At 36.9% G+C, this 60376-nt stretch overlaps 4 protein-coding genes across 4 annotated transcripts; all 4 read right to left on the bottom strand.

Moving 5' to 3' along the window:
- Positions 1-26398: 26398 nt before the first annotated feature.
- Positions 26399-33961, bottom strand: LOC105446454. The gene is made up of 8 exons (XM_030988357.1): positions 33865-33961; positions 32738-33671; positions 31747-32082; positions 31144-31355; positions 28787-28940; positions 28176-28209; positions 27405-27697; positions 26399-26646 (listed from the first exon to the last, which is right to left on the bottom strand). Exons 2-8 carry the CDS (start codon positions 33045-33047, stop codon positions 26585-26587), a joined length of 1401 nt encoding a protein of 466 aa, XP_030844217.1. The 5' UTR covers positions 33048-33671; positions 33865-33961; the 3' UTR covers positions 26399-26584.
- Positions 33962-39929: 5968 nt separating this feature from the next.
- Positions 39930-42878, bottom strand: LOC115925124. Its single transcript, XM_030988356.1, has 4 exons — positions 42141-42878; positions 41282-41529; positions 40551-40679; positions 39930-40013 (listed from the first exon to the last, which is right to left on the bottom strand). The coding sequence occupies exons 1-4, from the start codon at positions 42445-42447 to the stop codon at positions 39930-39932; spliced, it is 768 nt and encodes a 255-aa protein (XP_030844216.1). The 5' UTR covers positions 42448-42878.
- Positions 42879-44382: 1504 nt separating this feature from the next.
- LOC105446456 (serine/threonine-protein phosphatase 6 regulatory ankyrin repeat subunit B-like) lies at positions 44383-47846 on the bottom strand. The gene is made up of 5 exons (XM_030988355.1): positions 47394-47846; positions 46931-47150; positions 46107-46462; positions 45528-45740; positions 44383-44544 (listed from the first exon to the last, which is right to left on the bottom strand). Exons 1-5 carry the CDS (start codon positions 47730-47732, stop codon positions 44383-44385), a joined length of 1290 nt encoding a protein of 429 aa, XP_030844215.1. The 5' UTR covers positions 47733-47846.
- A 7106-nt stretch (positions 47847-54952) lies between these two features.
- On the bottom strand, positions 54953-59908 carry LOC105446455. The gene is made up of 2 exons (XM_011683351.2): positions 58105-59908; positions 54953-55101 (listed from the first exon to the last, which is right to left on the bottom strand). Exons 1-2 carry the CDS (start codon positions 59906-59908, stop codon positions 54953-54955), a joined length of 1953 nt encoding a protein of 650 aa, XP_011681653.2.
- Between the last annotated feature and the right edge of the window lie 468 nt (positions 59909-60376).

The following is a 60376-nucleotide window of genomic DNA, read 5'->3' as shown; positions in this document are numbered from 1 at the left end:
CGGACAGAGACTGACAGAGCTAGACTCTGTACAAGGCTTTAGGAATTGTATTTAGTAGGGTTTCAACTTAGAGACTGTGCTTGCAGACTACTCAGAGTTTGAAGCAAATACCTTGGTCGCGTCAGTTTACGCTAAATGGTTCGGCAGGGAACCTGCATTCTCTCCCCTCCGATCCATTCAGGTATCCCGACAGGGCACGCGACCGACAACAAAGAACCTAAGAACAGAACACAAAGCCGGAACGTACAAATACAGCAGAACCACCGCATGACAATATGCCATTTTTTTTGTTGAGTCGAGGCAAGGTGGATAATAAAAGTTTGTGAAGTGTCTAGCGCGCGAATAAGAGCGATGAAGTGAAGAACCTTCGGCCTAGGCGAGTCTAGCCTAGACTTACCGGCGCCAGGTACTCATGTTGCCCGCCTACGCTCAGAGCTCGTGTGTAAAATACTCATGGTCTAATTGGTTATTGTGTACATCTCAAGCGTGATATCACGGTTCGGTGGTAAACTTTTGACTATAATTTTGGCCTACCCTTCACATAGAGCCTCGTTTACTACTTCAATCTTTCCTATACCACTTGCTCTATTTATTTTCTTGCATTGTTCTGCCAGTAGGTATTTAGCCCCTATACGCTGGGGGTAAGGAGCCGATACAGGGACCCTAAGAGTGGTGTACAATTCGGAAAACATTTCGGTCAAGTCCCCCTTAAAATTCAACAAAATACATGTAGATTGTCGTAATTTGTTGCTGCTCATTCACTTCGTAAATGTTTTAAAAGTTACACCCCAATGCCCCTCCCAATTAAAGAAGAGGGGAAGGGGTGCAAAGAGCGGTTGTGGCCTCCATAAATCTCTATTAGGTGTGGCCCGCTTGTTCTTGTAGGTACCTACATCATGAACATCATATCTGTTCAAGTACTAACATCTTGAATGCAACTTGGTATTGCCCTATCTCAACAAATATTGGTACCCCCCCCCCCCAAAAAAAAAGGCGACTTGTGAATGTTGCATATACATGTAATAATAATAATAATAATAAACGTTTGATAAATACGCGTGAAAATCTGGCTGAGCTTAAACAAAACATCTTAATATCCGACTGCTCATGATATAGGCCTACACTCTCACACTCATGGCAGGTGATTAATGTCACACGCTTATTTTTTAACATTTATCATCGCCGTAGTCTTTTTTAACTCAGAGCTATGACAAAGATAATCCTTAATTTGACATTTCTAGCCCAAAATGTGGCTGTCTGTTTGCGTCGCACGCGTTTTTATGAATAAAGACAAGTCTTAAAGTATCTTGTTTATGCCATGTCTTGTAGTAGATAAATAATGGACCAAATAAACACTTATGTTCCAATTGTCAAGATAACAGTGATGATACAATATCTTCAATTGATCTGTCCTTGTGTAGGTAGTTGATAAGACATTTGGAAAGCTTTACTACTCCTGTGCTTTTGATGGTTCTCCTTGTCTCCTCCTTTGTATATCATTTCTTCATGGGAGGGAGGGATGTAAACGCATTTGATGTCAAAGAAAATATAAAGAGAGAGAAAATGAATATGGCTAGAAGCACCAACCAAAAGCACTACTGAACATAGATCATTCAGAAGGTACATTTGTTGTTTGATGGGGGGGGGGGGGTGGAGAGCTTAGTATATAATTATAGGTAATAAACAAATAAGATTAGCAACACTTCCAAGTTGAATAAAAAGTCACAATAATAGTAAAATAAGACGTATTATGATTTATAGTAGAAGCATATGTGTTACGTTTCAAAAGCAGGGAAAGATTATTTTGTTGTTTTCCTTTTATTGCATCACCTCAGCTATCTTTACGAGTTCGAAGGTCATAGAACAAGTATAGAAGTGGTAGAAGAAGAAGTAGTAGAAGTAGTAGAAGTAGTAGTAGTAGTAGTAGTAGTAGTAGTAGTAGTAGTAGAAGAAGCAGTAGCAGTCATATTATTATTGTCATTATCATCATCTTCATAATATATCATTTTTTATTATCATTATCATTATTATTATTAGTAGTAGTATTTGTAGTAATACTATTTGTAAAAGAAGAGGGTAAAACTATAGTAGCAGCAAAAATAGTATTGGTATGAGTAGTAGTGGCTATTTTTGTAGAATAAATCGTAGAAATAGTCATGCATAATCAAGTATAGTCTTCAGTTAATATTAGCAAGTGATTTCTGAATTTATCTCATCTGTTATCATTACATATTGAGTAAAAGGGCCGATATAGCTTGATATTAAACCAACTGGAAATACTGGTTTATTGCAAATAAATCATTTCCAATAAGGAAAGTTCTAAAGATGATGTCAAAATCAAATTATGGGTAATTTGGACCTATTGTAGATTTAGATTGGCGGTGACCATGAACTCTACATGTTTACAAAAGCAAATTATTAGGTTTTGCAGCTTGCACTTATTTATCCAGTTCTTGCTTAAATTTAATCAATATCACGCAATTTACACTTACAATAATAACATCAATCTGACGGTGGGTTCATTTTACAAAAAAAAAAAAAAATAAATTACGGGGTGCGCCATAAAGCTAAATCAGAGGCAATGATAGTATTGGCGTTCCACTTCTTTCACCTTGGATATATACAAAATGAATTGTGGATGAGCCGTGGAATAGTACATTACGGTAACAATGAAGAGCAAATCAGAGATGAATTTAATATTCCACATTGAATGTTCATTGGTAGGGAACAGAGCGTAACGGCACGCGCATCTCTTATTATGACCTCATTGATTGATTAGCCCGCTTCCGTCTCCTTCTAAACCGCGACGACTATTCAAAGGATTAATCCGAATTGAGCTTTGAAAATAGATGATTTCAGAGAAATCAGTCGACTTTGACGAGTCCTTCGAGATAAATTACAATCTCAGCCAACCGAGAATATTAAGTTTTAAATATATAGTTTTGATCGGGCTTGAAGCATCCGCGTGGCAAACAAAAACTAGTGTAATGTGTGAATAGAGGATCGGTTACTTGGGTAACGTAATGGGCCTGATCGAAGTCAATGAATACCTGCAAGTATGATAACTCATTCATATTATGATGTAAAAGGGTATCTATGACATATTCGTTCACAACGGCTATAAGACCTTTGAATGGCAACTTGAATTACCAAACATAAGAATAATAAGAATGATCAAACAAACCCCGAAACACCACCCCCAAAATAAAAGCGAGATTAAGCAAACTAACGTGTCTACTAGAATTGGGAAAAACATTTTTTGAACGAGTAAATGCTTTGCTAATACTTTGTTTTCAAGTTTGCATTTACATTTTCAGATAGATATGTAATAACAAAAAAAGGTAATATTCTCATTTTCAACCCGTATCCATTGCCATCCGAAAAAAATATTCCAAAGTAAGCGAATTTTTCGAAGGTTGAAATGTAATCATGGTAATAAACAAATAATTAGATTTTATCAAAATGAGACGTGATATTCAATTCAGGACAGACGCATTTTGGGAAGCACGGATTGAGTAACATGCAGGACAACGATCGATTTCATGATAATTAAAGAGCTAATAAACGGAAAAACATTTTTTCCCCGAGCACATATCTCTTTCTAGTAATATAGAATATTGACTGACCTATTTAAAATATACATTTCTGCTTAAACTAAAGTGAAAGAATTACAGACAACCCTTTTCTTGGATGACAAATCGACACCCAATGTGTCCTCGTATTTGCAAACAAAGAACTGGTGTCCTTTTGAAGCGTCAATTGTGTGTTTGTTCTCTAATAACATTTCTTGCGCATCCATTCATCTTTATAGCATAAACATTATTGTTTGGATTGGAGAAAATGGCGCGCATATTTTCTTAGTACGTCAGAGCAGCCTTTGTTTATTCAAATTCCGTGCTGCAGGCTGTAGTTATATATATTCTGTATGTAATTTTATGTGTATTCAAAGATAAGTTGAAATATGGACCTCAATATGGATGTTAACCTGTTGCCTGCTGAATTATGTAGTTCCTATTGGATTAACACAGGGGCCATCCGGTTCCAGTAGACCATGGGTTAATTCGTAGTATGCCATGATAATTATGTTTAATGGGCAAGTGTGATTTATCACCGTCTACTGTGGATGGTAAGGGATTGAAGATTTATATTTAAGCTAGAGCTATCAATAAGAGGAAAACTTTATAATATGAAACCTATACAGTCAACAATGTAAAGCTCTCACACCAAATGGAGAAAGAAACATGCAAAGAGGATTGAAAAGACCTTCTTTATAAGATGAAAATATGTTATTTGTAATGAAATCAAATGACTAGATTTACATATCAAATAAAACAATAATCTTTCAAAGTGACGTATTTCTTATCATGCTTATTTGTTGTAAGAAACTTAAGATTGTTAACACCTTTAAACCTAAGATCCTTTAACACCTGAATGGGTTGTGACAAATGTGGTATGGTATCTTGCCAAAAGATGTTATAGTGCTGGGGCTGGGATCCCTCAATCCTTGGATTGAGGGTCGAGTGAATGAACCACTATACCACTACACCTCCATTTATAACAAATATATACAAATTCATACAAAACTAGGATCTTCCAATTATGTTCGTACAGGCAACATGAATTCTAGACAACTTAACCTTTGGACACGTACAACATTTTTGTGTATTGAAGTATTCGTTCTTTGGCAATGGTCCCACACATTAGGACAGTTGAATACATTGGTATGAAGTAAGTAATGTTTTTGTATTTGAATAGGAGAATATAATACAGTTAAATCTTGACGATGATAATACCTACATTATTTTAATCGTTAGATTTATTCGCCAATTGTTAACAAACTTAATTGAGCTCTGTAGTGAACGCAAAATTTGGTAAACTTTCGCGTAGTAGGGGGAAAGAAAAGGAGAGGGTGTGGCGGAAGAAGAGGAATGATGTTCATGTGGAGATAAGGTGGGAACGACAGACAATCGACCGAGAATAGGGCGCAGAAGAGAAGAGAAAATAGAGAAGAGAGATATATAGAGATAGATAAAGACAGACGGAGGGCAAGTGGGAGAAAGATAACACAGATTGAATATTACGAGTAGTAACAAACAGGAACGAAATATTGTTCGTTATATATGTATACCTTGAGCTACAAAGCCAGCAAGAGAAGGAAAGCGAGTCAAATGTGGAGGGAACCGGCGAGAGGGAGGGGAAGAAGAGGGAAAGGAAGGGAGAGAGAGAGAGAGAGAGAGAGAGGGGGGGGGGGAGAGAGAGAGAGAGAGAGAGAAAATATTCATGGTCTTTGATCTTATATGTGTTACGTTTCAAAAGCAGGGAAAGATTATTTTGTTGTTTTCCTTTTATTGCATCACCTCAGCTATCTTTACGAGTTCGAAGGTCATAGTACAACCTGTTTCCACTGTTAAGAAATTTGTATTACAAACTATTTCACTTTGTTAGGACTGTATACGTTTGTTGTAAAGCTACTTCCAACAAAGTAAGTTGGAAAAGAATGAATACAATTCAGAACAAGTTAACGATACTAAAAGACCTGATTAAACGTCGCCGTTTGAATCTTTAATCAGTGATTCCTAATCATGATTATGGGGCCCTGGTCTTTACAATATGATATATCTTGATCCATTTGTTATAGATTATAAGGTTGCTGAGTAACAAATTACCAAAAATATCTTATTCCATATAGGCCGGATTATTAACGATAGAACCTAATTGAATCTACCTAAATAAACGACAGGAAATAAACAAATTCCCAATCGAGTTTGCTGTATATTGCTTAGGTAGAAGCGAATAATCACCACACCATATAATGATTTTATTATCAGGATTATATAGCAATGGAAACGCACTCATATCTTAATCAATAATGTCTCTACTCGAGCTATTTTCATAGTTCCATTTAAGGTGTCCCGTTGGCGTGTGCCCATTGTTTGTGCAATACAAACAACCACGCGTACCATGCCTTTGAAAGCCTCTCCAAACAATAGCTTCACGGGCAAGTTCATGACAAAACGAATCAAAGAATGGAAGGAAATAAGGTGGAAGAAAAAAGGGGAACGTTTCGCCTCTAGTTGATTTAGTTGTTTTGCCATTTTTTTCTTTTCCATTTTTTCTGGATGATGAGAGTTGAGGAAGATAAGGATCAAAAGTCTAGAGGGGCCCTTTTGTTAACTTGTTGTTTTGTGTGGCTTTCTGGTCTTACACAATTGATATAGCTCGCAGTGATCGATTTATATTGGTAGGCGACGAACGGAGGAAAGGAGAGAAGATGAAAAGAAAGAAAAATAAGACAAAAAGGGAGAGAGAGAGAGAGAGATAGAGGAACATAACGAAAGATAGGACATAAAGGGAGGGAGAGAAACTGAGAGAGAGATAGAAAGAGAGAGAGATAGAGAGAGAGATATAGAAAGAGAGAGAGAGAGAGAGAGAGAGAGAAAGAGGGAGGAAGAGAGAGAGAGAGAGAGAGAGAGAGAGGGGGGGGGGTGGTAGAGATAGAGGAGGTATAAATAAACTGTGAAAGGAGATCTCTCTCCATACAAATGCACTCCTTTAGAATTGCCAACATAGTGTTTATGCGCAGTTCTCTTCAAAATACACCACTGGAGAGAGGGAGAGGGAAAACAGAGAGGGGGATAGAGAAAACAGAAACAGAAAGTTAGAAACAGAGAGAAAGAGATAGAGACACACACATAGAAAGTGAGCACGATAGATAGATAACGAGAAAAAGAGTGAATGGCAAACAGAGAGAGAGAGAGAGAGAGGGAGAGAGAGAGAGATAGAAAGAGAGAGAGAGAGAGAGAGAGAGGGAGAGAGGGAATACAAAAGAGAGTATGGGAAAGAAGATGGAGTGCCAATAGAAACACAAACACTTCTTGACTTTTAAAGTTTTCATTTCTAACCATCTTCTACATAGATTAAGCATTTCGCATGTTACATCAAGGTACAACGGATAGTCCGTGCCCTTCTCTCCATTAAGACACGGATGATGGATTAACAGTAGTATCCTGCGCATGCGATCTGATCTAACTTGTAATGATTATCTAACCTAATCAAACAGGGTCACTTCATCTCATATTTGTTATGGTTACATGGTCTGTATCGTGACATTGATCCCCCACCACCACTACCACTATACCACCACAGGAAATGATGTAAATCATTTAAATTAATACAAAAGCGGGCTCCTAATGACTGTAAATCTTTCGATATAATCATATCCTTCTTGATCTACTAAGTCGCAATGAAAAATATATGAATGAAAGGAATTCGCATGTTCATAATAATGAATAAGGGCTACTTTCTTCGTCTTCTTTTACGCTAATTCGTCCGCCTGAGCCTACACCTTTGCTTTATTACAAGATTACACTCATCTACACTTAGGTTCGTATCATGTTGGGCAAGGTGGTAGAAAACATATTTTTATTTAGGTTGCATTGAATGCACCATTCCTTGGAAAAACTTGGAGTGAAATAAATTCATAAAAATGCCATTTGCCAATTCCATTGGTTTGTACTAAGAAACACACCCACAATTTATCCCTGTTATCTTCTCGCTAAAATATTTGTATTGATATGGAATATGTTAATTTATTTTCGGTTAATCAGGTTGACATTTGGGCAGTATTGTCTGGAGCGACCAGAATTCATCGGGAAATAATATTTGCCATGCCTATTTCCCGTCAAAAGACTATATTGAATATCAAATTGCACTCATTATGAAAAAATGAAACTCGTATTCAATGTGTGGTTTGGACTATTATAAACCGCATTATAAATCTCAAAATTTCACCTTCAGGAGTGTTATCGTAGGGTGACTCCGATAACAATCTTAAGAAAACTTAGCGTTCGTTACATTGTACCGAGCAGAGTCTGGAACAATAGCCCTAGCTACGCAGGTCTGCTTCGCTTTTTATAGCCTATGAGTCTGTCCCCGAGTTCTCTTTCGATTTAAGATTGACGCGTGTTGCTTTGCGATTCAATTTCAAGATAAGAAAAACTGTAATTTTTGTTGCTATTTTGGAAGATTTGATTGCCGAAAGATTACACTTTTCGTGTAGAAAGTAGAAACACTTATTATTTGGTATAATAATCTTACGCGATGGAAAGCTTTAGACTTAAAAGGGTAACAAGCCCAGAAGGAAGATTTGTGTTAGGTGGTCCGAATCTAAAGGAAACGTTCTGTTATTCAATCCTTATCTTAGATTAACATTTCTCAAAATCCAAATTACCTCATCAATCACAGGATTTAAATACAAAGTACAATTTTCTTCTGCATTATTTTGTTTTCTATGTATTTTTCTCTCTTTTTTACGATATCTATTCACATCCAATCTCGAGTTAATAGGAAGATAATTATCGTGAAAGATAGAAAATGAAGGATAAATGTAAGTCTACTGCATATGTTTAGGTCATAAGTTCAAATGGACATCACGTAGATCAATTAATGTCTGTACATACATAAACCCACACCCACACACACGCACCACCACGCACGCACACGTACAAACACACAGGCGCATACACCCACCCACCCACACACGCACCCATACATACATGCATACATGCTACGTCATTAGAGACCGTCTGATCTGTATTCATCGTGACTTGAACGAGTTAATTTAAGTTAATGTTCAAATTGTCTTTAATAACTCGCTGATCAGCGTGATGTTCTGATATGTCTTTCGCAGAGGGTGGACGAGAGATCCATACCCCCGCTTCAAACGGCTTCTGAGCGTGCTGACATTCCTTAAGTAAACCAGAATAAGTTTTGCATTTTGTCATTTATTTTAGGTATTGTTGAAACGTTTTACCAAATCCACTAGTCAGCCTTGACTGCTGAGTAGATATGACCGTTATAAATGGAAAACATGTGATTACTATCATAAATATATGTGGGTTAATTAAATCTACTATAATATCACCCTCTCTCCTTTGTCTTTAAGTTTCTATGATAAAACCCCCACTAAGTTTGATTTTGATACAAACCAGGCAAGTAAAGCGTTCATAGCACTACTTCTCTCTCAAACGTCAATACACGTTTTGTCCCCGATGTAGCGTCAATTTGTATTAATTGAAAACCATGAAAATAATTACAGCGTCGAAAAAGGTTTGAAGGCAAAACAAAATAACAGCTTACAAGAAAGATTATGGAGGTGGTATCATAATAATGAACTGATGGGGAGAAGAATCGAATTACTGTAAGGTAGTATACATGAATCTGCAGTTATTATATATCAAACGAATACTTTAATTCTGATCGAAATCAAATTAATGATTCAAGATGAAATCCTCTCCCGGAACCGCAATTTCGTACCTTGAAATACAAGGCACGCGAGTGGGACAAAGACATTCGTTCAGGTATTAAAAGTTATTTCCAATGACAGGGTGCCTCGTGAAAAAAGAGTATGCCTTCTATAGTACAATTACTTTGAGCAATCTAACTAATGTCCTTTTATTGCCTAATTATGTTCTAAAATATAATACTTTTTTTAAGGGGGGAGGGTAATTAACAACAACTAATTAGGAAAATTCCTTAAACAGAAATTTAAATAATCAGGCATTGGTTGTTGTATCAAATTATTATTATTGTCATAATTCTGTGAATGCTTTCATTGTCTGTTTTTGTTATTGTTTGGTATTGAATAATGAATAAACATCACACCATATAGCCCAAACTTTTCGAACTTGATAATGATTAGATAACAATGAGTAACAATGTAATAGGAGCTTTAAGGCAACTAACCTAGATAGTATAACTCCCGTAATATATGTCTCTCAAGACAATTACTCCTAGGAACGTAATGATGATATTAATAATAATAATAACAAAGGCAACAATAACAATAATGATTATATTACTATTACTTCTACTTCTACTGCTACTACTACTACTACTACTATTACTACAACTAGTAATTATACTACTACTACTACTGCTACAACTAGTAATTATACTACTTCTTCTTCTTCTACTACTACTACTACTACTACTACAACTACTACTACTACTACTACTAATACTACAACTAGTAATTATACTACTAAAACTACTTCTACTACTACTACTAGTACTACTACTACTACTACTTCTACTCCCTCTACTACTACTACAACTACTATTACTACTACTACTACTACTACTACTCCTACTTCTACTACTACTACTACTACTACTACTACTACTACTACTACTTCTACTACTACTTCTACTACTACTACAATGTTTCTAAACGCTGTACTATTATTACCCTGGCTCTAACCGAGATACCTTGATAAGGGTGCTCTGGCATTCAATGCCTTTCTCCGAATCAGGTGCCCATTACATCACTTGGGTGGAGAGTGGCAAATGTAGAGAAAGGTCTTGCCAACAAAAATTAGTACCGCAGCGGGACTCGAACTGTGAACCATGTGATCAACAGGTCCGGTGCCGTATAGCATCACATCAATTCCCAGATCACTTCTACCTTCCAGTAGCGGGATGGGTATCTCCAAGGGGTTTAGAGGTAAGTTAACCTAACAAGGAAATTTGTCCAGTTACCCGGGGATTGTTGCCCGGGACATGTGAGCGTTGGTAGATCGCATTTAGTTGTAATCGAACAGAAACGGAATGGAATGCATACAAATGTTATTTATGTAACATTATCAGAGGAACAAAATGAGGTTTTGATAACAATTTCGAGGGCGACTCATGAGTATCATTCGGTGGAATTGCAAATAAAAGATAGGTTTAGCAATAATGAGGACATTCTATGCAACTTGTTGCGAAACTCTAGTTATTCCGTAATGTCAATATTTCAATGTGTTCTGCACCATCTAATACAAAAACGAATAATTTTCAAGCGCCTTCTTTTCTTGAGACACTGTGTAGTTCATGAAAGACACGTGAGCCGTATGAATAAAAGAAGACCCTGAGTAATATACAAAAGAGCCGTTATGCATGTTCAAGGTTCAGGGGATATGTATATGTTCAGGCAACCATTTCTTAATTATATTTTCTTTTGTAAACCCTAGTCCCCTCATTACTGACTAATCTTTAGTCATATTTGTCAAGCCATTCATCTTTAATTCCCCTCAAACCTTCGATCGAATTTTCTTACAGATACTATTATTTGATAAATTTCCAATCATTTCAATAAGTTTCGACTGTAATGGGCTCATAAATATCCACTCACATTTTTACTACTTTATCATACTTTCTGTTGTCATGTGGTGATCATTTGTTTCATTGAAAATACACTTCTCCTCTTCCTTTCTACAGTAATATAACTTTGGTTAATATTTGTGCACTAATTTTAAAACCCCTCTTGTGTGTGATCGACTGAATATTAACCACGTGTATCTCAAAGTGAGCTAAATGTGTTTGAATTTAATAGGATAAACCAAAAGCATCTTTAAGCGTCTAAAGTTTACTTCCTCCCACTCTATATCTATCTATCTATCTATCTATCTATCTATCTGTATCCTGTTCTTCTCCATCTCTTTCCACCATCTGTCAATTCGCATGCCTATCTATCTATTTCCATCTTGTTATTGCCAATCTCTCCCTTTCAGTCTCTCTCTCTCTCTCTCTCTCTCTCTCTATTCTATCCCTCTCTCTTATCAATTAGTTCTTACCCTCTTTCTTTTCCTCTCATTCCTTTATATTTCCATTTTCTCCTTATCACTCTCCTTCTCTTTTTTTAAGTCTTACTACCCTCAATCGTTTCTTTCTCCCTTTCTTTATCAATTAGTCCGTTCCCCTTTCTTTTTTCTGTTCTTCTGTTATCTTTCTCTCCCTTTTCCTCCTCCTCTTTCTCCTCTACTCCCCATCGTTCGCTCTTTTCTCCCTCATTCAGACGGTCTGTAACTGCTTGGCTGGAGGTGACTATGGTCGTACTGGTAGCGACGCCCTATGATGTTTGTTTTTATGTCTGAGTACACCTATTCATCGGAACCGCCATTACGTTGGGGCCTCCATACACATGGCCTCTGGACGGGCGGAGGAGGAGAGGGGGGGGGGGGGGGGGGGTTGCAAAGGTCCATGAATCCGGAACCCATGTAAAGAATTCACAAAATGTGATGTCGTTTCTTTGTATTAAGATATAATTGTAATAAGGTATGCAGTAATATCTATTTTAACCGTTTACATAACATATCATCAAGCTTGCTTATTTTCGTTATAAATTTCCTGTAAAATTTAAACACATGTGATTATCACAGGTCTATTTGATGATCTTGTCAATGTTTTTTTAATGTATAAACATGAAAACTCTTTGGTGGTTAATATTAACATCTGAAGGTAGTGAATACAATGTGTTAAATCGAAAAAAGTAAATTTATTATTAATAACCTTAACCCTTGATAATCTTGAAAACGACACAGGTATATTTGTGTAAATATGTGACCAGTTTAATGTTGAAAAGGACTTGCAGCATTCACTCGAACAATGGGTAAGAAATAAAACACATTTTTTAAAGGATTCAAAAAACGATCACGACTACTTTCATAAATCAACCAATAAGGTAATTTCAATCGCCTTGTGATGGGACAGGTTGCTGTATCAGCCAAGGATTTTGAGAGAGCCCAGCAGAATCTTTTCGACAGGTTGGCTTTTTAAGAATACACGGGTCTGATAAATATGCGGGAGGTTTAGGTTCCCAATGAATAGCTACACAGCGAGTCATCGATGCTGAACGGTGTTGCTATATCAGGCAGCCAGCCCAAAGCTTCCCATCAGAATCTCTACGACAGGTTCTACGATTTATGATTGAAAAGGGTATTTAAGAATCCACCAGTCAGATTAAATATGAGGGAGTTTTAAGTTCTTGTGAATAGCTACCGAGCGAGTCAACCACACTTGATGCGACACTGCGCACGCGACAGCCTTTCAAACACCACATCCAAATGAAGAAAGAAATAACAAAACCTGAAAGGGAGGTATACCCGAGGAGAAAAAAAGAGGGGAGAGAGACAAACAATGCAAAAATAGGTGCTATAGAAATTCCCTGCCATACTAATCTGAGCCTCGGGATGTTTTTGCAAGTCAAACGGGAACAAAGATGGTAGAGTTTTCATTTCTTTCCTTCCTATTGTCATTCTGTCCCCTCTATCGAAGTTCAACCTTACAGACCTATTGTACTCTTTTCCTTCTCAAAAAACTTCACTTAACTCACTGGGTGCCATGCGTAGCCCCTGCCAGACTTCAAGACCCGGTTACATATCACCAATAAATATTTTTTTCTTCTTATAAAGCGCTTTACTAGTTAAAACGTAACTAACCAAATCACTTATGACATTATAACCCTAGCGACTGGATTCTGAAACTCACATTCCACTACACTGCATGGGCAGTATTCCAACCAGTCGACCTTTTCAAATAAACAAAGAAATAACGATAAATAAAAAAGGATAAATCAATGTTAAAAGGATATTCTATTCTGTAAGACACGTTCGAGCTGAATACATGCTAGCATAAATCGATGGGAAACACAGCTATCCAGTACATGGCAGCAGCATATACCGATTTGTTGGATATATTTATATTTTTGTCATGGTTATTGTGGACGTGTGACTGGCCCTTTAACACTGCGGCCTGTCATTGCCTGGCAGTAAATGGGTTAATCAGGACTAAATAGCGACGCTCGTTTCCTTCCCGAACCTTTAAAGACGTCAACATCAGTCTTACTTAGGGTAGAGTTCCAAAGGATCTCGGGCAATCTTTGGTTTGAAGTGGACCTGAAATTGACAAATACAGGACCAGCCCTTTCATCAGAGTTTTAGACAGTGCTTCACACCAGCACTTCATCACAGTTTAGACAGGGCTTTACACGTACCTTTTTTTTGTACAATTATTTCTTATTAATACTTGGTGCCCGTTGCAATAGGCCCCATTTTTTCCATGGGGGGGGGGGGGGGGGGGGGGCTGTATGGTGACATTTTTAGTAATGCGCAGTATTCTCCTCCATTTTATAAAGTCGCAAGTTGCATGTTTTAGAGCCTGTCGCTATTCATGTAATTTTGATTTTAAAGTCTGAATTAACGGAGTGTGATGATTCCGAAAATGTTTTTGTAATAGTTCTGATAATGGTAGTGGTGAATAAAGTATTGGTAATGTAAGTAAAGTTTGTGAACCAGAAGCTCTTCGACTTGGACACAATAATATGTGAACCATCCATTTCTAACAAAAAGTGTCCTTCAAGACAAAGATAAGTTTTATAAGTCCTCTTTAAACTTTCGAAAGAAGTCTATATGAATTCCTATCAAGGTGTCTATACCAGCTTTAATTAAAGGGATTCGGTAACTTTGTCTCAGATTCTGAAACAAAATTCTGGATTTAGCTCATGCTGCAATGATAATTATAAACCTTTAGGTCAGTCAGGAACCACATGAATTTTACAAGCCGATCGCCTGTCTGATTATCAAGATATTTATGACTGGAATGACAAATTTTGAAAACCGTTTGCTAAATGGTTTTCATAACACTACAGTCTATTGGGGGAAAACGAGTATGGTAAAACCGGTCACTCAAAGATTTTTACTTTTTTGGGGCACTTCTTGATCATTTTGAAGCGCAATTTTTTTAGGGCTTCAATATTACACCATATCACAGACACTGATAACACGTAGGGCCGTGTATCTCAGATTTAACGTTGTTAAACGATCTCTTTGAGTTCATTATCAAGATAGATCATAGAAATTGCTCAATTGGAATATTTATGCTCTCAGCATGTTGAAATTGTAGCATAACACTGTTAAAGTAAAATATTTGTCCAAAATATTATGGCAAGAAAACAAAATCATACTTGTGTTAGTTGGTGTTTTGACATTATAGTGATATTTGTGTGTCCTTTCAGCACCATACGAACGGAGATTACCCAGATAAATAAGAATGTTCATCGCAAGCAGTTTGATTTGAGACTAAATTGCAAGTGTATTCGCTTTCGGATCAATATTTCTAATCAATCAAATTCTAGAAGATTTCGTATATCTGATCAATCCGTTTATACGCAAAAATTTGTAATCATTTGCGTTAATTTAATTGCAATTGTCATATATGACAGTCATAACTATTGACTTTAAATATTGATTCAATGATTGAATACTTATTCTTTTGGTTGTCATCATCGTCACGAATTCACTTCAACAAGTTCAACATAGGTATCGTAACTTTATAGACCCCAGCTAGCTCAAGTTTCCCCCAATTTGTTTTCCAAAGAGAGACCAGAAGCTCAGTGCGCATGCTTGCAAGGATCGCTTTCCCCTACACATAGTATTCATAGATGAAAGATGATCTCTAAGCCGGGAGCAACGAGGCACACATATTGTTCATTCCTAGTAGTTTAAGGGTATGGAAATAGAAAACAAGTTGGACATATGGGATAGCAACGAGAAAAAGAATGTCTAACCCCCTCTACGATACAGTTCAATATGGCACTTATTTTAAAAACACTTGTTGCTCTGCAGACTTTACTCCCCTTTTGTCCCCTTTTTCCCCAAATATGATCACAATTTACAAAAATACAATCCTGTTTCTTTTAGCCTGCTTATCACCTCGAGGAACAGAGTTTCAATTACAGCCTCTCAGGTTACCGTACTGAATGAAAAAAATGGGTAGGAATTTACGAAAGAAAAAAGAGCAAATATCTATCTGAACAAATATGGGCGAATTTATGCAGAACTTGGGTAATGTTTTGCCAAATCATACTCGCCTTTTACTACAAACCGAGCAAAGAACCATCCGAGTTAGACACCCAATTGCACCCGAGTTGGTAGGATGCATAGAGGTGTTGTGGTATAGTGGACAAGTCTCCGAACTGTGAACCACAAGGTACGGGGCTCCGATCCCGCCGCGGCACTAATGTGTTTGACAAGCATTAATCTACATCTGCCACACTCGACCCAGGTGTAGTAAGTGCATACCTGGCAGGATTCGTTTCTTGAATGCACTGAGCGCAATTGTTGCCGGAGCTAAAGCGATCACAAGGTCCGCGGTACGAGACCCGCCTTTGCACTAATGTCCTTTGGCAAGACATTGATCTACATTTGCCACACTCAACCCGGGTGATGTAAATGGGTACCTGACAGGAATTAATTCTTTGAAATGTTAGAGCGCCGCAATGGCAGCACAGCTAAAGCCGGGGTAATAATCTCCACGTTTGGAAGCGCTTAGTGATTATATAAAAACTGAGTATTATTTATTATTATTATCATAAGCTGGGGTAATCATTTACAGGTCCTTTGGAAGCGCATATAGAGACGTTATATCATAATGTGATATGCGCTATACAAGAACGGCATATTATTATTAGTAATCACCCCTAATGGTGGGCACGTTTTTCTTTTCAGTGTGTTTGTTCTTGTAAACACGACGAGCCCATTTCCCCCAGAGAAGAATATATGTAAAGCAGTACTGAATGTTGACCTGTATCTCCAACCATTGAACGGGGTCCAAGTGTACTGCTAAGCTATTAACCGCACACTTATCGCTAATCACCAGTTCTTTGATGTACCTTAATTGACGCCCCCGGACCAACGCCAAACATCCCATTATCATCTCTAATTTGGCGTCGCAAATCACTTTACAAATATCTCTAAATGAGGCCTAGGTTAACATATCTTAATGGCAGTTAATGTCCCTATGGCAATTTGTGCACAGGGTTCAGTATTAATACTTTCTTAAGAATTGATGTTTATTGTATCAATAATGTTACTACAAATGGTCTAGAGTTTTGGTTTATACTTGCTGGAAAGAATAAAACCCCGAAAAAATGATAGAGGGCATCCACTACCTGTAAAGCGGTATCCCCGGTTTACATGTCAAAAACCACTTTGTAGTGATTCGATGCTACGTTGTTTCGCACCTTTTATTGTAAGTAATGTATTTACATTTCTAATACGTTTGTTTAAAATAATCTGTTAAAGAACATAGTTTGCGGTGATCCCAAGGCAATACATACATGATCCAAATGTGAATGAAAAATCACTTAATCCTCATTACCAGGTCCCTCGGAGATGACCTAAAGCCGTAGGCCGTCTGGTTGCTTACTAACAAGCATTTATGCTTTCTTAGCAGTCAGGTAAAATAACCAACACCACCACCACTTTTGAACGAACCTTGATGAATGTCCACATCATTGTTTATCTCCCTTCCTTCCTTTCTTTTTGTTTCTCCCCTTCCCACTTTATCTTTCTTCTTACTTATCATCGTCTCTCCCATTCGTTGTTTAAAAAATCTTCTTAATGTTGAAGCATGTCCGGAGGCACTGCTCGTTAGCGCAACAAAATACAAACGGGAGTGCATCAATTGACTTCCATTATCAGGAGCAAATTTGGTCTAGCCTTCCCTCTTCACCATACCCTAACCACCAGTCTTCTTACCCCTCAAGCTATGTGTCATCAAACTCATGCATAATAGAGAAAATAATGAACATATTGAAAAGAAAGAGGTACCTTACAAATAAAAATGGCACGGGTCTCTATATAAATTTAATTCGGATACGTTGGTTCGGGAAAAGGTCAAGATACTAGCCAAACACACATTATTTACATTTGGCTCTGCTGTCTCAAATGATAATCCGGGGGAGGGGTATTTTTATTCAGTAAATGTGAAAGCAAAACAACACTGAGTTTTAATCAAATTGCAATAGTCCTACCACAATTGATTAGCCATTTATTGTGAAAGCCTTCTTCCTACGAATACAACAAAAGTGAAGATAATTCATATCTTTCCAATTTGAGTTATATGATAATCTAAAGTTCTGTGTGTAATAAAAATAAAATAAATAACAATTCATTGGTGCAGCGTCGTTACATTTTATTGAGCACAAGTAGAAGTAGAGTGTATTCTAGCTTCTCAATCATGTCCATAGGGTTAACAAAAGGTATTCATGAAGCACGTCAATCACCTTAGCAGTGATTATTCTAAAATGCAGAAAGTGGGACGTCTCCATGTGTAAGAAATCTGAGGATATTTGGGAGTTATTTGTATCAAAACTAACTACGAACTGGTCTATTCACAGGTTTGTATCACCAAGTAAAATCGAATTCAACTACAAAGATTTGGAACGCTAAGCATACGAATAATACAACTTCCTAAACCTCCTTTGCATCTATCTTCTGAAACCTTTTCGGGTGTCACAAAACTTACACTACATATTAAACAAAGTTGTAATATTTACTAGATATTCCAGAGCACATCAAATGTAACCTTGTTTGTGAAAGATCTGATAATACAATTTACACAAAGATCATCAAAGAGAGAAATGTTGACAGAAGGTGGCGCCGTTGTACTTTACATGCAAACGTGACACAGATCTCGGTTTCACACCAGTAATTATTTCTCAATCGAGCAGATCTTAAAGATATAAGATAGGAAAAAAACACAGAAAGAAATAAAGGAAGAGAAAGAGAAAGAATAAATGAAAAACTTCATCCATTTTTTTTAGCCGGTTTAATTATCTGTCAGTAAAAGCTGAGCGATGAACACTTGGACGATCGGCATACGAACAAATCTTGGAGCCATATTTCTTTGCAAAAACTTGGATTTGGACCAATTTTTTTTTTTCTATAACGGGATTCTCGGACAGCTTAGCGTAATATATCAACATAGTTTGGCCATCTTGGTTTTATACGTGGTAATAACATTATTTTGTTACGTTGCTTGCCCAGCCATTGCCAACACAACAGTATCATTCACTATATTGTGCCCAACGCGAACCGGGTTGGCCAAAATCTCTTAATCAATGGCTCTCGCAGATCTAGGGGAATAGCGCCATCTCATCATCAACATGAATAGGCATCTATCAAATTATTGCCATTTATATATATATATATATATATTTATAAGTATAGGACCGTCTTTTCTTTTCACATGTGCTCTATTGAATACTCATATATAAATAATATTTTGGGGATATTGCTCCTCTTATCTCAAGGCTCAGTGCTTTGCCTTATGATGAGCCTTCTGGCGAAGCAGTCTGTATAACTATTACCAATAAAGTTTAACCTTTCCAACTTATATATATATATATATATATATATATATATAAAAGTGCGATAATTCTCAACTCTGAAATGACAACGGTGTTCCAGAATATGTAGGCGTGAATAAAATGGTCTAGGAACGTGAGACATAGCTGTACTTTACAAGTTTATTACGAGCTTTTGGCTTGTGAGGCCTTTATCAGGTTCTGAAGTGCAAACACATACACAAACAAATACATTGTATGAACAAATATACATGGCATACAAACTAAATATAACTCAATCATAGTCAAGCATCATGAACATAGTAAAAATTAGTACATAAACATAAACTTAGTCTCCCTGCCACAATTAGACATGCATCATCAATCAATGTGTTTAAAAATAACCTGAAAACCTATCTGTTTCAGGAAAGTTTTACATAGACATTTTCATTGTAAAGCATACACAAATTCCCCCTTAGCATCGATTTTAACTTTTAAATGTTTATTTGTATTGTTCCTTTTACTATCATTATGTCATGCGCAGTTGAGTATATACATATAGAAACTGCGCATTATAAATTTACAATTATTATTATTATTATTATTAAAAATGATTATGCAAATTCAAAGTGTTTTATCTTGCCGAAAGCTCGTAATAAATTTGTGAAGTACAGTTACGTCTCACGTTCCTAGACCATTTTCTTCACGCCTATATATATATATATATATATATATACTTCATATATATATATATATATATATATATATATATATATATATATATATATATATAAACATTTATAGACACACACATACACACACACACACTTACAGGGGCATATAGATATATATCGGGAAATGTATCCTACTATCTAGATCTATTATTTTTTAATTATTTTTGAAATAATTCCATAAATTGGGGTAAAACAAAAATATTTCAACTATATGAGCGAGAGTGTATCAGATTTATTAGGGGCATTTATAATAGATTAAATGGGACTTTCATGAGAAGGGGAAGTGGCTCTTATTCAAAAGGAAAATGGCGCGTATCAAAGGGTAAAAGGGCACTTATTTGAAAGGAGATGGGGTGCGTGTTAAAATAAAATTAAAATTTATCAGAGGTGAAAAGGGGCACTTATTTAAAGGGGAATGTGCACGTCTTAGAAAGGAAAAGGGTCACTTGTCAAAGTAAAGGGCACGTTTCCTATGTTAAATGGTGCACTTTTCTTATATATAAAAGGGGCACTTTAAGGGTACTATGAAACCCAAACACCCCCCCCCCCCAGGATCGCCGCTTCTGTGCTAAAGCGTTATTAACCGGATATAGCGATGCTGTTAAAACGGCGCTCTACAGCATTCTATCACTAATGCTATTATTTCTGCCAGGTTTAGTGGTAGAAGTAGCAGTAGTAATAGTGGTAGTAAGGTTATCAACATCTGATGGGGCATTTTGGCTAAGGAAATCTTCTCTGACAAGCCCCAAAAAGGTTCATCTTTTTTTCTGTCTTCTTTCAATACTTTTCTTTTTTCTTTTCCTTTTCTCTGCCTTCTATTTCTTTTTTTCTTTTCTATCCCACTTTTCTTTTCATTTCTCCTCTCTCAATTCCCGTTCTTTTTTGGCCGAGGGGCATGTGCCCCAAAGTGCCCCTTGCAACCAGTACCAGTAGCAGTAATAGTGGTGGTTGTAATAATAGTAATACTAGTAGAAGTAATAGTGGTGGTTGTAATAATAGTAATACTAGTAGAAGTAATAGTGGTGGTTGTAATAATAGCCATAGAAGGGATGGTGGTAGTGGTAGTAGTAGTCATGGTAGTATTAGTAGTGACTGTAGTGCTGTTGTAGTGTTTGATGTGCTTGATGTCATCAATAATATCGTTTAAAAAAGTACATGTATCATAACTAGTTGCCTACCTTACAAAATAAAATGGTAGGGTTTCTGTTTTACCTGTTAGTCTAATCGGGGAGTCCCTTAATCAGGGGAGATGCTTCCCTCGAATCGTTTGTAGAGAATCACCGACCTGGTAATATAATGCCACACCACAATGGACCGGTGCTTTGCACAGGCCTACAGATCGGAGGGTTCAGGTAACAGCCAAGATCAGACAACCCGACACACACACCCACGCCCACATCCCCACCCACGTGCTTGCGCGCACACACATCCGTATATACAATATCCCATCATATAATACTAAATCCATCCTTTGCACAAACCTACAGGTCGGAGTTTGCAGATGGCAAGCAGTTCAAAGAATCCTTACACAACCGCACACGCGCACACGCATACCATTATATAGCATATTATCTCCTCATCCACCTTTTGTGTACATGTTAACACACAGCTCAGAGGTTGGATGTAAATAATTCAAAACACCATACAGTCTCATACACACCCTTACCACTGCGCCCTACATAAGCACATACATCATATATCATCTACCCAATTTTGTCAGTTATAAAGCTCCAAATTCTTTTCCTCAAAAGGCTATTTCCTTTTTCCAAACGGTCAAAAAAAAGGACACAATTATTTTTTACCTGATTTTTCGTTGGTTTATCCTTTATTCAATCACTAAAAATGGCGCTATTGAATGAGTATGATAATACTACGACTACGAAATCATACCTAATATATCTGCATGATGTAGAAAGTTGTTCTGTATTTCAATTACACTTTATAATCAATCAACGAAAAAAGACTTTAGGACAGTTGCATTCACATCTCTGGCAGTCAGGAGACAGCCCTGTATAGTGATACGAACAAAATAAATGATTCATCTGAGGAAACACAAAGACGGCGAGATTCTATCTTCAGTGTTCTGATATGACGTAAATCTATATATGAATGAAATGCTTGCATTAAATATTTTGCTATTTGAAAATGTAGAGCCAGTATGCATATATTGATGTTTTAGTCCATTACTTATCATTGAAGTCAGCCATTTTGGAAAAAGGGCAATTTCTAGTGTATTAAACTATGTGGTACATGAACGATTGAAGCAAAGTCAAATTCAAATTCAAATAATTGACTGAAATCAATCCTGGCATGATAGGATAACATAATTATCAAATCAAACGAACATAAGAAAACAGAATGTAATATACTAGATAGAGACAAGTCATTAAACAACTCAAGAAAAAAAAGGAAAATTGTAGTTAGACTATGTACACATGGTCGCATTACATTCAACAGTATTAAGTGATATCACTATTATCACAATCAAAACAAAACACAATCAGGGCAATAGGAGCATGTAGAATATATGAATAGAAACCTCAACAACAAAAATACTAACAATATCCAAACACCAAAATAACTAATATTGCCAATAAAGTTGGCATTCCTTTCGTAGCGAAATTCAACATCATTTTCACAATTTTCCTTGTTCGGTTTCAGCATCCAATCAACTAAATTGTAGCAAAAATCCGATTCTGACATGCGTGATTAGGTAGATGGATTGAGCCTTATTTGGGTTAAAGATGATGTGTCATCAAGAGCCTTGTTCCAACTTGACTTTTTGAATGTAAGTTCACACCTGGGTGGGGTCAATTTGACAGCTCCCTCAGATGGCGGCCATTACACGCAAAACTTTTGTAATATCTATTATCTATTACTGAAATGTTACAACAACTTAATATAATACAAACATTAATGTACATATTGTCTTATAGTACATGATCATTGATATAACAGCCTCGAAACGCCTCTTATACAACCTTACAATGGCTTAATACAAATATGTACTCTGGTATTATGTTTATACTTGATTGTTGTAGAAATTCAACATAAACAACCTTGATACCTCATGAACATAAATTCAAGTACTTATTATTGTAAAAGACACTGTCTGCAAGTCATTGGAAAAGGTTTAATATGTTATAGGAATATACATGGGGATGATAAATACTGGATAAATTATGGTTTATGAAATCAAAGTTCTCAAAGTATTCATAAAAGATTATACGATTGGTTTTAGTACTGCTGTATATCTTGGTATTAAAACAACGACAACATCGACACGATAGACATGTTAGAAACGTTTAATAATTTTAAATGCAGTCGGGGCAGTAATTAAAAAAATCGCCAAACAAATAAAAAACGACTGTAGATAATTTAAATTATGCTTAATACAAGAAATGAAAACGCAAACAAAACATATACTAATACCAATTCTTTTTAGAGACTCAACCATGAAGGACCATATCAACTGATATAAACTATCACAAAGAAAAGGAAACATATACAAATCATAACGGTATGCAATCTTGCTGAAAACTGTACACAGTAGAAAAACACTGCACATACATGTGGCACATATGGGATATCAAACGTGTGTCATCAAAACCTATTTCAAAGACTGGAGATACTTTGCCATATTTTGAATATAATAGCATTTCTATGAGCAGTCTTCTTTAAGTCGCATTGCTCCAATGATATTCCTCCGCCTAAATAAAATGAACGATAAACTCACAAATGAAAGTTTACTTATACCACACAACTTATGACTGTTGCAATACAACATAAAAACAAATTCATACACATTTACAGTAACAAAATTATCCGCTGCTATTATTGTGTTATGTACATGGTCGTTATGGCAATACGACTTGAGATGTTTTCATACAAATGTTTATTGTAGTTCTGTAATCACACATTTACTGCACTTATTACTTAATGTACATGATCGTTGCATCAGAGAAATGAAAAAAAAAGGTTTTTTATATATCATTGAAATAAGAATATACACTGTGAAATTATTAAGCTACCTTATATAATTGATTGTTGTAGCCATACAACTAGAACTGTTTTTATACAATCTTATAATGACGCATATATTCATTTTAATTATTGAATAACGTACATAATCATTGTAGCAAAAGAACTGAACAGTACCCATAAAACCTTGCAATGAGGAAAATATCCTCTGTAATCATTGCCTCATTAACCTGATTATTCTAGCAATACACATTGAACAGTTTTCAAACAACCTTATGATTAACCATATATTTATTGTTTTAATTACTTTATGTACATTATCATTGTAGCAATAAAACTAAAACAGTATTCATACAATAAAGATAAACGTTTTTTGCAAGTATTATCTTATGTACATCATTGTTCTAGTAATAGAACTGAAACAGTATTCATTCTACCTTAGAAAAAAGAAATATATTCTGTAATTATTATCACATACAGTATATCGGATTATAGCTGCAACAGCATTGAAACAATATTCGTATAACCTTACAATAAAGAAAGTATCTTCTGAAATTGTTTTTATATGTATATGATAGTGTAGCAAGAGAACTAGAGCAGTATTAATACAACCTTGCTATAAAGAAAATATATTCTGTAATTACAATCTTATGTAAATGATTATTGTAGCAATATAATTGAAACAGTATTCATACAACCTTACAATTAAAAATATATATCCATATACTGCTATTACTATACCATTTATATAATTATTGTAGCAATAAGACTGAAACACTATTCATACAACCTTACACTAAAAAAATTTCCTCTGTAATTATTATCATATGTGATAATGAAGCAACAAAACTAGAACAATATTCATACAACCTCGGGTATTAAGAAAACATATTCTGTAATAACAATCTTATGTATATAATTATTGTAGCAATAGAACTGGGTATTAAGAAAATATATTCTGTCTTAAAAATCTTATGAATATGATTATTGTTGCAATAGCATTGAAACAGTATTCATACAACCTTACGATAAAGAAGATATCTTCTGTAATTATCATCATATGCATATGCTATTGTAGCAAGAAAACTAGTACAGTTTTCATACAACCTTGCTATAAAGAAAATATTCTGTAATTTGCAATCTAATGTAAATGATAATTGTAGCAATAGGACTTAAACAGCATTGATACAACCTTTCAATTAAAAATATATATCCATATACTGCTTTTACTATACCATGTATATGATTATTGTAGCAATAAGACTGAAACGATATTCATACAACCTTACAATAAACAAAATATCTTCTGTAATTATTATCATATGAGATAATGAAGCAACAGAACTATACAATATTCATACAACCTTGGGTATTAAGAAAATATACACTGTAATATCAATCTTATGTATATGATTATTGTAGCAATAGAACTGAAACAGAATTCATACAACCTTACAATATACAACAAATCATCTGTAATTATTATCATATGCGATAATAAAGCAACAGAACTATACAATATTCATACAACCTTGGGTATTAAGAAAATATACACTGTAATATCAATCTTATGTATATGATTATTTTAGCAATAGAATTGAATATTCATACAGCCGTGGAATAAGGAAAATATTTCCCCTGGTCCCCAACAGAAAAAAAATATCTGTGTGGCCATGCCTTGAACCACAATGAGGACGTTTTCCTGTTGGGGACCGGGGAAAAATGCAATAAATTATTGATAATTTATTGAATTTTCTTTGTTTTTTATATTTGTGGGGGTTGTCCCCTACCCTATCACCCGCTGCGTATAGTCGTGATTCAGTGACAAAGTAATGGCCTCGTAACTGTGAGGCCCCAGGATTAAAACCGTGTCGATGTGCTATTATTATTGCCCTTTGTGAGGCATTAATCATCATTTAGTGTCAGTTATGACTTAAGGGCGTAGGTCCCGTAGTTGATAAGCATAGTAGCATACATATGATTAAGCAGTCACGCAAAACAACCACTTACAAATTATTATTCAATAAAATCTGAGAATGTAAACTATTATCTAGATCTATTAGGAATAAATCATTTTCGATATCATTCCATAAATTGGGGTAAAACAAATAATCCAACTTTATGAGCAACAGTGTGTGTAATAGTTGTAGTAGAATATAACTGAAACAAGTTTACAATAAGGCAATGTTTATTGGGGTTATCAATTGTCTTAACGAAATGATCGTTTCAGCAAGTACACTGAAGCATGCTTCATGCAATTTTGATATAAGGCAAATAATTTTAGTAGTTGTTATGCTACGCACATAATTATTGCGGCGATAGAATTGAAACACTTTTCAAACAAACAAAGCGAATGTTATTGTAGCCAATACGACCACTAAACCAAGTTCGATACATCTTGAAGAGACATGAGTACTGGTCATGCCATTGCATTGAAAAAGAGACTGTGTAGATGTTATTGGGCCTGTTCGATTGTAGGGTGTATCCGAATAGTCGTAAATTCGAAATCGAAATTTTAAGTCACCTCCAAATTATATAAGGGTATTTCGAGAGCATTTTTTGTAGCCACTTTGAAGTGCCTATACGTATAGTGGTTATAAATTTCAAATAATCATAACTTATTCATTTTGTGTCTGATTTCCACTAGCCTGCTTCTCTGGTTGTTCTGTTTTCTTTTATATTGTTTAGATATCAAGGTTGGATTTCCGTTTGATCATTAAGGATAATCAAAATGTAGCTTAAATACATGACTCCCAGTAGCATTGGCTAGCAAAAAAAAAAGCAACTTCGAGATTCAGGCTGAGGATCATGCTGACTTAGAATACATGTTTCTGAAGATGTAAGCTTCTCAGCTGAATGCATACTTCAAGTGAATCCCCTCTTGGTCGTGGGATGATGATAAACATTTCAATGACAAGGTCGCCTACTTCTTCGACTCCCATGCTTTTCTGACCTGTTCAAAGTACCTCCTAGAAGTGCCACTCACTGATAACGAACATAAAAATTGTGTAGAAGAGAAAACAAATGGGATGTGCTACTCATTGATAGTTCATTTAGAAAGGTAAATAGAGGAGAAAGGAAGAACATTCAAGAATTATAATATCTCGTGGTCCTACTCAATGACGGTTCACATATAAAACAAAAAGTGAAGAAGAAAGAAAGTACAATAATTGGATTATCCGGAGGTAATTTTAATTGAGGGTTATAATTAAAGGAATGGTGAAAATGGTGAAGGAGAAAGAACATCCAAACAATCTGACGGTTCATTTAAAGAGTAAAGAACAAATAAAATACAATATTTCGAGTATGGGGCGAGTCAATGTTGGCGGTAACGGAACAAAGCATTCCTTGCTGCTGTTCTTACAAAAAGAAAAATGGCGCCCGGGATTAAATTAAAGCTCCCATTCCTTTGTATACACGGAATCACTGGTAGATTGATGACTCTGGACTGTCATATGAGAAGTTCCAGGTTACATCCTTGCTTAGTGCTTACATTTGTTTCCCCAACTTATTATGCCCCTTTCGGTGTGTATTAGGTTACTACCAATAATGGGGAAGTATTCGAAATACATACCAGATTGCTTCAAAGTGCCTTCGTATCTGGTAAAAGTATATGCTATACGTATACGTAAAGGGAGTTCTAAAATATGTTATTGTTCCAAACTCTGCAAGACGTCAAGGAAATATCATACGCTATAGTTTTACAAGGGGGGGGGGGAGAGAAAATATAGTACGGTACTTACGTTCAGGTAGGATAACCTTAGCTGTGTGGCCTAATCCAGCATTTTGCAATGCCAGATGAAGTTCATCCAACTGATCACTAGGTCGAACTCTCCGTCTCCAGTCACGAAGCATCTCTCCAAAGCCTAATCTTGAGACACTATCAAATGACAAGTCTGGTAGGTCGTTGTATTTCTCTACAGCTGAGTAAGAGAAGCCAAGTTGGTAGCCAAGGCATTTTAAGTCCTTTGGTGTATGGATTATATCTGCCAGGATCTCGAGGAGATTGTTGGATACATACTGCCGTCGCCCCTGCCTGTAGGTAAGTAAATAATGATACTTGGTGGGAAATCATATTTTAAAATATATCGAAATGTATAATGCTGCGAATTTGGTTAATTACGTCATCATGTCCATCTGTTACTCATATTGAGAAAAAAATGCCAAAAATATAAATAAATGAAATACAAGTTTATGGATGGTTGGTACATTTCCTTAGATAAACCACCCTTATCTACAGACCGAGAATCGACTGACAAAAGTTGGTTGTCGATCAGTAGCCATACTAATTACAGGTTATTAAAACTTTCTAGTCATGGGCTGAGCGTTAGAAAAGATAAGCCTGGTTACATGTCCATTCTCAAAAAACCGTTATAATTTAGTTCTATACCATGATTTTGATGCTAAGATTGACAAGTATTTTTGTAATGATAAACATGTATTACATTTCACGCATTACTTATTATTACAAGATTGGGCGATACATCTATGGATGAAGATACTCGTTTACTTACGAATCTGTGTGATCGACTGCATAATCCGGTTCATCTGCATTAAACATAATAATGTAATACAATAGGACTAAGGCGTTTATCTGTTTTTGTATTCCAGTATTCGGAATTGCTATAAATTTAGTATAAAGGATGTGATTAGAGGGAAAATAATCATAACTCAATGGTTTCGTTTATAATGTTTGAAAAGTGTCACAAAATGCAATATTCACGTCGCAGGGGGGGGGGGGGGGGGGGGGGGGGTAGTGGTTAATACGAGAAGAATTTTTTTTACAAACAAAATTTAGATCCGAACGGGTCTACCCACAGCTATTTGTTGATGTCTTAAACTAAGAAGGAGTGGTCTGACATTTATTGTACATGTATTTTCTACATAATTCTTTATCTCTTTCCACTTATCCTTAAAAAAAGGACATTTAGTATGCGCTAACCTTCAACCTGATTAAACCTATAATTAAACCTAAGTAATTCTTATTGAATGAAGCGAAAACAAAGATTTATAGAAACGACTGTTTGTATTTTCGCTTAGGTTACTAGTTACAACAATGCTAACTAGTTACATTTGATGAAGTGAAATACACAAACTATCTTACTTCCCATTAATATAGGCCTACCTTCTTTTGAAATGATATACTCTCTTTCTGCACGTGTTGCTGACCCTTGTCGTATGTCGATATGGACGTTCTTCTTTCCTTTCTCTTTAGGAGAGAACTGAAGCTCGAAGTTCAGAGGGCTGCACTTTCCACTAAGTATCCCCTTGATGGGTACCTTGGTTCGAATTGCAGGGAAATAATAAAAATAATACAAATACTCATTATAACATTAACAACAAACGCAACAATAATAATTTAATAATAAAGATGATGAACACAAATAAGATAAAATGTTAAATTACCAGTTTTACACCCAACAGGTACACTGGCGCGTATAACGTTGAGATGCGGTCACGCGTGTCGATAGGCATCGCATTGGCTGTATGCCGTATACATTATACAAGCATAATTTTGGGGAAAAGATCCACACACTACACGCAGCCTGCGTGTTAACAGTCCGAGTTCGTTTTCGATAGGAAATGCTTCTTTTACAAGTAGTTTCAGGGCTAACATGCCGAGGGTAAATCTTAACCAGCTACATTTGTTTTTACTTAGGAGTAGAAGTGAAAAAAGATCGGTCTATTATCGTGATAACTTAACAAATCTGTAGTATGATTTCTGGGACCTATCATTCTCGTAGATTGCGTTGTTTGAAAGTACATTCCTAATTCGCTTTGTTATGAGAAATGTTGAATCAACTAGTAGATTCAGGTCTTAAGTGCCAAGAGTAAATCACAAGAGTAATTACCAAGTTAAAGAAGTAATAAAGAGAGAGAGAGAGAGAGAGAGAGAGAGAGAGGGAGAGAGAGATCTGTCTATTACCATGAAAACTAATAAGAAAAAAACAACATATCGTCTATTTTTTTAACAGTACTCGCCTAAATCCGATGTCTATGTAAAATTAGAAACATAGAAAAGCATACTCAATTCTAAGTACACAGATCCTGTCTTTTTATTTTAATCTCCTGCGTGTCCTCAAATTTCTTTGCGGAATTGACATTTGAGAGTCAAACGAGAAAGAGAGAGAGAGAGAGAGAGAGTGGATATATTTGACTTGATGAGATCCAATTTCGAAATAAGGAAGAGGTTTGATCATTCAATGACTATTTTCCCAAAATGTACCTTCGAGGTAGGTGATTGTTGCATTCATTGAAAAAAAATCATGTCAAGATATTCCCTTTCTTGAAAACTACATGTATATCTGAAATTAGGTAGGCGTGTAAAAGAATATAAATTCAGCTTCTAAAATGTACATCACCTAATTCCACCATTATTCTTCAACTTCCCATATGAAATAAGAATTACACATATTTACCATTCTTTTGTTAATTTTCATCCCGTCGTGGAACAAAATCTTTAGATCCTGTGCTGTCGACTCTATACAGAACCTGAATTCCTTCGAGACTTGGCTGTAGGGTACAGAAGAACTCTTCTCCATCTTAATTATATCCTGGAATCGGACAAACAGCAATGTGTATAGTCACATGAAATAACACATTTGGCATATATTCTGATAATATATGCTATCTGAGTAGTCCTCTACTCCAGACTACGTTTTTTTCTTTTATCCCGTATTCCAAGACAAAGCTATAATTAAAACAGAAAGTATCCATTTACGTAGGCAGAATAGAATCATTACAATTTCTGGTATATAGGCAAGGCTGGAATTATGAACGTTGCCCTTTTATGTACCCAAGCAATATTGTTGTATTAAAAGGAACAGTGTATTACAATCGTATACAGTGCATTTTCGAAAGAATACCTTTACCAGAACAATCATATCGTCGCTGTTTTCACGAAGTGACGTTAGTGAAACAAAATTGCATTCACTTTGCGCTCCTCGACCAGCTCCCGCCCACTTCTCGCCTTTACACTCATCTCTTCCTTTTCTCTATTCTGCCTCCCTCCTCTACACACTTATATATCTGTGCTCCATTCCCATCTCATTCCTCCTCTCCTTCCTCCACTTTACTTCTCCATCCGTACTCCCCTCCGCCCCTTCCTCATCCATCCTTCTCACCTCCATCATCTCCCTTCCCTTACCCCTATCCCTCCCTCTTTCCCGCCGTTTTTGTTTAGTTATCCATCTCATTCCTCCTTCTACTTTCCTTCCCACTCATTCTCCCTCCTTACTTTTTCTCCTCCCCAAGACTCACCACTTTCTCACCCTTCCCTTCCCCTCTTTTTAAAATATTAATTATGCTCTGATATTGTAGTCTGATAGTCTGAACGAAATTGTAATAAGACGTTCTTTGGTGAAATCTAAAGCGTTACCAAAGGCCTTTCATAGCTTAAATAGTCCACAGGGGCACCTTTCAATAATTACAGTATCAAATGGTATCCGTAATAGATAGATTTAGGTTACATGATATAAATACCTCTATATAGGTTCTATATGGATGAAGTATGTACACACGTAGAGTTGGTTTCTCTGCAGGAGTCATGAACAAAGGCTGGAAGACTACACATCTCAGCTGGAGTCCTTGAAGATCAGTCGATGCCAGAGCCCAGACTTGAAGATGACGTGTACGAAACTTGATCTTTTCTTTTAAGCTTGGTGACGGAGTCAAGGTCCTACGACCGAACTTTCCTTTGGATTAAAGAAAAAAAAAAGATTTAAAAATATTGATTATATTTTCTTACTCCCTGATAATATAGGCTTGAGCAATATTGATGATTAGTAAAGTAGGAATTGAATTCCACTCATGTTCTGATATTTGACTTAATTCAAACTCTGTTCAGCGAGTTGATTCAAATGGCAAAATGGTACTTTTTCTTTATTATTGAGAAATCATTCAATATTAGCTTACACCAGCTTATCATTCGAAAAATGGATTTTCATGACGGGAAGATGATAATATTTGGGATTTGAAATCAGTTATTCACCTCATTTGTCAAGTTATAAGCATTCAAATTTCAAATTATGAAATTTACTTTTTATTTCAAGAAAACAGAATAGATATATGTCGATAACTTTGTACCTGGTCCTGTTCTTGTGTACAAGATAACAGAAGAGTCGTCTTTACGTTCATGGTGAGTGATGCAGTGTGGTAATACCACCGTGGCAGGCTTGAGCAGTTCTTGTGTCAGAGAACCTTCTACGACTGGAGTAATGACTACCTCACCCTCCCGTACAGGAAGCTTAGTAGTATCATGAGTTTGGACGCGAAGAGTTAAAACTGATCTCATCCCTTTAGGTATAGCTCCTTCAGGGATAGATACGACAATACCAAGTTCATCAAATGTCAGTTCTCCACCCTTGTGATCAATGATGCCATGCGAGATGAAAGGCAAATAGCTTGGTTGGCATTTTATGGCTAAAGAGGTTAAAAGGAAACGAACCATTGAAATTAAAAGGAAACGAAAAATGGAAAATCCCCTATCAAACTAAGAAAAGATTAAGTTGTGCCGATTAATCCAAGGCAGTCCCTTTTGATTGTTATTACTGTAAAGCGATTGGGAAACAAGGGTACAATAAGGTATGTTTGGAGCGGTTTGAATACAAATTGTACGATCATCTTTAATCAGGATTTGATTCGAGTCAAAATGATAATAATAGTAATCTCGCTTTTCCAAACTTATTTTTCCTAGAACTCTGCAGTATTGAGTAAAGTATGATCAATGTTTTAAAAGATATAAATCATTGGCAAAATCTCTGAGATGTTCCTGCAAAATTCAGACAAGTTAATTTGTTGGTATACTGCACTTCTTAGGTCTGAATGATAACTGGTAAAGGGATCATTTCATTTCAATTGCGCATTTCCTCGTCGTGCAACTCAGTTTATGATTACACCTTCTGAATAGAAGTTTAAGGTGCACAGGCTCCTGTCGATTTAATTATTTTTCTCTAAAATATCTAAAATAAGGCAATAATAAGTAAACATAATGTACTGTAAAATATTTGTTTCTTCAACTTATCAAGCAGGACTCCATCATTTAATGTGATGTGTAACACAGTGGAGTTGGCATTACCTTCTGCTATCTTGACTGCTGCATCGTTGAAACGGAAAGCCTGAGCAACTTCGAGAAGCCTCTCCCTAGTTCCACCTTGATGTACCCACTCTTTAAGCATCTTCAGAGCACTACGGCCAATCACGTGAGGCGGGAAGGTCAACAATGTGCTCATGATCGGCAAGACGCTAGAAGGTTTAACACTCAGACGATGACACAAGTCCAGTAGGTCTGTCTTGGATCCAATGGCTTTTGAGATTTCTTCACGGCCTGTGGACACTGAAAAAATGCATATGTCAATGCGAAGGAAAATATCCACTTTAATGGACATAGCAGAATGATGGTGGTGAATTAGGACACTGAAGGACTCTGAAAAAATGAAATAAACTGGAAAACATTGATGAATTTAAGGACAAGTAAAAAAAAAAACCCAAAACAAATGTCCATGATTTGTAAATACACGTTAATTCAAAAATTTTACCTACTAAATATAATATGTACTTTTGTTCATCCTGTTGATTTAACGCAATAAATGGAATAAATGAAATGTGTAAAAAAAACACTGAAATACAAGTTTGAGGTTGAAACTTTTCTTTTCAAGAGTACAAATCTCCTTATCAAAAAGATCACAATTGAACTCAGCATTGTGATTCCAACAAACCTGTTTTGACATCTGGGATGTTAAACCCAGAGAGAAGCTTAGCAAACTTATCTTCTTTTCCTTCCTCTTTCAAACTATTCCACCAACTGTCTACGAGCTGTCGTGCGATCTTATGGAGTACTGACAAACTGGGTAGCTCGATGAATCCAACAATGAGGTCATCATTTAGACGAAGGGCTTTCCCAAGTGAACATACTAATGGCAGACTTTTCACTGGTAGAGCGACGTTGCAAAGCTCTTCTGTGTTTGGTGTACCCCCACATTGGTCAATGTCATCATTAATTTCATCTCTCTCTGCAACGAAATCAAACGATGAAAAACATATTAGGAAGTAGATTAATTTTCTAATATAAAAATGTATATTTGATATTGATTTTTTAAAATTATTTTTGTATTTATCATGCCAACTGGGATTGTGTGATACAAAGGGTGTGCATATAATGCTATCATTGTCCTAATCATATGATGATATTTTTCTGTTATCTACCTGTTTCTGATATTGTAATGATATCCATATCTTCAGGCTCTATAGGCTCGCTTGGTTTAGCTCTCTTCTCAGGAGTCGCCGAAGAGATCATACGCAAGCTTCCGTCTGAAAGAAAAATATATAAATATTGAATAGCATGTGTGTCATGACAGTCATAGTAGTCATGACTGCTGAGGCTTTGCTTTAAGTTGATTGTTTTCTCCTATATCCTATGTTTTAGTAAGTGTGGAGATGGCTTCGCTTTATTTCGTCTGATCTCGTAAGACAGATTTTTGACACATCAACAATAACTGCTACGAATGACATTATAAGCCCTAATAGTCCACCGAAGCTTCAAAACCACATTGTTTTAATACCACTAAACATTTCAATCGTATGATTCCATTGAAGACAAAGTTCAGTTAAGATGTTGGTTCTTTTCTACATTCGATTAGAACAACCAATTATATAATATACGATGTATACAAGTCATAGAGCTATTATTTATTAAAAATAAATAAGAACAGTTGCCTGTATTCTCAGCCGTAGATGCCAAGGAGACAGATTCCCAAATGCCCTTCAACGTCTCAGTCGCCTCAGGAAGAGATCTTTGAGATGCCTTCCACATGCAGAGCATTTGGATGTTAGCGTCTTTGCGATTCCGCAATGTCTTGTGTTTGATGTTCTCAAGCTTATTCCGACTGAAACCAAGCTTTGTGCCAATGTCCATGAAGTCCGTCCACTGAATTTGTCGAGCCAATTTGAGCAAGTCTTGGTCAGAAATGTCACTAAATATATTGAGAAAAAATGTCGTTCAATATACTAGAATAGAAGCTTATCTTGACTTATGGTTAGTGATCTGCTTTTTGCAGTAACTGTAATCCTGTCAATCGGAGTTTTGACATGCAGTAGGAAAGATCGAGTGCCTCAACCAGCAAAACATATTAACAAAAAAATAAGCCATGCATAATTGAAAATCAAATCAATGAGACACGTAAGCCCCTTGACACGGGGTCCGAACTGATACCTTTATTTTACGTTTTTATATTTTTGGTAATTTTGTTAAGCTTTAAAACACTTGTACTGTATTTTATATTACTAATTTCAGAAGGGTCAATGCAAGTTTAGATGTTTGAAATTTTATTTTCCGTCATATAGCAGACGTTTACTTTAGATTTAACGTTATTACCTCTTGTAACTCTCTATTTTCTCTTTTTTTGTATTTGCACAGACAAATCAGATAAGCTCAACAAACCCTTTTAATAGAACCATATGCATGTAACTGTAAATTGGCGATTTAGTTGCACTAACTATACAGAATGGTGAGTATTAGTAAATGCTTCAAAGATGTTGTAGTTAGGCTTTATACGTCACAATGTTGCGTATTTTTGTATTACTGGTGACAAATTAAAAGAAACATTGTTTTCCTCTTTCAATCGGATATTGCTCAAGCTCTCACTAAATTGTTTCGCTAATTTTTCGGCTTTTATTAATACGAGCTAATTATCAAGGTGGACTTCCTCTTTGATAAGCTCCCTTCTTGATGTTCTGACTTTAAGCGCTTCAACATTTGCCCTGGGACTATTTTGTAAAACAAAACAAACACACAATGTCACGGTTAGAGGTTTTAATTAGGGTTGCAGTAAGGTTTAAGGTCAGATTTATGGTATGGGTTAATTTTCCAAAAGATTCTCACCCGGTTGAAGTAATGTCTGAAGTACGGTGACCAGATATAAAGGACGTCATTGTTGCATTAAAAAAGAAATTAAATATAGTTAAATTAGATTCTTCTGCATAATCACAAACGATTCAACGAAAAACCGTAAAATAATAGATATTTGAAAACATAGTATTAAATATATTCATTCACAATGTTTTTTGTTTCCATAATTGGCTAATTTATTTTTGATAAATAAAAATTCGCACTTTATGATTCTCACTACTTCAATTACCACTTCTATCATCGTTATAACTTTTATGTTATATTATTCATCATCATCATTATAAATAGTTAATATCACTATCATTTTAGTTGTTGTTGTTATTTGTTGAAGTTGTTATTATTATTAGTTATTACCATCATTATAATCGTAATTTATTCTAACTATTTAAGTCTATATGTTGCAGTACTTTTATTGCGCAGAATAACAGTTGCTATGCCAATTATTATATATATCTCACGTTTTTTTCTTCACCTTTTTGTTTCATTCTATTCTTTAAAGTCGGAATTTTCTGCTTTTATAGTACGTTGCAATTCTTTAAAACCTAAACATTATCCAAACAGTTCATCTTAAGTTAGATGGAGATCTCGCTTCTTTCATCCGTTGCTCCTTCTTTGCGGAAGTTGTTTTCATTTTTTTCATCTCGCAGAAATGTAATTAAGTTAATTTGTATAGAAGCCTGCGACTTTTAATGTTGTAATAAAGTAAAATATTGCGTCACACTAATGCTGACTATGATCATCATTGGCGTCAAACTGCCCCCCATAGAAACGATGGCCAATGTATCACTAAATCAATAGATTAGTAGAGATCTATACACAGTTTAGGTACTATATATTTTGGGTCCTGAGGAATTATGTTTGGTATGCTTAAGAGTGTTAAGAATCTGCTGATAAATCTAAATGAAAAACAGTCAAACCTGTCATATTCATCTTTTCTGCCTCTGTTTCTGCAGACTTTAGGATTGACAGAAGCACTTCCTTCACGTTTTGATGTGGTAGTTGTTTCTGTTTCCATGTTATCAACATTTCACAGATTGCCTCGTGTCTGTCTTTCAGCCTCTTATACTCTATTGCATCCAGTTGTTGTATTTGGAAACCAAGTGCAACTCCCAGGTCATAAAAGTCGTCGATCGAAAGCTTTTCAGCGATTTTCTGGACATCTTTATCAAGGAGATCATTTCGAGAAGTTCCTTCGATTTGTCTATAAAACAAATTCATGTAACAGTATCTTCAATCTAGTTACTATGCATTTCCTGCATTTTATTGCCTTATAAAATGTTTATGATCTTCCAAATTACATTAAAACTTCCTACGAAAGGAAAACAAAATCAAGAATATGAATACCTTGTCTTTCAGAAAACAGGCCTTGTCTCACGTAATATCTTTGACTAAATTGTATTGAACTTAGAGGAAAAAATATCGTAACGCACCTTAATCTAACTTAAATTCATTATTATGTAAATAGATTGATAACGATACGCTTACCGGATAAATGGAGTAAATTCAGGACTCTTGATTTCATCTGCAATCATGAATACGATGATAGAGATTTAAAAGAAAATGTAAACAAATAAAGACAATTTTTAAAATCATTATTATTATAAAAAATGCATTGTCCCAAGTAAATGTACAAAGGAAAGCGATTCAAATGAATCGAAATTATAGATATCGGTGAATATGTAATGTCCACCAATTAATTCTAAACGCGTGTATGTCCCAATTGATCAAATTATTTTGTTTCATAAGGAACTCTCCTAAAACCTAATAACTAAAGAATTTCACATTATGCCTGCGAAGTTTTATTTATACGAAACTGATAATTACGTTCATTTTGCCGAGTAATGCTTTCATGTTAAGTCAAGTTTATGAAAGTAACAGAAAAAAGACGTGGACGAAAATAACGTTCATTATATCACGTTAATTCATTGCTCGTCTAAAAAAGAAAACAAAAAAAAGAAACAATAGTTAATCTCTCTGTATTGCCATATCGGGATGAGTTACATATTGTAAACAAACCTTCGTATCTAATGACGAATGACATTGAACGAGACACCCCTAGGTTTCCAGACTGTGTAATTGTGATGGTTATCACGTCGAATGGAGTTTCGTCCTCTCTCGGGCGCACTTTGAAGACTACATTATTCCTCATTCGGTTGTGGATTTCCTTTAGAGAGAGCAGCTAGAGGACGAGAAAATTAGAGAAAAAGAAACATTTTTTTCTTTCTAGAAAGAAAACCCGAAAAGTAACGAGAAAAGAGGTTCCGTATCCAAGTTTGTGATTTTATGTCATTATTTATTTTCTTCATTCTCTTTATCCGTTAGCCCAAAGAAAGCGGCTTTTACTAAAAAAAGAGGGGCTATAGCGCGGCGCGGCTCGGCGCGCTGGCCGAAATTGGTCATAATATTTTGTATGGCATCTTCAAGTGTGTTGTATCAGGAGAAAATTTTAATACGTGTCCTACTAGGAATTCTTTCCTGGATTTCAGGGTTTCAGGAATTCAGTAAAGATTTACAGCATTATAATGAAAGAAAGATGTCTAAAGGCCCGGTCACACAGAGGGGACGCATGGGGGACGCACGGCCGGCGCATGGAAAATTTGCAATTTTGGCCAGTGCGTTGTCGTGCGCCCAACTTTTGTCGAAGCTATACAGCTAGCTGACACCAAATGCATAGCGCGCTGGACGCATACAGGGCGTATACAGGGCGCACACAGGGCGCACACAGGGCGCACACAGAGCGCACATGAAAACAACTTCCACGAATGCACAGCGTGTTGCTAGCGCGCTGGACGAATGGTCCACGCATGCACCGCGTTCTACGACGCACGGCCAGCGCATTGGAAATCGGAAAAGAACGTGTGCCTAACTTTTGTCATAATTTTGGAAAAGCTAGCGAGCTGACACAAAATGCACGGCGTGTAGCTAGCGCACTGTACGTATACAGGGCGTGTGCTCCGCGTTTGTCTGGCGCTGGTCTAGCGCGCTCCACGCATGTCTGGCGCTGGTCTAGCGCGCTCCGGCGCATGTCTGGCGTGCCTTTGGCGTGTATACTCATGCGTCGAGCTCGGCGCACGTTTTTGAGCATGCTCAAAAAATCCCGACGCACACAGCGAATGACGACGCATGCATAGCGCTGGTCCAGCGTTGGTCCAGCGCGCTCGACGAACGAGTAACGAATGATGACGCACGCCTAGCGAACGACAACGCACTGGCCCAAATTGCAAATTTCCAATGCGCTGGCCGTGCGTTCCCCATGCGTCCTCCCTGTGTGACCGGGCCTTAAAAGATGCTTAAAATTAACAAAAACATGTTTATTGGAACCTCTCCAACATAACTGAGTTGGTATTCTTCTATGTTATTGAGATAAACATTTTAAAAACATTGTAGACTTACCCGGACTTCCCCCTGAACTATTACCTCGCCCGGACAATTACCCTCAGGACAATTGGCCCCAAGAGAAAAAAAATCCAAGCAATCGCTGCTGATATTTACTCACAGGTAAATTACTTCACTGGACAAGTTACCCCAGGACAATTACCCCACGACAATTTACCTCAGGAAAATTACCCCCAGGACATTTAAAACTAGAATTACAGGCGTATATGAAAATAATAATACCTCTGGCATTTTTACCTCTGACATTTTTACACCCAAACTCTCTCCTTCCACCCCTCCCCCTCGATAATTTCGAATTGACAATATTGGTCCCTGCTACATCATTTTTAGGTAATGAGGTTGTCTCTTTGTTTCTTTTTCTTCTTCTTTTCAACATATATCAGACCTACAAGAATTAATAATTTATTTAAAAATATGGAGCCTAGGAGAACATTGACAATTTTTTTTTACTTTGTGGGATATGTTAGAATTAACGAATCTTCATTTTTCTTAAGTATTAGACTCTATTCTTTCGTTATTAACCTTTAAATGTGTACTCGAGTTTCTGAAAGTCTGAAATGTGGAGAGTCTCTCCGAAGGGGACCTGTTTCTTTCCCCCCTGATACAACACAGTTGAAGACACCATACAAAACAATGAGTGGATTATTTCAGCCAGCCCACCGAGCCGTGCGCGTCTTATTTTTTCGTACCACGGCGAGTCCAGATTGAGCTCGCGAGGTAAACCTGCGCATGCGCACTCGCAAAGGAAACCAGCGCATGCGCACGTGGAATCCGGTAGGGTGGTTAATAAGGTGATAGTAATTATACAAATCAACCTGGCATCAAATCATCGTCAGCTCAATCGGTAAGGACAGCGTGTTACTAATAGAACTTTGGAGTTGACGTGAGGGTTCAAATCTCAGTTTAATTAGTTTTTTTGCCTTTATAAATAGTGAGGCAAAGCAATAAATAATCAAAGTCGAATTGTTTATGACCTCTTTGTAAGCTCCCATAGCTTGTTACGTATGAAAATGAGTTCATAATAGAATCTGGCCTCTACTGCACCGGAACCCTATGATCAACAAAAGAATAGAAGGCCGGGTAAAACAATTGGAGTTTAAAAAAAAAAAAATACATTATATCTATACACAAAATACATTTGAGGTTATTGTTGTACTTTAACTGCACCCAAAACTAAAATTAAACCAGCCCTTATCTTTACCGTAAATCTAACATAAAAACTTACTGCAACCCTCACTCAAAACTCTAACTTTTTTTCACGAAATAAAACTAGAGCAATATTGATACCGGAGAAGATTTGTTTTATACATTGATTGTAGTTAAACATATTTGCAATGATTGTATTAAGGGTCCACATATGATTGCAATTTTATGTAAGGAAAATACAGAGAACGGATATCGCAACATATGTCACATATTCGCCAATTTGTGTACGATTGATCGTAAATTTAAATATTCATAACTTCTTCATTTCAATCGCATTTTGCTTAACTTTCTCTGACCTATTCTTTTTAATTTTCTGCTTCCATTAATTCCAATTTCATATCAGGGTGGACTTCCTCTTTAAGGACAAAACTGATTATCGTACCTTAGTTTCTGCGATCTTCCCCTCACAATCACGTGCCACTGTAACGTCACCTGAATGAGATATGATGCTAAATGGGACTGAACGATGGGCCTCGCGGTACGCCTGATGCTTCTCATCACGTAGAACTTCCTATTTCGAAGCAAAGAGGACAAGCAATTAAGTAAAACATGGGCCTAATGAATCGGAAAGTTTCTCGGGTTCTCATGGAAATTTGTCTTGACAACATTGGGGTATACCCGGGGTTCACTAACAAACACTTTTTTCACAATCATAATTCAATTTAATTTCCATAGAATTCATAATCATCGATAGGAGAAAATTGGGAGTTCACCCGACTTTTCTCAGATAGCATATCGAAATAAAACATAGACGCGGATAGATGATTCTTGAAGACATAAGGATGTCATTCCGTACTTTATGCTGGTACTATCCGAGAAAATTCAGCTTATTACCAGCATTGTATAGGCTTTGGCATACATGCCATGCTCGGAGTATTAATTTTTAGTGAAATTATGTCTAAAAACATTTTTTACCGCGTACAGCAATTTTTATCACACTTCTAGAAAATCCCTTCAAGTCTGGTGTAAGCAAACTGTGAGGCCATGCACATAATAACCCCGGAAAGTCAGATTTTAAAACAAAGAAACCTATAATCTTCCGGAAATTTGCAGTAGTTTTAGCAGAAACTGTAAATTAACAATTTACTAATAGAACATGTTTACAGTACAAACCGTATTTATGCCAGGAAGATCGGCATGCACATGAAGATGAACTTCAATCTCTTTGCCTCTTTGTATGCCTTCTGGGATGTATGGAGTGCACATAAGTTGGTGTCGGATCACCTGCTGTTCAAGAGGAAGAAGAACCCACCACTCAGCACAGTGACCAATGTACAGCTCAAGATGTCTATGGTACACTTTGCAGTATGGTGGTTCGTCAGGTGAGCTGGATGATCTATTTCTCGATGTTCTCGGTAGATCTGGTTTCAATTATAAAAAAAAAAACATCATTTGCTGTAAAGAAATGTTATTTCGCCATGCAGCCGAATTGTTCTTTGAAGCGTTACACCTTAATTAACTGACACCAAATTTTTTATCCATAGTGGGGTCTTTAATTGTCCAGAATAATTGTTCTAAATGGTTTAAATGTTTAAGTAACCATCCTAAAGAGCACGAAAACCCCTTTCACTCCTTCCCCTTTTGAAAATGTCCACAAATAAATAGGCATTGCAGATAGTTCATCATTACGTTATGGATGACCACAATACCTAGAGGCTAAAGGGTGAACTACCAACCGAGCGATCACTTTGAAGGCGTTCTAAGACTACAACCAAAATACGATATTTTTGGGTTTATTTTCAATATAGATGCACCTGTTCTTAAAGAGAAGGAGAAGGATATAATAAATATACCATTATTTTCAATTGGTGTTTCATGGAAAGTAAACGTAGACAAAATATAGTATCGTATGCTGAGGATGTAATTTAATGTGTTGTGTCTGACAAACTAGAAGTGGATCTCGGGACATCACTTTCCATATATCCCAGTATTAAGAATGTTTCATTTCCTCAATCTGACCAAATTGACTTACCCTTCACTGAATCCCATGAACGGCAAACGATGTCAGGCTTCACTTGATCTGGGTTGACGATGAAGGCTGAGTGTGGTATCTTGATCTTAACAGGTTGGTGAAAGATCATGTTTGGAGGCTCACATTTGATCCCAAGACAGGCCAATGCTTCACCCCCCTGACTGTTAATACATGGTGGATCTTGTATACTGGTTAATGTTATCTTGCAGGAGCCCCTCTCTTGTACAGCCCCTGGTGGGATCGACATTGTTATACCAAGGTCCACCAGTTCTATCTGCTTTCCGCTATTATCGACAAGAGCAGACATTGTTACCAAGGGTATGGCTTCTTCGGCTGTACAATATGAAATCAAGAGATTACCAACTACTGGTGGAAAAGAAGGGTTTCTCTATTTTAAGAGACTATTGAATGACTGAATCTCGGGAACATCAAATATAAAGCTAGTAATACAAACAAGGAACAAAATCTGTTATCGTGTGAGGCGGAGAAGATCTATACAAATCTTGCATGTCCAATGAGTATGAAGTTCACAGTAGGGCAATACTGTGTATCAACTCGTATTTATATGTAAACGGTAAGTTCTCGTTTTAATAGATGTATGAGAGCACTTTAACAGCGAAATGAAGACTGGGTGAGTAATATATATAACAGTTAAATCAATGCACGAGAAAAAAAAAGTTGTGTTATCCATCTGTATCCTACATTACCTCTGTATCTTGTGATCATCTCTATCGATGGTAACCTATAATTTTGAGGGAAACAAAAGAGGTATTATTAATATTTATGGTTTTGATTTAATATCACATCGTGTACAAAATGAAAGAGCTTCTGTTCATCATATTCAGTCATGAGATGAATATAGAGATTATAAAAGTTTAATCGACGTTTCAATGGGCCCAGGATCCAGGGTGAAAAGGGAGCCTTCACAATATAATACAATGAGGAAATGAACTTGAACAAATTCCAAAATTCTGAAGAAGCAATAATATGCACAGACTTCACCACGAATACATTCCAGATGCTCGGCGGAACACAACCAACTACGAATAAAACAGACCTAATTGAGAACGAAATAAACAAACGACTAATGCATTATGTTCATTAGTTCCTTTATTTTCCAGAACTATACAAGTAGAATGGTGTACAAATGACAGAAAGGCCCATTAGGCAAACAACTCAAAATACAAAACGAATACAAAAGAAAGGTCGCCAAGAAATGATAATGACATTGATTAAATAACATAGGAAAATTAAACAGAATGGATAAAGGGATACACATTATTTTGTGTGCAGAAAGCCAACTTATTAACGTTTACAAGAAAGACTTTTAAAAACTTTGCCCAAATTCCTTTCATTTCCTTTCCTTTCATCAATCCTGCCCCAAACAAGAAAATAATTATCTAGCAATTACAGATTCGGAGACTATATCGTTTTTGAATTTTTTTTTTTAGTCACAGCTAAATTAACTATGGTTCATTACATCATTAACTTTAGCGAGATTTAATTTTCTTTTACTCATTAGGAACGGCATAGGTAAGCTGAGAGATCGTAATTAATGTAAGAGAAGTTCCCTAGGAAACGGCCTCGTTTGGTAATATTTAGGCAGACAAATAACACCGACGCATCCAGGGGACTAACCGCTACCTTAATTGCTGTCAAACAAAAGGTTTGCAATACGTTTACCGAAGTTAACCGCTTCTTACAGGGCGCTCGTTGACACACATCCACAAGTTAGATCCATAAAAATTACGCCGCTCAGCGCGAGCATTGTTAGCATTCAATTATTACATAAAACAAATAACAAATTCCAAGTTTTTTTTTCAAATGAACTTTTGCTTTTGCCAGCGAACAACGATTTTGTTCCCCAGTATGCCAATGCTAGTATAGACCAGTTCGAAGATAGCCCATGTACAAACAACCCCTAAATATCCACAGATCTTTGAAACATGGACAAGTCTCACTCTATGCATTTTACAATAATCACTGCCAAAGGGATGGAAGTGCTTCATGAATATGTTTTGTTTGTTCATGTTTTTAAAATAGAACTTCTTTTCGTGTTAGGCTGTCATAAAATGTACCAGCAGTGCCTTAATGAATATTGACTTCCGTGAACATATATCCATCATTCGTGTCGATGGGTTTTACAATTTGGTATAATAACCTTTATCTACCCATACGAAGATATTATCTCTGAACTGGCCCATTAATCATCAAAAGACGTGGTTTGTGAACAAGGATTTCCCTACCTTGAAAATATAATCTGTCGGATAACTTCATTGTTAGCATAGTGGACTGGTAGTTTGCCTTGACCGTCCTTTATATCCAGCTTTGCGCCGTGCTCCAGAAGGTATAAAACCAAAGTCTTGTCAGGGGAAAGCTCGTGCTGAGAGAAGTCCTCTGAGATCTGAGTCAACATACCAGGTGTATCAATATAGGTTATCAAATACAAAAACAAAACGAATCAGAGATAGTTTATATATATGTGTGTGTGTATGTTTATAAACAGGTCATTTAAATGTTTGATGGTAAAGACATTTATCTTTTCCATCGATATTTTAGTTGACCAATCAAGTACGGGAACCATTCCAGCCAATCTATAAAATTACACGTTTTTTCTCATCGAAACGCTTCTAAAAACACCATCAACCTAACAATCTACCTAATAACTTCGATATATCTTCCATTCATCTTGATTGATAGACTTGCTGGCCAGATTCTCGTGCTCTCGTTCGTTAACCAATACAAGGATGGAAAAGGGTGAATGCTATTGTCATCAAACTTTAAAAAGATCTGTGTCCACTGAAGCTTTCATGACACCGTATGACACCATATAGGGCACGGGGCGGTTGTCGATACATGTAGGGGGGGGGGGGGGGGGGGGGAGCGTCAATGGGTAACTATCCTCTGTTGAAATATAGGAGCATCCGAACAAAGGGATGTAACATTTCCTTTCTAATTTGGTCTCCGGAATCAACACCTTTCTCAAGGATAAATGATATTATCCAGTTACACCGATAATTCAATCCCCTATAAGCATGATATCGGTGTATCGGATGTAGGCCTAGTAATTATGGAATCTTTTTCTCAACGGATAGAAAGGGTTTTCATTGGAGCCGTTAGCCTTGACTTGCACTTGTGGTATACAGCAGGTACCAGGCTACCAACAAATGTTATCTCTAAATATTAAGTTCTTTTTGCAGGCAAAATGTACACTCAATCAAACATGACTGTTCTGTCGTTGTCCAGGGACAAGTTCTAAATCACAAGTGAACAATATTCAACCTCAGGTTAAGGAAGGGGCATGGCATTAACTTAATTACTATTATTTTCTTCTTGCTGAACAGCTTAGCGGTTGTCCGTGCTAGGTGAGTTTTAAGTCGTCTTTACCTGTTGGTGTCTCGCTTTTGTTTGCTCTTTTCTGCTCGTGTGATCAGAAAGTATGATAGCTTCATGAAGACAGGTCTTTCCATCGTGCGACTGGATGTTCAAGGAAGCTCCATAGGAAACCAGCGATTCGACAACCTGTGTGTAGCCATTTTGAGTGGCGAGGTAAATAGCAGTCAATGCTTCATCATCACGGTGATCGAGAATCCCATTGATCTATATAAACAAAAAAGTATGTGTGAATTTTACAGTTTAAGCGTATTCTTTTTGATGGAGCACTAGCAGCATAACGTAGACTTTCAAGTTGCTTTTAAAGGCCAAATGATTATCAAGAACACTTTCATGATTTGTTATTAGCCTACACCTTGTGGAAACTGATTTTGGTCACATTTAAGCCCAGAAACAAATGGATTGGAAATAACCTCAATTTAGCTATATATGTTTGCAATTATTATTATTTATTTTTAGAATCGTTATTTGACGCTTTTTGCATTATTTGTTTTGGCTCCTCAGTATGTAGAGGAAGGGTTTATTGCACACCTTTGCATGCTTTTTTAAGATAACGGAATAATTGGCACTTACTTTCTTTAAAAATAGATGCATTGGGGTCTGTCCATGGGCATCCTGTACATCAACTAGGGCTCCTTCCTCAAGCAGGACCTTAACAATATCGAGGTCACCATTCATAGCAGCAATGTGCAAGGGAGTGTAGCCATTTCGGTCACCTATATTCACATTTATACCTTGCGTTAGCAAATACTTTGTGACACCAAAATGACCCTCCTGAACAGCACTGTGAACTGCAGTACTACCGTACTTATCATCCTTATTCACCTCAGCTCCGTGGCTGATGAGATATTTGGTGACATTAAGGTGACCACTCTTAGCAGCACTGTGTAATGCAGTCCAACCATCATCCTTTCCCTTATTGACCTCAGCTCCTTGACTGATGAGAAATTTGGTGACATCATCATGACCATTCTGAGCAGCACTGTGTAATGCAGTCCAACCATCATCCTTTCCCTTATTGACCTCAGCTCCTTGCCTGATGAGATATTTGGTGACATCAATATGGCCATTCTGAGCAGCACTGTGTAATGCAGTCCAGCCATTATCCTCTCCCTTGTTGACCTCAGCTCCTTGACTGATGAGATATTTGGTGACATCAATATGACCATTATAAGCAGCAATGTGTAATGCAGTCACACCATCATCATTTCCCTTATTGACCTCAGCTCCTTGACTAATGAGAAATTTGGTGACATCATCATGACCTTTTTGAGCAGCACTGTGTAATGCAGTCCAATCATCATCCTTTCCTTTATTGACCTCAGCTCCTTGACTGATGAGATATTTGGTGACATCAAAATGACCATTTTGAGCAGCACTGTGTAATGCAGTCCAACCATCATCCTTTCCCTTATTGACCTCAGCTCCTTGACTGATGAGATATTTGGTGACATCAATATGACTATTATGAGCAGCACTGTGTAATGCAGTCCAACCATCATCCATTCCCTTATTGACCTCAGCTCCTTGACTGATGAGATATTTGGTGACATCAATATGACCATTATAAGCAGCACTGTGTAATGCAGTCACACCATCATCCTTTTCCTTATTGACCTCAGCTCCTTGACTGATGAGATATTTGGTGACATCAATATGGCCATTCTGAGCAGCACTGTGTAATGCAGTCCAGCCATTATCCTCTCCCTTGTTGACCTCAGCTCCTCGACTGATGAGATATTTGGTGACATCAACATGACCATTCTGAGCAGCACTGTGTAATGCAGTCTTACCGTCATCCTTTCCTTTATTGACCTCAGCTCCTTGACTGATGAGAAATTTGGTGACATCAATATTACCATTCTGAGCAGCACCGTGTAATGCAGTCCAACCATCATCCTTTTCCTTATTGACCTCAGCTCCGTGACTGAGTATAACTTTCGTTGCCTGAAGACGTTCAAGTGCTGCAGCAATATGCAAGGGTGTTTGTCCATCTGGAGTCGCCTTCTCCACATCAGCTCCGTAATTTATGAGATACTCGATGACATTCTCTTGGCCATACTGGACCGCCATGTGTAAGGGTGTATTTCCATCTTGGTCTGTCTGGTTTATGTCGGCACCCTTTTTTAGCAGTTTTTTTATGCTTTTGATTTTACCCCTTCTTGCTGCCTCATGAAGCTGTTGATTTATGTCCTCCATACTTGAAGGAGCACCGGTTTACCAGACATCCTAATCTAGCTGAGCCCCTTGTAATCGTCTACTTCTCTCTCAACGCTCGACTTCGAAATGTTACGGTTAAGAATCTAAATCGTTTGTAGCAGATAGTCCCGTCGCATTCTGCATGTAACAATCATAAGCACACACCACACTGGGTTCTTTTTTTTCTCGCAATATGCAGTTGTTATTTTGTTCCTTTTCAACAAGGTCCAAAGTCCTGTGCAGTGAACTAACTCGTAATTCAAATATCTGTTATTCCCATTTTACTGTTAGTCTTGCTCTTTGCTCCTTTTTTATTTTACTATTTTTTGGGCAATCATCAACATTCCATTAAGTATAAAGCGAGTGCGTTTTTTAAAATCCCCCTTCCCTTTCACTCTTAAAGTGACTCGGTAACATTGTTGAAGGTTGATGAAGAAACTGCGTAATTTTTGTATGAAATTTTACTTATTATATTCCTTCTACTGTACTAACCCTCTAACATGCAAAAAATCCTGAAAGAATTCTCAAACCACAAAGATTTCTATGGTTTTCTTTGAAGGCGTCACTGTGCAACACCCTCTAACAGTAAATTCCCCTAACCATTTTTGAATTTTCCCAACCGTTTTCCCATTGAAAAAAAGAAATAAGACAGGCTTTAACAAATCTTTCAACACTTTGATGTCTGGAATGGTATATAGAGCCAATTCATTGCACTGTTAAGATTTACATTCACCTAAAATGTAATTGAATTGTAATAACATAGTTGGGAGAATTAAGGAATCAATCAGATCAGTTTTTCCCAATTTGTATCATTAAGAATGGTCTGTTTTTCACTCAAACCTTCAGATTATCTTTAATTGTACATCTAGCACTGAAGTCACTACCTTAGCACCATTTTCTCTCATCTGAAAATGAAGGGTGGATACGTTTGTTCTGTTCGTCTCTTCAATGAGACATACATTCAGATGAAACTACGTATACATATTTTCAAGGAGTGAAATAGTCTTGCCCAACGAAGGAGTAACAGTCCACGTTTAACATGTTTTATGACATAATTCGAAATAAAGAAGCATAAATTCGACCCCTAATTTACTACAAAATAATTAAAATACCAACTATGCCTGGAGGACGCTGTTTCCTATAAGTTAATAAATTGTTTAACTACTCATGAAAAAAAGTATATTATCGCTGACAGTGACACTATTTGTGTTAATGATAATGCGGTGAAGGTTGGAACAAAACTCCAACAGAAGATAATCGCAATTGTGATAACAACGATGACGTCGACAACGACAACGATGATGTGTGCATTTATTTAATGATTATGGTGGTCACGGTATTGGAAGTGAAGATGATGATGGTGAATTATTTCCAGTCGACAGTATTTATCCGTTGCATTTTAGTCCATGGATAGTGCATGTCTTCTCAAAATAATTTTTTAGGAAGTCTTCTTTTTAAAAGTCCCGGTTGAAAAGAAGTCAACGTGATGTAGTGCCCTTGGGTTAGACATTAATTCTCAGTTACAGCCTAGGTCGCCTGGGAACGTTTACCTGCTTCGTTGCATTAAGCATGAATGTGTCAATATATATTCATATTTACCACGATGCATAGTTAAACATCGAATGAAGAGACAGAATGATATGAAATATAAATCCAAGAAGGGATCAAAACGCCCCCCCCCCCCCCTCGGACGTAAATGAGAAATTTTGCAAGGGATTTTGAATTTTGACCTGGTCTGAACAAAACACGTCTTTTCTCTTGCCAAACACATATATATTCAGCTTCAGCCTTGTAGACTTGATTATTTCCCGCTTACATTATATATGTTGCAACACAGTAAAGGGTTACTGTACTCTGTTATCTATGATCCCATCATGAAAGGAAAATATGCACATTGTTTGGAAAGAGTGCAAAACATCTTTCAAGTCTATTGTAGATCAAATGAGTTTTTTTCTGCATGATTGGATGTGATTCCATGCACAATTTTTTGATGCTCACCCATACAATGCCATTCGATCACTTTTATACAGACCCTGCACGTAAATACCGTACTTAATTTTCTGCCTGGTATTCTAAGGGTTAGTTTTTTTGGGGGATTCCCCCTTTTGATTATGTGGCGCCTGTTTTTGCCACCGCTTCAAATACAGAAGGGCATACAATTGTGCGTGTGTACACGCCATGAATTATACTCTCTTTGTTATTCAGTTTGTGACGAAATAAAATTCACGAAGTAAAAGAGACTTTATGGCATATCTCTCTACAACTAGCCCAACAAATTATTGAACTCCGTCATTCTGTTCGGAAAGATTTACTTTATATTTGCTTTAGGTGTACCAAACAAACTTACGTGTCTAACGTGTCAAAATATTGACCCAACTCTGTATACTGAAATACATTTAGCCACAGTGGTAGAGTTGACAATGTTAGAAATTAATAAATGATTTCCCGTTAACGTCTTTTTCTCTACATTGAGAAAGTACAGTTGAAAGTTTTGGAAATGTTACCGTCTAAAGCCCACGTCAAATATAAATTAGTTCAGTAATTCCGATGCAATAGACGGTTCCATTCTCCCAAATCATAATGTTTCTCCTTATGATTTTTTACTACAAAAACTTCTGCCCTTTTTGAAAATCAAATGAGCTTTTGATGGTGGATGATGTAACTTAACCCGTTGGCTACTGAATTATCTAATTCCCATAGGCTTAACACAGGGACCCCCAGGTTCCAGTAGACAATGGGTTAATCATGTGTCCTCTACTTTACCGGGCTTGTGCAGTGAGTGACTCGATGAGAAGAAGAATTCCTTGTTTACATATGACGCGGGAAAACCAAGGCGTCTTTTTTGGATGACGTAAAGTCTAATACGCTTTGAATGTATGCAGGGGCGGATCCAGCCGGCGGCAAGGGGGGGGGGGGGGGGGGGGGGGGCTCAATTCGTGAGAAAATATTAAGCACCGCGTTCCGCGCTTGCGCGGACAGGGGGGGGGGGAGGGATGTGCCCCGATGAGAAGCTGAAGAAAAATCGAATTTGTAAACTCAATTCGTGCGATTTGATGTATACTTTTTGCCAGGATATCATTTAAAATCTGTGACTTTTCCAGCAGAAATTTATGATAGGAGGAAAAGACTGTAAACACACGAAGCAGGACTATGTGTGCAGTCCGCATTGATATAGTACACCAGTGTAACAAAAGGACATTGGTATTCATGACACCGGTACCTCTAGGTGTAAGTGTTTCATATTGATACATGTAAACTAAACACAGTAATGATTCCCTCAACAAGATCAATAGTCCATAGAGTATATCATTTCACTTCTAAACAAGATTTTAAATTGCAACAATGTTGACAACCATATAATTGTCACGGTACAGATTCCTAATACCTCAGGTATCACTTGATGGTCGAAATCAGTCAGTACAAGACTAGTTCATCAGTTTGGATGGGCAGACAGCAATCACTGGAGTCGGGCTTCAGCTTTAAACACCTTACATCAGGCCCCGGGAAACGTTTTTTTTTAAAGAAGGGGGGGGGGTGGGCGGGCTAAAGTATTTATGATCAGGTAGAGCGTAGCGAGCGAAGCGTAAATTGGCGGGGGGTCCAGGGGCGGAGCCCCCGGAAGCTCGTTTTTTTAGCAGGCCAGGGGCGAAAGAGCGCCATTCAAAGTGGGGGGGGGGGGGGCACCAACAGTAAAGGGCACTTTCCGGGAATGTACTTTGTAGTTGGTTGTGATAGTTATATTTTTGGGGGGAGATTTGTGAGGTCGCAGTGCAAAAAATTACATCTTATAAAGAGGGAAAAACAATCTTGATGGGGTTTTAAGCACAATCTTATCATGAACGACCAAAAAGATCTTTAATAAGAAACATAATTATATTAGCTTTAAATACGAGCGAGCGTAGCGAGCCACATTTGGGTAAAATTAAAGAAAAAGTTCCTCTTAATCGCCTTAAATTAGGAGCACTTTTTATGGGGAAATGAAAAGGGGGCACATATCCAAAGAAGAAAAGGACACTTATTTGAAAAGAAAAAGAGCACATGTCAAAGTAAAAAGGGGAATTACCAGATGTGAAAATGGGGCACTCCTCGCACTTAATCAGGGGCACTCACCAGAGATGAAAATTGGCACTTATGACAACGGAAAAATGCAATTATCAGAAGGAAAATGGCACTAATCGGAGATGAAAATGGGCACTTATTAAAGAGTTAAAGGGGCACCTCTCAAAATTTGAATAAGGGCATGCACTCATCGAAGATGAAAAGGGGCACTTATAAGAAAAAATAAATCTCACGCACAAATTATGCAAAGCGGTAAGTAATTTTTTGCGTCCCTGACTTCCTGCAGGAAGCTGGAGAAGAATCCCTTTCGCATCGTTAATCGTATACCGATTATAATTGTAATGATTTTACACATCTATCCAATCTGTCCATATACATGTATTGTAACAATAGGGACTTTTAGATTTGCGTGGACTGATACGTGTGACATCCATTCAAGGCAGTGCATTAAAAGGACGTCGATCGTAGCAATCCACGTTGTCGTTGTGCAAATCTAAAAGTAACAACCCATCTGTGACACTAATAGACAATGAACATGAGACTAATTTTGTTCGGCATAATTTACATATACCGGTAATAAATATCATGCGCAGATTGAAAAAGAAAATTTTAGACTGACATGCAGTTCGTCTTCTGTGCACCTGTACAACTGACTGGAGTGTTTTTACCCAGATTCTGGCGATAAAAGTGTATAATTTTCTGAACAAATTAGGCTTTACGACCGCTTTTACAGAACTGATTCCATGAATTCGCGAACTGCCGAATTCGGAGCTTTGCCGTCATGCCTAATGATGGCTCCGTGTTTTTACTTTTCGGATTTGCTATTTTTTCGCGCTTATTTCCAGAATTAAATTCGCTAAATGTAGGTAGTAAACGTGGTCTCGCATTTTGCAGGATTTTTGTTTTGTTTTTTGCCGGTTTATAACCCTTCTTTCTTCCCTTTCCTTTCATTTCCTTTCCTTTTCCTTTCCTTTCCTTTCCTTTCCTTTTCCTTTCCTTTTCCTTTCCTTTCCGGGCCCGTCCGGCCAGACTTCAAGCCACACAATAAACACAAGACAATTATATTTACAAACGCAAAGCTCTTCTTAGGTCAAGTCACTACAAACCTTTTCTGATCGATTCCACAACGTTTCTTTCACAATGCAATCGCATGACCAGAAATGGTCTTTATCTTTAAAGGTAATACAAAGTTTTGGTATGGGGTCATGAATTTGGTTCAAATGAACATATTGGAAGCATATACGATCTTACAATATTAAGTGATCGTTGTCGCGGTCGAAATCGACTTTAAAGTTATGAAATTGTAAATAATAAACACTTTATGTTGAATAGCTCCCTCTCAAGGTCAAGGTCTTAATTAAGGTATAAAACAATGTGTATTGACTTAAATCGACCGATTAGCTATTCTTGTTCGGAAATTATATACCAAATCTACATACTCTGAGATTTTCATGGTCGCAGCTACCATTGTACGGCCGTAGGAGCTATTTGAATTTTATCAAAATTTACCGGGAGCACCGGTAAATCTTTATATTCAATATTTCTCAAAAGCAGAAGTGTTTTAGGGGCTAAAATTTCTGGTGTTTTTAATACATCCACAGGGGCATCCAAATATATCAAACTTGTTAAGAATCACTATCCACCCATTTTTCAAAATTTTCCAAAACTTTGTAATACCTTTAAGAACCGTATGACCATTGTTGAACCCAATTGCCAAGGGAAGGGGGGGGGGGGGGGGAGGCAGGGGGAGTGGTTTACCTTGTCATATCGAAACGAGCCTCAAACGACCAAACCATGATTGGTTGTTATCAGTTGTTCTATTAATTTATTGATCTAATGATGTTGGTCTTTTATATCAGTTACAACTCTATTTATCATCATTATTATTATCATCATCAATATTATTATTATTATTATCATCATTATTATAAGTATTATCATTTCAAATTTTCGTTGGTTCCTTTTATAAGGAAATAACTCACATATACTTTTTAAACGCTCACTTATTGATACAGGGTTTCTAGTAGCGGATTTGGAGAGCAGTGATCGGTGGTATTAGGTTTGAACCCTAACATGTTAATGGACTCACTTTGTGATATGTCTAGATATTGGTAGTGATGACCGCGTCTAAGACCACGGAAATATCTCATACAAACTGTCAGTAATAATACGATTAGAGAGAGAGAGAGAGAGAGAGTAAGAAAGCAACAAAAAAAAAATAAAAGAAGAAAACACTGAATGGGTATCGGACAAACATATTACCGGACAAAAATGTCTGAATGAGGGCGCTCTTTCAAACTGTCTTTCACCCAAACAAATTGTAATGATAATTTTAAAAAAAGAAGAAGGGATACGGCAAACTCTGTTTCAGGGAGGGATTCATCGACAAGTCAACGACGGCACATTTTGTTTTGTCAAGCAGACACACAACCAACCACATTGTTACCACTGTACGCAAGTATAAGAAATTTTACTCCACAAAATTTAAAACTAAACTTAAAAACAGAACTTATTGATTCGAGTTGCTTCAAGATGACGACATGCCTGCCAGAGTGATGTTTAAAATTTTCCTTTTCTAGACATTTGCATTTCATCTTTTCATTATCAATAATTGAAAAAGGGCTGAAAGGATTACTTTTTTGACAGATGATAGAAATAGAGTATTCCTGAAAATGCTCCAAAACAAAATGTGTGCATTTAAAGTAATAAGTATTTAATTCGTATTTCATGCCACGCAGCTATATGAATGATCCGAATGTATTAACCAATAACACTTTATAAAATAACACGAATTGTATTACTTTTGAAATGTATTATTATTGCCTCTTGCATCATTAAATCACACACAGTGAAACCTGCTTTAGTGACCACCTGTATAGATAGACCACCTGTCCATAAAGACTGCATTTAAAAAAAAATTTCCATTGAAAAGACTTTGCCATTGATACATGAATTACAGAAATCTGTACACAAAGACCACTTGCATATTTAGACCAAATTAATATTAGAAATCAGACATCATCATCATCATCATCATCACCATCATCAACGTCATCATCCTCATTCGCATCATCATCATCGTCATCATCCTAATCGTCATCACCGTCATCCTCATCCTCATTATCATCATCGTCATCATAATCATCGTCATCATCCAAATCCTAATCGCCGTCATCCTCATCCTCATCATCATCTTCGTCATCATCGTCATCATCCAAATCCTCATCACCGTCAACATCGACATCATCATCATAGGTAATATTCTCATAATCTTCATCATCCTCCTCCTCCTTCTCATCACCATTGTCACCTTTTTTGTGTGTGTGGTTGGGGGGGGGGGGTGGGAGGGGGTGGGAGGGGAAGGGTATGGCATACAGAACTGCACATTGGGTTTGAAACATTGTTGTAAATTATGTTTTGTGTTGTACAACTCGCCAATGTCATGTTATATTGTTCTAATTTGTGTATATGACTATACATGTATGTCCATCAATCTTTTCGTGTGTGATATAAATACAAAAATATGTGTCCTCTCTCTTGGATGGGCATTGTGTTTTAAAATTAGAAGGAAGACCAAATTATTGTAACTCCCGTTTTTGAAAGGCATGTTAGGTAAATGAAAAATATCAGAGTAAATCAGTCAAGATTTCTTAAAAAACTGAATTATTTAGTTTTCATGATATTCATTAATTTTGAGAATATATTTTGATTCTAAAAAATATGTACAAATTACAATTTGTCTGAAAGCATACTTATATCGACATGTACTTTATTAAAAAAAATCATGCAAACAAAGACTGTCATTTACACAAAAACATCAATTGCACTTAATTACGTCAAATGTCATACCCTTTAGTTAGCCTAAGTTAGATGGAACATAGTAATGGAGATGACGCGATAGTAAGAAGTGGTCGTATTTTCTCAATCTGGTATTCGATGCAAAGCAGTGATGGCTTTTAAAACATATCGTCATGTTCTGCTGAAATGGATGGACTCATTTAAACGAAAATGATGAGCGCCGTCTACGTTGAACATGTGATGCTGTACTTAGAACCGCAGTTGTGAATATATATATATATATATATATATATATATATATATATATATATATATATAACCGACAGAAGGACTCCTATGTTTCAATGTAAGATGTTTTTTCCCTAAACAAACAACTGATTGCCTACCTCATCAAGATTATTACTAATATCAATTGTGTTTCTGCGCGCGAGAGACAGGGGATCTTAACTTTGCGATTGATTAGGGGACTTCCAATCGGTTTGGCTCAATCGCAACTCTGCATGATTAAGACGGGGCCATGAATACTAGCTATTTACCAATTAAAAATACAATTATAGTAAGTCGTCTCAACAGTCGGATCATTATTTTCAACCTTACCATAGCCCAAGTTCACATATTTTTTTTTTCACTGGGATTCCTGTATTACATTTCTCATTTTCCCTTTCAAAACGTATTTTTAGTTTCCACAAACAGAATACATACATTTAAGACATAGTGTGCATCATTCTAACAAAGCCATCCCCCTAAAATGGTAACCAAATCGCATTCGTTACAAAATTATTAAATTATTTTTAATCGTATATACAGATGAAATGGTGTTACATAAATTGTGTTTGCTTCATTATTTTTTTGATATTTATCTGACGAACGACCTAAACCAGTAAGCGGACAGGCTACGAAACGGACAGAATTGGGCTTGTGGATCCTCAATAATATTGTAAGGAAAAGCAAGCTATATTGGAAACTTAAGAACTCGTCTAATCACCGCAAGCCATGCAATGATAAGTTGTTTATTACGCACTCGGAAAATGAACAAAAGCCTTAACGATATCTCTTGACTAGATACTACTGCTAGTACTTCTTCTACTACTTCTACTACTTCTACTACTACTACTACTACTACTACTACTACTACTACTACTACTACTACTACTACTACTACTACTACTACTACTAATACTACTACTACTACTACTACTACTACTACAACAACTACTACTACTACAACTTCTATTACTACTACTATTATTATTATTAACTCTACTACTAGTACCCCTACTACTACTACTACTACTACTACTACTACTACTACTACTACTACTACTACTATTAACAATAATAATTGGGTATTTTTCATCGCTAATTCACCCAGTGATGTCACATCTACTTCTGTTCCTGCGGCCCTACAATTATTATTACGCTAGAAATTACCAGGTAACCACTTGCACCTGGAATAACTGTGGCAATTGTGGACTGATCTCTTGCCAAAATACGTTGGTGTCGGGCTTGAGATTCGAACCCTTAAGGATGAAGTTGAGTTCTGGTCATGCGATTGCATTGTGAAAGAAACGTTGTGGAATTGACCAGAAAGGGTTGATCATCTAGCATATAAGAATTTGTGTATACTGCAAGGTTCTGGAATCATCAAAATCATAATAAATTTGACCGAGTCTTGGTAAAGTAACAAGCACTCACATAGAAAGCTATATATGGGACAACACACATGGTGTCGGGGCTAGTACTACCTTGATTTCCTTGTCTTTCTATGCTCATTACTCAGCCAGTATACATTTTCTTCCAAAATTGTTTGGCACATGTTATTTATTTGTAATCTTGAACATTCAGTGTAAGTTTCGTTTGATTCTGTGAGAATTTTTTTTTTTTTTTTACCAGTACTGGAGTTTATCTTTAACCATTGGATTACAAGTCAAGTGAGTGAACCACTATGGCTCGATGCCTCCTAGTTGAGTTTAGCGGGTAAGTTAATGTGCTTCTTAGCCATTATATTATAACACAAGATCAATAGTTGACATTGACATTGATAAGGTTTCGGGGTATAGTGGATACGCCCCGGGCTGTGGATTAAACGGCTCGCGGTTCGAGTCCCGCCCCGGCGCCTATGTCCTTTGGCAAGACATTAATCTACATGTGCTACTCTCCACACAGGTGTCGTAAATAGGTACATGTTATGAATCTATTCCTTGAATGCTTTTAATGCCTAAAGACTGCTGGGCTGGAAAGGGAACTACTACCATGTCGGTAACTTAAGCATCCCCTGGGAGGATGCGTATGCAATATAAATGTAGCTTTTAATATTAAGGTCGTGGCTTAAATATAATATATAGGTTAAAATATTGTTAATTTTGGTTGGCTAATCGCATCAGTTTCAGGATTTGCTTTCCGTCAGATCCCGCGTGTATCGCATCCATCACACTTTTCCTCCTCTTTTCCTCCTTATTACCTCCCAATAACAGATTATTGAACGCTTTCAATTTCATTCCAAGATTCGATTTACGATCGTCATCAATAACCTTCATTGGATCGACCTCATTATCGTCTTGCATATCTCGAAGATCGCGCCCTCTTGATATATGCGCAGCGGCCAGCGATCGTTGGAGCTGAAAAGTGTCGTCTGCCAAAGTCGGTGGCTTCTCTAACGCAGCGTCCTGGTTCCACTGATTCGATATCTTTGATTTCACATTCTTTAGATCGATCACCGGTTTCGCTGGTACGGCGTAGTCTTTTTTGTGATTGTCATCGTCTGAATCTGAATCGTTTACCAAAACACTTTTTCGAATATCGATATTTCTCTGTTCTGACTCTTCCGCTGGTGTTTTGAGCTTTAATCGGCTCCCTAATGTCGCTTTCTTTTCAACAGGGAAGGCTCGATGTTGATTCATTGCGAGCATTGTGATCGTTCCAAAACTGAATCGTCTGCGCTGTTTTGGAGAGGGTGATCTTCCCCTTTCTGTTCCAGATCCCGGTCTACTTTCGATTTCCCCCTCTTTCCCACTTTCGCTGGTCCCCTCTGCGTTTTTTTGCACAAAGGATTTTCCGGCGAGAAGAGCAGATACCGAGCTTGCCAGCAAATTGTCGCGTTTTCTTTTCATCTTAACTTGTTCCGTAGACAGCACCTTTCTGCGAATATCAGGAATTACATTTCCAGATTTCTTGGCCCGCTCATCTTTCGAATTTCCCGCCAACCCACTACTCAAACTCATCATCGAATTTGTAGAATGCATTGGATCCACAGTGGGCAATCGCGACTCTGTCAAAAATGTCGCAGATTTAACGGCCTTTTGTAGCACCACAGTCTTTTTATTTCCAGGATTCACTGGCTGAGTATTACCCATCACATTACTTCTATTGCTCCCATGAACATGAGATGAATTGGGAGCAATGCGAACGGTCTTCTTCGGTCTGTCAACGACGTCATCTTTTTCAATCGTCGTTTTTAACGTGGGCTTCAACCAACGGTCTTTCACTAATGTCGTCATCATCGGGGATAGAGGACGCTCTTCCGATTTATTCACGGACAAATACTGCTCCGCATTATGGACGTGATTCGTATCACTGATCATTTTATCTGTAACATCTAAAGTTGGCTTTATGATAGGATTTAGAAAGCTATTCTTTTTGACGAGTTTTAAAGCGGTCCTTGAATTCTCTTCAGAACGTTCTGTTTCTTTGGCAAAATCTCCATCAATGTCAGTAGATTTGTTTTTATTTTTAGCAGGCTTTCGTTTGTCTTTCTCCTCATCCATACGTAAAGAAGCATCTATTGTATCAGTCTCTATAGCTGGCACAATTTTCGTCGCTGAAGTCCTCATTCCATGATTCTTTGTGATTAAAGCTTTACCTTTCGATACACGCATGGAATTAGATACGGTTTGGTTGTCTTGCCGAACGCTACGCTCGGGTGTCTTTGTCAACCTCCGTCCCATCGAAATGTCCCGAGAATTCCCGACCGCTGGAGCCGAAGACACTCGTGTCTGCTTCCGCTGATGGCCGAGGGCATTCGTACGACATCGGGCACCACCGGCACTCTTCGTCGGTCGCGATCTATGGTTAACCATCGTTCCGGCATCTTCGGCATCCTCCACGAACCAACCTTCGGCGCTGTGGCCGCTGCTTCGTTTCGTGATCTTGAGTTCGGCTTTAAGATCGCGAATATCCTTATGGATGGAGAATACTGTGTGTCCAAATTCGCGTTCGAGTTGCTTTATCTCATACTTCAGTTTGGTGTTCTCGCGTTTGTTCTTGACTCGTGCCGTGAAGAAGATTTGACTGGATCGTGCGTCTTCGTTGCTCCTTTTCATCGTGTCAATCCTTCTTCATCATCCTCAGAGATAACAGCATGAAGAAACAAATTTAACCCATTGACTACTGAACAATTTATTGCCATAGGCTTACTACAGGGGCACCAGGTTCCCGGAACCAATGGGTTAAGAAGAAAAAGGTCTGCTGCAAACTATGTCAGTCCTAGAGAATGGATGAATTATCGAAATAACTTAGCCATCTGGAAAAGAATGGAAAAAGAAAATACAATTACCAACGTTAATATCCTTTATAGTTCCAATAAAATAGAGAATAAACTGGACAAACATATTTCAAATTGATGTGTGATCTTTCGTTTAAAATCAAAGCTTTTGTTATGCATTTGGTACTTTAAGAGCGTTTATATATCTCCACAAAAGGATTGGAAAGTTTCCGAAATTTCTGCAGTTTTTTTATTATCAAATAATAACATAACTATGTGCCTGTGTATCTCGATATTAATTGATATG

The sequence above is a fragment of the Strongylocentrotus purpuratus genome, unplaced genomic scaffold (assembly GCF_000002235.5).
Source record: "Strongylocentrotus purpuratus isolate Spur 01 unplaced genomic scaffold, Spur_5.0 spur5_scaffold_17, whole genome shotgun sequence".
Lineage (NCBI taxonomy): Eukaryota > Metazoa > Echinodermata > Echinoidea > Camarodonta > Strongylocentrotidae > Strongylocentrotus > Strongylocentrotus purpuratus.
Note: the sequence above shows the minus strand (reverse complement) of the source record. Positions and strands in the feature narration are given on the sequence as shown.

What these genes read in the sequence shown, in the direction of transcription:
- LOC105446454 (XM_030988357.1), bottom strand. Translation starts at nt 33,047, where the DNA reads ATGTCCATTAAAGTGGATATTTTCCTTCGCATTGACATATGCATTTTT. An exon ending in CATATAGAACCTATATAGAG is followed by an intron (nt 28,941 to 31,143) that starts GTATTTATATCA and finishes ATTCGAACCAAG; the next exon opens with GTACCCATCAAGGGGATACT. An exon ending in GTATATCATTTCAAAAGAAG is followed by an intron (nt 28,210 to 28,786) that starts GTAGGCCTATAT and finishes TGTTTAATGCAG; the next exon opens with ATGAACCGGATTATGCAGTC.
- LOC115925124 (XM_030988356.1), bottom strand. Translation starts at nt 42,447, where the DNA reads ATGTCTGCTCTTGTCGATAATAGCGGAAAGCAGATAGAACTGGTGGAC. An exon ending in TTCATGGGATTCAGTGAAGG is followed by an intron (nt 41,530 to 42,140) that starts GTAAGTCAATTT and finishes AATTGAAACCAG; the next exon opens with ATCTACCGAGAACATCGAGA. An exon ending in ATCTTCCTGGCATAAATACG is followed by an intron (nt 40,680 to 41,281) that starts GTTTGTACTGTA and finishes GCTTCGAAATAG; the next exon opens with GAAGTTCTACGTGATGAGAA.
- LOC105446456 (XM_030988355.1), bottom strand. Translation starts at nt 47,732, where the DNA reads ATGGAGGACATAAATCAACAGCTTCATGAGGCAGCAAGAAGGGGTAAA. An exon ending in TACACGGTGCTGCTCAGAAT is followed by an intron (nt 47,151 to 47,393) that starts GGTAATATTGAT and finishes CAAGGAGCTGAG; the next exon opens with GTCAATAAGGAAAAGGATGA. An exon ending in TGCATCTATTTTTAAAGAAA is followed by an intron (nt 45,741 to 46,106) that starts GTAAGTGCCAAT and finishes TTGTTTATATAG; the next exon opens with ATCAATGGGATTCTCGATCA.
- LOC105446455 (XM_011683351.2), bottom strand. Translation starts at nt 59,908, where the DNA reads ATGAAAAGGAGCAACGAAGACGCACGATCCAGTCAAATCTTCTTCACG. An exon ending in GAAGGTTATTGATGACGATC is followed by an intron (nt 55,102 to 58,104) that starts GTAAATCGAATC and finishes CACACAAAAAAG; the next exon opens with GTGACAATGGTGATGAGAAG.